The sequence below is a fragment of the Bombina bombina genome, chromosome 1 (assembly GCF_027579735.1).
Source record: "Bombina bombina isolate aBomBom1 chromosome 1, aBomBom1.pri, whole genome shotgun sequence".
Classification (NCBI taxonomy): domain Eukaryota; kingdom Metazoa; phylum Chordata; class Amphibia; order Anura; family Bombinatoridae; genus Bombina; species Bombina bombina.
The window spans coordinates 1,518,267,796-1,518,339,884 of record NC_069499.1 but is presented as its reverse complement, the minus strand read 5'-3'; positions in this window follow the sequence as shown (position 1 = coordinate 1,518,339,884).

Here is a 72,089-nt window from a genome sequence, read left to right as displayed (position 1 = left end):
AAGCTCGCTTACGCTTGGAAGCATCGATCGCTTGCCATGAAAGTATGATTTTGGGCATGCGCATAACTAGGAATAGAGGAAACCAGAAGCATATGATGTCATTGTGCGCGTGTTCGCATAGCTGGTACATAGCGCGACAGATATCACCACTATAGGTTAATTGCTAATTCTTGAAATATATGAAAACAAAGCGGTGGTCATGGAGGCAGGCAGTGAATACACAAGGGTTAAAAGTTTAACAATAAAATATATAGGATAAAAAAACTTTTGTTTTACACTTTGATGAATGAAACGTATGTTAAATACATGTTGCACATGTAATTTTGACGGTTCAATTTCAGAGTATACTGTCCCTTTAAAGGGATAGTGAACACCAAAAATGTAATTGTTTAAAAAGATAGATAATCCCTTTTTTTACCATTCCCCAGTTTTGCATAATCAACAATGTTATAGAAATCTAAATGAAACACATGAACTAATGATCTCTAGCTGTGAAAAACTGTCAAATGCATTCAGATGAAAGGCGGGGGGGAGCCGATAGCCAAAGTAGATGGACGTGTTTTCTGTGAGCTCCTGGCTCTATAGCTAAATAGAAAGATTTATATATCGAATATAGACTTTATTCAGGACCTACATTTGGGAAACCACCACTGAACATTGCTGAAGTCCAGATACTTGCTCCAGGGTTACACATTTAGCCTATGTTCATTGGCACAACAACATAGTGAATGACCATGAGGCGTGAACATAACTTGGCAAGGTGGGAGCTGCCATTCAGAGATCAGATCCTTCCCTGTGGACTACAACATCTACAGGATTTTTAGATGTGGTTCACAATCTATGGAGCTTAGGCTGCTGCATAATACCCCCCTGGAAACTGGGTTACTGAGCAGTTAGGCAAAACTGCTATTCAGAAAAATTGTTCTACAGAATTAATCAAGAACCTTAATTTCTACTAGCTATATTTGCATCGCTTGCAAGCCAAAAATAGCTTATAGAGATTTACAGCCACTGACTTACCGACCACATTATGGCCAAGCAGGCAAACTACGGGGCTATGATGGTCTTGCTACAGGCCCTCAAAAAGAAAATGCATGCAGTTTGCCGAGTTACACGTATTACTACAGTTGAGTGACTCAAGGGATAATATCAGCTCGAGGGCGCTAGAAGAGAGAATTAACTCTCAGAGCGATCTCCCAAGCCCAAACCCTCAAACACTGAAATTATCCCAGGATCCATGGAGATGCTGAGCAGTGACACCGGGAACATTTTGGATCCTAACCAGCTTCCCTCTCCTACCTTAGTGAATATGGTCGAACGCAGATGTCACGCTCGGCCGCTGGGAAGCTCCAGCTGTCCTCTCTGTGTGCTTGATTGGCAGGTAGTCTGAGCCGCCCCTTCCTGATGATGTCACTACCAGGCTTTTTATTCCGGGCTTCCTGTTTCTTCAGTGCCCGTTTGTTTGTTTCTCTTTGTGGCTCCGGTGAGGACTTCGCTGTGGAAACTCTCTAACTGCTGATTTCCTGTTGCCAAACTCTGCAAAGACTGACTATGCTGGGTTAACCCTCAATCTTCCTGATAACCTGTTGCCAAACACTGCAAGTACTGTTTATTCTGTGAATCTCTCAAACTGCATGTTAACCTGTTTCCAAACTCTGCAAATACAGTTTATTCAGTGTAAACCTTCAAACTGTTTGATATCCTGTTGCCAAACACTGCAAGTACTGTTTATTCTGTGAAACTCTCAAACTGCATGTTAACCTGTTTCCAAACTCTGCAAATACAGTTTATTCAGTGTAACCTTCAAACTGCTTTATATCCTGTTGCTCAACACTACAAGAACTGTTTATTCTGTGAAACTCTCAAACTGCATGTTAACCTGTTGCCAATCTCTGCAAGTACTGACTATTCAGTATTAACCCTCTAACTGCCTGATAACCCGTTGCCAAACTCTGCAAGGACTGACTACACAGTGTTAACCCTCAAACTACCTGATTTCCTGTTGTCTTACTCTGCAAGTACTGACTATTCAGTATTAACCTTCAAACTGCCTGATAACCTGTTGCCAAACTCTGCAAGGACTGACTACACAGTGTTAACCCTCAAACTGCCTGATAACAAGTTACCTACTCCTGCATTATTAACTGTTTCTTTTTTTACCCATCCTCTGTCTGAGTATAAGTGGACTATCCCTGCTCTCCTGATTCTGTGGAAGACATTTCCTGAAACCATTTTCCTTACTCAGAAGTCTATTTGGCTGATATCCTGAATTACTTTGGACTCAGGCTAACTCTGCTCCATATCGTGAGTACATTGTTTTTTAGAGGTTGTCGTGGGGTCACGTCCTGGATTAAACTCAGAGTGCAAGGGTGTTGTTTAAGTTCGCCCTAGCATTTGGGTCTTCTTCTGGACTTTTCCTAACCTGACAGCAGATCAGTTGCTCAGTGGCTTATGCCACCCGACACAAGACCACCTCTATCACTAAAAGCTCAGCTCATTAGAGAAACTGCCTTACAGAGGGAAGTACCTGCTGAGCGGTTGGTGGTGTGTTTGTACAGTGATTCATGGCTAGAAACAAGATGGAACACCACAAAGAGCGAGAAGCTCTGGAGAGTAAAGGGAACGGATCTAAACTATGCTGCATTGTTCTTCAGCCCTTTAACAGGAATCGGATAACTTACTTCCCCCCCTTTACTGACAGTTAAAGTTTGTTAGAGTTCTACCCGGGACCCCCACTGGTTGTTTATACGCCTCTTGCTATCATCTTAATAATGTGCTCGTTATGGACATTTTATTGTGTTGGACATTTTTATTTAATTTTACAGTTTGTGATGAGTACATTTTTCTTTAACTATATATTGTTGCTGTTTGGGTATTATTTTTTGTGTAAGCATCCAGCACGGCTGTCTAGGATAATAGCTAACTTATTTGGGTTTAATCAACTACATATCAACTAGGCAGCTATGGTTCTCTTGTTACTTACCCATAGAGAACCGCTTATTAAATATGTGTGATCTTCTTAGCACTTGTAATTGGGCAGCTAAGACCTGCTGAGAGGGCCTAACACTCCTTGTTTCATATTCGAGTATTACCCATATTTTTACATTTACACATTTTAGTTCTCAAAAGGGATATTGTGTTTAACTTGGTAGAAAGTTGAGAGTCTCCATAGAATCCGTCATGCTTCCAATTCAATAACCTCATAACGGGCTCAGATTGTGATATGTGTTCAGAGTAGAACAACCTCAATAAAAACTTACTAAACAAAAAATCCTAAAAAATAAAATAAAAAAGGCAACTATGTAAAGATAATGTAGAGGCCACTGGTTATTGCTTATATAAATGTTTTTTTTTCTTCCGAGATTGGCATGACAAAAACTCAGGCTTATGTAGAATTGTAGTAAGGTCATTTTCAACTTCAACATATAATATAAACACTGTATATTGTTAATGATTTATTACCTTTTGTATGAAAAGTTCTTAGTGTTAGTGAAACAAATTGAGGAAGTACAAACATTAAAGGGATACTAAACCCAATTTTTTCCTTTAATGATTTAGATAGAGCATGCAATTTTAAAGGGTCAGTAAATTCAGACGTTGTAAAAGCTAACGCTAACCTCCTCTATATCCTTACATTAGAACCGCATTGTTCATTTAAAAATAAAAATAATTCTAACATGTTTTATGAACTAATAATTATTGCAGCCTAACCATTTCTTGACGTCCGTTCTCCAACCCCTCCACGGCATCTCAAATGTGGGCGGTATAAACTGACTCTGTACTTCCCACATGCAAATGATGTGATGCCTATTTTTGCTCCCACTGAAGCTCGCTTACGCTTGGAAGCATCGATCGCTTGCCATGAACGTATGATTTTGAGCATGCGCATAACTAGGAATAGAGGAAACCAGAAGCATATGATGTCATCGTGCGCATGTTCGCATAGCATGTACATAGCGCGACAGATATCACCACTATAGGTTTATTGCTAATTCTTGAAATATATGAAAAAAAAAGCGGCGGTCATGGAGGCAGACAGTGAATACACAAGGGGTAAAAGTTTAACGATAAAATATATAGGATAAAAAACTTTTGTTTTACACTTTGATGAATGAAACGTATGTTAAATACATGTTGCACATGTAATTTTGACGGTTCAATTTCAGAGTATACTGTCCCTTTAAAGGGATAGTGAACACCAAAAATGTAATTGTTTAAAAAGATAGATAATCCCTTTTTTTACCATTCCCCAGTCTTGCATAATCAACAATGTTATAGAAATCTAAATGAAACACATGAACTAACGCCCTCTAGCTGTGAAGAACTGTCAAATGCATTCAGATGAAAGGCGGCCTTCAAGGGCTTAAAAATTAGCATATGAGCCTACCTAGGTTTAATTTTCAACTAAGAATAACAAGAGAACTAAGAAAATTTGCTGATAAAAGTAAATTAGAAAGTTGCTTAAAATTACATGCACTATCTGAATCATGGAAGTTTAATTTGGACTTTACTATGCCTTTAAGCAACTTTCTAATTTACTCCTATTATCAGTTTTTCTTCATTCTCTTGTTATCTTTATTTGAAAAGCAGGAATGTAAAGCTTAGGAGTCGGCCCATTTTACATTCAACACCCTGAATAGTGCTTGCTTATTAATGTCTACATTTAGCCACCAATCAGCAAGCAATACCCAGGTGCTGAACCAACTATGGGCCAGATTACGAGTGGAGCTCTAATAGTTGCACACAAGAAAAGGAGTTTATTGCAGGTGTTTGCGTGCGTTGGGTTTTGCTCGTATTACAAGTTGGAAGTAAACACGAATACATGAGTGCAATCGTGATTTACGCTAGAATGATTACCGCATCCTCAGAGCTCTAGTTAACTGTTTCGCGAAACAAAAAAGTGTCACAAAACACATAAAAAATACATTACAAAGTACAGTTACATTCATACTAAGACCATATAAATAAAAATGATTAAAAATAAAAAAATTGCACAAAAAAGTTATAAGGGCTCAGATATGAGGTCTCAGGTGTTAGAAAAAAAGTCAAGCAAAGGGCTATAACACAGAGGTACATACACATACATGTCTAAATATGTATATGTATGTAAAAATATATGTTTATATGTGTGTACAGATGTACTTATATGTGTATATATGTATTTACAGACATATTTACACATATAAACACATAAATACATATATACACATATAAACACATAAATGCATATGTACACATATAAACACATAAATAGATATATACACATATAAACACATAAATACATATGTACACATATAAACACATAAATAGATATATACACATATAAACACATAAATACATATGTACACATATATAGACATATAAACACATAAATACATATGTACACATATAAACACATAAATACATATGTACACATATAAAAACATAAATACATATATACACATATAAACACATAAATACATATGTACACATATATAGAAATATATATAAGTGCATTGGAGCCCTTTGCAGTTAAGTAGATTAAAAAATGTAAAAGCATATTTATGAAATATTCCTATTTAATAAAGTTTTATACTGAGGGTTTACTGTAAACATTTCACATTCCAATGTTCTTCACATAGCAGAATTTGTTCTATGTATTTATAAATAGATTTTCCTATATATATCTGTATATATCAATAACTATATATAATAACGTATATATATATATATATATATATATAGGTAAAGATATACATTGTACCAAAATACCATCAGATATATGTAGAAATATGTATTTCTGAATAATAGAACATATTCTGCTATGTGAAAAACATTGGAATGTGAAATATTCATATTTTATGTCGGGTTTACGCTCGAGAATATACGATCGGAAGAAGATTATAAAACAGGAAAATGTTAATGAAGCATATATATTGTTTTGAATGTTGGGCAAATTAAAATATACTTTTATTCTTGGTATATTAGCATTTGTAAAAAAATAAATATGCTGTGTATTTGATCATTGCTAATTGCAATACAAAATTAAACAGCTTTTTAGGGAAGTACATTGTAAGTACTTTTTAAGATACAAAAATATTTGTAACATAAATAATTGCAGTTCATTTAAACTCATGCTGTTTTTTGTAATGTTTCTTTCAAAACAGTAATAGGATAGAAAAAAAAATAACTTTCAACATTTTTAAGGGAATCTTTGGGAGTGATTAAAGCAAAACTGTTTTAGAGTTTAAAATGACATATATGAAATAAATGCAAAAAAATAAAAGTAAATACATTAAATGAAAATAAATGAATGAATAAAACATCCAACTAATTAAATAAATTCAAGCCAAATAATTAAATACATAAATAACTAAAAAAACTATTAAAGGGACAGTTAAGTAATAAAAAAACCTTTCATGGTTCAGATAGGGCATGTAATTTTTTTTTTTTTTTTTTTTAAATCAAAGTTTTTTATTGAGGAATTTAGTCATACATAGGTAACAATAAAACATCACATATGTCTTCACAAAAATACTACATTGCAAAAGAGATATAACAAATACCAACATAGAAATTAGGAACAAATATACAATGTGTATATTAGATCATGGGAGCCAGCAATAGAACATACATATCATCTCTAAGTTATACCATTACTTAAAAATATGAATACCATGTGTGGTAATGATACCTCAATTTTTCTTTTTTGAATAGATATATTAGTTGCATAGTGGTTTCTCATTATCTCTGTTTACTACCTATTAGAATGATACGTGCTATAAGGTAACTTAGTATGCTGACGTACAATTTACGATGAGAGATATATTTCCTAGCACAAAGAATCTTATACTCATTTGAAAGTACCACTTGTGGATATACAATGTTCAGAATCATATGTTTTTTTTTTTAGCCAAGAGATAAACTGTGAGATAGTATGAAAACAAATTAAAGAAAAGTTAACATTTGATGTAAACACTTATAACCAGGAACATCTTAGTGTTATTGCACAAGGAACTCCAAATATATAATAACCTCACTTTAAAGAGTATAATGGCACGGAAAATCACCTCAATCGGGAATAATAAAGTTGTTTGGGCAGTGAAAGGTAAATATTAACGGGCCAAAGACATAATAATGGCGGCTTCTAATAAGGCTTAGTACGTCTCAACTACTCGCTGTATAACTCACATAACTTAACTATTTGAGAAATGCACAACTAGAAGCTAACAAGTATCACCTAAATCAGTAGACCCCTCTATAATAACAAATAACCGCCCTGCTAGCCCAAGAAAAACTATATGTGTAGTTAACTATTTAGTCATAAGAGAGCTATCGTATATAAGCAAAGAACGTGTTCAACTCTCTATTGCAAAAGTGCTACATATAGTAGGTATATCAGTGATATTATGGGGGCATAATAGAATGCCCTAGTTACATATCAAGACATAATTGAGATATCAAACGTTATGTTATTTACAGAGAAAAACAAAGAGCTTAAGTTAGTCAACCCAAAATTATACATCATAAATTAGAAAGCAGTGTAATTATAGCATGGCCCCTAGATTTCTCACCAGTCAACCTATCACATATATGAAGTTGTTCTTTGCTCTCAAAATAGTGATCATGAAAGTAAGGTTGTATATAAGATATAAGATGACATATTTATATGTGTACCAGTATGGACCTATACATTGAACAGCAAAATACTCATTAAAGCGTCCAATATTTACAAATATCAAAAAGCCTGATGTAGGGGTGAGAAAACATGGCTTGTACTGTAGGATTTCCAGCATCATCCAACTCCAACTTTTATACAGCTATTGGGGGGTAAAATGTATCTGACCCACGGCATAAACCAATCCTTTGAGTAGTCTCTAACAGCTTACTCGCCTGTAGCCATGCACTGTAGTCATTCCGCTGTATGCTGCGAGCCAGAGACCCAGCAACACCTGAGTACCTGGTGATATCAAGGGGTCCCCCCTCCTGCTTGGTTACCAAACCCTCGACACCCCGGCGGTGGCCGGCCGCATCCCCCTCCGGGGAAGCCAAGGGCAATGAAGAATGGTCTGCGTCATGGATCTCATGTATGAATTTTTCAGACAGCCCATTGTTCCATATTGCTTTAGATGAGAGCCTTTGATTAGAGCTGCGTGACTCAGCATGCGAAGTCTGTCCATACTGCAGATCTGTATATTTGTTAAGCAATGTAGTGTCCGCTTTCTCCAGAACATCCCCTTGCACTTCAGGCAATGAGTCTATCGGACTTGTTGTTATCTTACAAACGGCTTTAAGATCATTAAATCTGCAGTCGATCAATTGTCCCAAAGCCTCTATTCTAGCCTGCAATATTTCATGGAGCTCCTCCATTATATCTTCTTTATATGATGTTCTTGCTTGTGCAGAAAATAATAGCAGATTAGCACTGCTCTACTCGGATGATTCAAGTATCCGAGGGGGGTAAAATACGAGTGTAGTGGTGTCGCGGCCTACAATATATAGCCCGTTAGATTGAAGCTAGCGGGAAGAATCTCACACATAAAGGTATCAATCAGCTCCGTATCCTCTCATTTGCAAGCTCAATAAGTTTCAAGACCAAATGTCAAATTTTAGAGGAGATGTGTAACACATTAATGAATGCACTTGAAGAGCTTCATGAAAATGCTGCTACTCATGGCCGCGATCAAGACACGCCCCCCAGGGCATGTAATTTTAAACAACTTTACAATATACTTTTATCACCAATTTTGCTTTGTTCTCTTGGTATTCTTAGTTAAAAGCTAAGTCTAGGAGGTTCATATGCTGATTTCTTAGACCTAGAAGGCTGCCTCTAATCTAAATGCATTTTGACAGTTTGTCACCACTAGAGGGCATTAGTTCATGTGTTTCATATAGATAACATTGAGCTCATGCACTAATTGGCTAAAATGCAAGTCAGTCAAAAGAACTGAAATAAGGGGGCAGTCTGCAGAGGCTTATATACAAGGTAATTACAGAGGTAAAATGTGTATTATTATAACTGTGTTGGTTATGCAAAACTGGGGAATCGGTAATTAAGGGATTATCTATCTTTTAAAACAACAAAAATTCTGTCCCTTTAAAATAAATCTGCAAGCAGCTGTAACCAGGTTTCTTATCACATAGTGTAGCCAAATATTCTGCTTTAGTACTTTGTCAGTGAAAATTCTCTACTAAGCAATACAATGTCTGTCAATCAAAAACATTCTTATGGATCACATTCTTATGGATCACATCCTATATACTGTATACAGAAGAAAGATGATCTTGGAAAACCTTTGCAAATGCAAAATTCTCAGTTATTACCTTGTTACCTCTTCCAAATAATCTTAATACAACTGGCGTTATATTATTTACAATATATACACAGCTTTGTTGATGGAATACACTATCATTTATTGATAAAAACCGTAATGCCAATCTCAAAACGTCAAAAGAACAAATTAATGATGCGGAATGTTTGACAGGTATACAGTGAAAAGAGCTAATAATTTAAAGGAGCAATAAAATTATTTTTCTTTAAGAGGGTTTTTGCAGCAGCGGTTTAAACAAATAAGAGAGCCCTAAGTCTAACACACACAGATGCACATACAAAAACACACAGACACAAGTAGATTTGTGCTGAAGAAAGTCTACAGTATTGCCCCTCCTTGACTTCATTGTAAAGAAGTAATTTACTTTCGGCTAGATTACGAGTTGTGCGTTAAGGTAAAAAAGCATCGTTAACAGGACCTAATGCTGCTTTTTTATGCCCGCTGCTATTACGAGTCTTGCAGGTATAGGTGTACCACACACTTGTTTGGCCTTACCGCAAACCGACTTACGTAAAGTTTGTAAACCCTTTTTTCTATGGGACTTCCATAGCGCTGGTATTACGAGTCTGTCCTGGGAGGCCAAAAAGTGAGCGGTATAGCCTCTACCAACAAGATCCGTAACGCATTCTAAAGTCAGTAGTTATGAGTTTTACACTACAAAGTTGTAGCATAAAACTCAGTTAAATATTAACCCCTAATCTGCCACCCTTAACATCTCAGCCACCTACAGTAAACTTATTAACCCCTAATCTTCCGCTCCGGACATCGCCGCAACCTACATTATATTTATTAACCCGTAATCTGCTGCCCCAACATCGCCGCCATCTACCTACATTTATTAACCCCTAATCTGCCGTCCCCAACGTCGCCGCCACTATTCTAAATTTATTAACCCTTTAAACTTAAGTCTAACTTTAATCCTAACACCCCCTAAATTAAATATAATTTGAATAAATCTAAATAAAATGACTATCATTAACTAAATTATTCCTATTTAAAACTAAATACTTACCTATAAAATAAACCCGATGCTAGCTACAATATAACTAATAGTTACATTGTAGCTAGCTTAGGGTTTATTTTTATTTTATAGGCAAGTTTGTGTTTATTTTAACTAGGTAGAATAGTTACTAAATTGTTATTAACTATTTACTAACTACCTAGCTAAAATAAATACAAATTTACCTGTAAAATAAAACCTAACCTAAGTTACACTAACACCTAACACTACACTACAATTAAATCAATTCCCTACATTAAATACAATTAAAAAATTAAATTAAATTAGCTAAATCACAAAAACCCCACTAAATTACAGAAAATAAAAAACAAATTACAGATCTTTAAACTAATTACACCTAATCTAAGAGCCCTATCAAAATAAAAAGCCCCCCCAAAATAAAAAAAACCCTAGCCTAAACTAAACTACCAATAGCCCTTAAAAGGGCCTTTTGCGGGTCATTGCCCCAAAGAAATCAGCTCTTTTACCTGTAAACCCCCCCAACAGTAAAACCCACCCACCACCCACACAACCAACCCCCCAAATAAAACCCTAACTAAAAAAACCTAAGCTCCCCATTGTCCTGAAAAGGGAGTTTGGAAGGGCATTGCCCTTAAAAGAGCATTTAGCTCTATTGCTGCCCAAAGCCCTAACCTAACCCCCCCCACCCAATACACCCTTAAAAAATCCTAACACTAACCCCCGAAGATTCACTTACCGGGAGAAGTCTTCATCCAAGCAGCAAGATGTCCTCAACGAAGCCGGCAGAAGTGGTCCTCCAGACGGGCAGAAGTGGTCCTCCAGATGGGCAGAAGTCTTCATCCAGGCGGCATCTTCTATCTTCATCCTTCCGACGCGGAGCGGCTCCATCTTCAAGACATCCGGTGCGGAGCATCCTCTTCAAATGACGTCTTCTTCGGAATGAATATCTCTTTAAGTGATGTCATCCAAGATGGCGTCCCTTAGATTCCGATTGGCTGATAGAATTCTATCAGCCAATCGGAATTAAGGTAGAAAAAATCCTATTGGCTGATGCAATCAGCCAATAGGATTGAGCTTTCATTCTATTGGCTGATTGGAAAATAGGATTTTTTCCCGCTTAGATGCCTTCTTTTTCAAATAAAGATAGCAAGAGAACGAAGAAAAATTGATAATAGGAGTAAATTAGAAAGTTGCTTAAAATTGCATGCTCTATCTGAATCACTAAAGAAAAAAATTGAGTTCAGTGTCCCTTTAATAACTATTTAGTAACTATTCTACCTAGTTAAAATAAATACAAACTTGCCTGTAAAATAAAAATAAACCCTAAGCTAGCTACAATGTAACTATTAGTTATATTGTAGCTAGCTTAGGGTTTATTTTATAGGTAAGTATTTAGTTTTAAATAGGAATTATTTAGTTAATGATAGGAATTTTTATTTAGATTTATTCAAATTATATTTAAGTTAGGGGGTGTTAGGGTTAGACTTAGATTTAGGCGTTAATACATTTAATATAGTGGCGGCGACATTGGGGTCGGCAGATTAGGGGTTAATAAATATAATGTAGGTGTCGCGATGTTGGGAGCAGCAGATAAGGGGTTAATAAGTATAATGTAGGTGGTGGCGATGTCCAGAGCAGCAGATTAGGGGTTAATAAGTATAATGTAGGTGTCGGCGATGTCGGGGGCGGCTGATTAGGGGTTAATAAGTGTAAGATTAGGCGTGTTTAGACTCAGGGATCATGTTAGGGTGTTAGGTGTAAACATAAATTGTGTTTCCCCATAGGAATCAATGGGGCTGCGTTACTGAGTTTTACGTTGCTTTTTGACAGATGTTAGACTTTTTTTCAGCCGGCTCTCCCCATTGATGTCTATGGGGAAATCGTGCACAAGCACATATGACCAGCTCACCGCTGACTTAAGCAGTGCTGGTATTGAAGTGCGGTGTGGAGCACAGTTTTGCTCTACGCTCATTTCTTGCCTTTTAACGCCGGGTTTGTAAAAACCCGTAATACCAGCGCTGTAGGTAAGTGAGCAGTGAGAAAAAACTGCACGGTAGCACCGCACAGCTCATAACGCAAAACTCGTAATCTAGGCATTTGTGTGGATGCTTTCTGATGTTATTGGAATCTTAATCTGTTACACACTACATAGAAGTGATGCACAGTTCAGAACCAAATACAGTTATTTGCTGCATCCAACAGCTGCTATTTTGTGGACACAACTGCTGAGATTTCATAGGCAGCTGCATGCTGTTTTGGTTTATGTGTAAAGTGTTTTTGGCCTTAGCATAACAGTTGATCTAGAAACATATCACTTTAATAGACTAGTAATCTATTACAGCTTCTGATTGGCTGTATTGAGTAATTATGTTTAAAGCACACAGAAATGAGATGTAATTTTCCAAGTAGTATCACATAAGCAGGGACATAAGCTTAGGAGCTGGCCCAATTCTGGATCACTATATGGCAGCAGTTCTGCAAAAACACTAGATGGCAGCACTATATCCTGCCAGGTACTGCACCAGATGCCTACCTAGGTATCTCTTCAACACAGAATATCACGGGAACAAAGCAAATTTGAAAATAGAGCTAAATAGGAAACTTTTTAAGAATGGTTTGGTTTGCTTTGTCTGAATTACAAAGGGAATGTTTTGGATTTCATATCCCTCTAACCTTGTTACAGCAAGTTACAAACTGTCTTTCAGTCTAATTATCTTTACCACTAAATTCCACAGCTAAAATCTTAAAGGGATGTAGAAGTCTAAAGTAAACATAATGGAGTAGATTTATCATAGCGCGAGCGGACATGTTACTATGTAGCGTATCATGTCCGCTGCACACCGATAAATGCAGACAGCATACGTTGTCTGCATTTATCATTGCACCAGCAGTTCTTGTAAACTGCTGGTGCAATGACACCCCCTGCAGATTTGCGGCCAATCAGCCACTAGCAGGGGTTGTCAATCAAACCGATTTCTGTCCGTGGCTTCAGAGCAGGCGAACAAGTTATGGAGCAGTGGTCTTTAGACCACTTTAAAGATGTATATATACAGTGCCAACATTTAAAGGATACAGGCTCCCAAAGTGAGATCCCTAAAAACTCAAAGAAAATTGCTATATTATGTAAAAAAGGGGAGCGCCAACCAAGGCTGAAGTATCAAATTAACAAGTCTTTAGACCGCAGCTTCATAACTTCTGTTTCAAAACAGGGGCATCAGGCTCCATACAGAGTTTAATAAATCGGCCCCTCAGTATTCACTTATAAAGTGCAATTTACTTATATTATCTTGGGGTACTTTATTGTAACTTAGCTCCTTTCCATGAGCCTACTGAGGTAGTGTAGATATGCTATTTTGTCTCTCAGTGTACAATGCTTCTTCAGCCTGCAGTTCACATAAACAAAGGGCTAAATATATTAAGCTGCATTTGCAGCTTTTTTAGCAATATGGAGCAGCTTTGCATAAACAAGTCTGCTGCCACATATTTAAAAAGCAGAAACCTCTTCTTTTTCCTCTCCTCCATCTCAGAGGTGGTGAGATCAATCACTCCGAAACTCGCTCTTTCTGGTGATTGACATTCCATACTCTAGTAGTGCAGTTGGTTGCAGTGGAGCATAAGGCATCATTGCATAAGAATCCTTTTGTGCAATGTTACATTTTGCCGTTAAACAGCACAAGTGGCGATTGCAGGCGAACAGGTTCACTACTTGTATGTGAGAAGGTTTTTTTATATAAAGAGAAGACTCTAAATAGCGTATCACACTGTGACTTCACAGCTCTGTGCATTTCTATACTGCAGTGCATTTAAAAAACACTCATATAACAAGTAAAAAATAAATTTCTGTTAAAGGCACTCAAGGGCTAAAAGAGGCTGCATGCTGGGTTTGAACCTAAAGTACACGTTATTATGCTCTGTCTGTCTTTGTTTTGTGTATTTAGAAGAGCACTGTTTAAACCAGTAGAACTCTATGCAGGGATCAGGGAAGGTGGGAATCAAGTCAGGTAAACCAGAGCAGGTGCTCTGTGGGCGGAGTAAGGGTAAATTGAGGCAGAATCATAGGTGTTAAGTGGACAGACCTCTATGGTCCAGTACCATTGTTAGGTTGTTAAGAGTGTGGTTAGGCAGTCTGGGGTGTGGCTAGGCAGTCTGGGGGTGTGGCTAGGCAATCTGGGTTGTGGTTTGGGATGGAGTGACAGCAACAGGGAATGGCAGTTTTCACCATCCTGCTCAGCCAAACCAGATTGAGGATGCGTATTATTAATCCTATTATTATTAATATTCTGACTCATAAGGAAAGCTACCGTATCTCTACAGATCCTAAAATTTCCATTTTAAGGTCTTACAGAAACAAATATCAGTAGAATATCTGGATCAAGAGCAAATATAATCTACTTGAGGATTGATATAAATTATATGAGACAGCTGAGAAGATAAATCAGAAAGAGATAGTCCGTGTTCAAGCCACAGCCAACTGCTTGCCACCTGTGCTGCTGTTTGGCATAAACTTCCAACAGAATACTTGTGCCCCTGCAGGCAGTAACCCCTTTTGAAACTTAAGGCTTTTCCTATGTTCTCTAAAAGCATTAGATACCTCCACAACTTCTTGCATAAGCCATGTGTGTATAGCTAAAATATTTATATAGCTTCAAAGTATTTCACAGCTTTTTTTTTCTTACTAGCAATAATGCTGCAAGGGTCCATAGACAAATAAGAAGATATGGTGCATAGATATTTATAGAGCATAAAATAGCTGTTTTCATAGCTCATATCCGCCCATTGAAATAAAAAAAAGTCTAGTAATGAATCTGTAAAATCATTTTCTGCAGATTTCTGGTGTTCTCTTTGTTACTTATCTGTAAAGTTTGCAGAGGTTATTATCTATCTGCCTTTATGTCTGTGTCTATAAACTTCAGGGAATTCATTTAAAATCTATAATTTGCTCTGCGTTTGTTGACATACAATAACAATAGGGACTAGAAATGCACTGGGGATGGCTGTGATCGCTGTACGCAGAAACATTACACTACATTAGTTACAGCACAGATTATTAGCAGCTGGCTTGTACGACTTAGAACAGTGTCTCATGTAAATTCCCAGGACACATTGATTGTATTGCTATGTATCTTCAGAAGACATATGGGGGTTTTAAGGTCACAGGTTCCAGTCCTGTGTTTGCTACATACATTGGTTTGTCTGTCTGTCCATATGCCTTCCTACTCTATAAGGAAAATGTATCACTCTGCAGGCAGGTAAGTTCTCAAGCAGAGAAACTGTCTGAAATCACCACTTGAGATGCAGCATCGCTTGGGGAAAATAAGGATTGCACCAACACTCTTGTGCAACACCACCTCCTGCTCTCATGCAACCAATCATACAACCCCAAATTAGCGAATTCAGGGTGATTTATCTCCACCACCTCTAAAGAATAAGAAAGCAGGAACTACTTCTTAAATTTGTATTTGCTGTCTGTAATGCAAGAGTATGGTATTTCCCCCCCCCCCCCATGTCTAGCTCTTTCTAATTGTGTTATTAAAATAAAGGGAAAGGCAAATGTTACAATTCACAATGCAGAATGAATGTTACCTTTGGCATTTATTCTGTCATTCTATAATATCAATAGGATTAATGTTACTGGTTAAATATTAAAAGTAACTTTCAAATATATTTTATGTTTGAGTGGTACACTTGCATAGTCATTTATATAGACTTACATTGACATCTAGACATATCAACTTTTGAATGGTGATATTTAAATGTTACATCTGATTCTCTAATTTGTGTGATATGTAGGGGAATATTATGGCCTAGGCCAACAAAGCACATTTGTCCTTACTAAGCTAATGGTGGCAGGTGTTTGTGTGAGGACTTCTGAGGACAGCCTTATGCTATAGCGCTCAGTAGGAGAACCTATCACCGAGGTGTTAAACTGCATTATGTGTTAACATTATGTTCACAGTCTCTCCCTATAGGGGTGCCCTGGATAACTGAAGTGGTCACTTGTAGGATGAGACTGTGTACATAATGTTAACAAGCCTTTCATTATTAAAAACCTGTCTCATAAATTCATGTGCAACAGTTTATTCACCTCAAATGCCTCCTTTCTCTCCTTCCCTTCTCTTCTCCCTCCTCTCCTCTTCCTCTCTCCTCTCCTCTTGCTTCCCTCCTCCCTTCTCCTGTCCTTCCCTCCTTCTATACTTCCTCTCCTCTTCCCCCTCTTTATCTCCCTCCTCCCTCCTCCCCTACTCTTCCTCCCTCCCTTCACTCCTCTCTCTCCCTCCCTTCCCTCCCTCTATCCTTCCTCTCTTCTTCCTCCCTCCTCTCCTCTTCCTTACTCCCTTCACTCCTCTCTCTCTCTCTCTCTCTCTCTCTCTTTCCCTTGCCTCCTTCTATCCTTCCTCTCCTCTTCCTTCCTCCTCTTCTCCTTTTCCCTCCTCTCATTTTCCTCCTTCTTCTCATCTTCCTCCCTCCTCTCATCTTCCATCTTCCATTTCCTCCTCTATCTCTCCCTTTTCTCCTCCTCCCTACTCCTCTACTCTTCCTCCATCCTCTCCCTTCCTTCCCTCCTCTATCTTCTTCCATCCCTCCATCCCTCATCCTCTCCCTTCTCCCCTATTCCTCCCTCCTCTACTCTTCCCTCCTCTCTCTCTTACCCTCCCTCCCTTCCCTCCTTTTTTATTGGCATTAAAGAAGAACTATCAACACTTAAGCTTTTGATTCATAGTACCGCATGGTATAGCAACTACTGGCCCCCTGCAAGACCTCAAGCACTAAAACTGTTACAACGTACCCAAGAGCCTGGGAGTCATAGCTAAGCAGCAATAATTTAATAACATGTCACTACTCTCCCCTCCCCCCTTTTCCTGCCATCCAGAGTGGTGGCAGGTCATTACCTGAGTCCCCTTTCCCGTTATCGTCCTGTGAGGACACTGGCCCTGGGGAGTAGAGTTAGGCCAGCTACGATGAACAACTGAATCATCCTATCTGAGTGGGTGCATTTCACAGCTAAGAGGCCTTAGACAACTAACCTGCTTCCTTCCCTGGATCTAGACTTTTTCTTCCTGAGGTCTGGGATACCGTGGGAGGCATATTAAACAGGCCCTAGATACTCTCTTACTATGAGATTTATCTTCTGTCAAGAACAACCAGGCCTAAAGAGATGTTGCAACATTAATGCCCAATCCTGAATTTGGACTCAGTGGGTTTTCCTCTCTATCGTCTAGATTATGAGTTTTGTCGGTAAAGACCTGCGGGGCTAACAAGCCTTTTTTTTCCAGCGCTTACTTCAAACAACGCTGGTATTACAAGTTTTCTGAATGGCTGTGTTAGCCTCAGAAAGTGAGCGTTGAGCAAATTTAGCTCCACTTCTCACTGTAATACCAGCGCTGCTTACGGTAGCTGTAAGCTGGCTAAAATGTGCTCGTGCACGATTTCCCCATAGGAAACAATGGGGCTGAGCTGGCTGGAAAAAAACCTAACACCTGCAAAATAGCAGCGTACAGCTTCTAACGCAGCCCCATTGTTTCCTATGGGGAAATGAATTGTATGTCTGCACCTAACACCCTAACATGAACCCCGAGTCTAAACACCCCTAATCTTACACTTATTAACCCCTAATCTGCCGCCCCCGCTATCGCCGACACCTACATTATATTATTAACCCCTAATCTGCCACTCTGGACCCTGCCGCCACCTACATTATCCCTATGAACCCCTAATCCACTGTCCCCAACTTCGCCGAACCCTACATTATATTTATTAACCCCTATTCTGCCGCCTCCAACGTCACCGCCACCTAACTACACTTATTAACCCCTAATCTGCCGATTGGACATCGCCATCACTATGAGAAATGTATGAACCTCTAAACCACCACAATCCCGCCTCGCAAACACTATAGTACATTTTATTAACCCCTAATCTGCCCCCCCAACGTCACCGCCACCTACCTACATTTATTAACCCCTAATCTCCCTCACCCAATGTCGCTGCTACTATAATAAAGTTATTAACCCCTAAACCTAAGTCTAACCCTAACCCTAACACCCCCTAAATTAAATATAATTTAAATACATCAAAATAAAATAACTATAATTAAATAAATTAATCCTATTTAAAACAAAATACTTACCTGTAAAATAAACCATAAGATAGCTACAATATAATTTAATAATTACATTGTAGCTATCTTATGATTTATTTTTATTTTACTGGCAACTTTGTATTTATTTTAACTAGGTACAATAGCTATTAAATAGTTAATAACTATTTAATAGCTACCTAGTTAAAATAATTACAAAATTACCTGTAAAATAAATCCTAACCTAAATTACAAATACACCTAACACTACACTATGAATAAATTAATGAAATAAATTAAATACAATTATCTAAAATAAAAAACAATAAAATAAACTAAACTATATTACAAAAACAAACAAACACTAAATTACAAAAAATAAAAAAAGTAAAATAAAAATAAATCATAAGATAGCTACAATGTAATTATTAAATTATATTGTAGCTATCTTATAGTTTATTTTAAGGTAAGTATTTAGTTTTAAATAGGATTAATTTATTTAATTATAGTTATTTTATTTTGTTTTATTTAAATTATATTTAAGTTAGGGGGTGTTAGGGTTAGGGTTAGACTTAGGTTTAGGGGTTAATAACTTTATTATAGTAGCGGCGACATTGGGGGCGGGAGATTAGGGGTTAATAATTATAGGTAGGTGGCGGTGACGTTGGGGGGGGGCAGATTAGGGGTTAATACAATTTATTATAGTGTTTGCAAGGCGGGAGTGCGGTGGTTTAGAGGTTAATACATTTATTATAGTGGAGGTGATGTCTGGTCAGCAGATTAGGGGTTAATAAGGGTAGTTAGGTTGCAGCGACATTGGGGGGGCAGATTAGGGGTTAATAAATATAATGTAGGTGTCGGCGATGTTAGGGGCAGCAGATTAGGGGTTCAGAGGTATAATGTAGGTGGCGGCGGTGTCCGGTCTGCAGATTAGGGGTTAAATAATTTTATTATAGTGGGGGGGCCTCGGTTTAGGGGTTCATAGGTAGTTTATGGGTGTTAGTTAGTATTTTTGCCATCTACAGTTCTCATACCACTTACAAATGATTGGTTTAGAGTGCAACCTACATGATATAAAGGTTGGTAAGAAATAGGTGCCAAGATTGTGTGTGCAAGATAATATCTTTAATTGTGTCCTTTATATCTGTAAAATTGTAAGAAGGGATATCGGTTGCCCCCTTTGGATTGTGGCTTCAGAGATATGATCATGAATGTTTACTTCTGACCTAAGATTTACTTATGATGTTTACTTAACACTCCAATTGTATGCCTTTGCTGTAAACTATTGTTTGTTACTGTGACCTGTACTTGTATGACCTATTTACTATTATATTATTTTTGTGATTTATACTTGAAAAACAACTCAACAAAAAATTCAATTAAAAAAGTCATGAAAAAAAGTCATGTTACATCCTGATCAAAAACTATTATGCCTAAATGGCTTACACCGTATATTTAGTTGTTTATTGAAAATCTAATTATTTTTGCAGTATGGGGCTCAGAAATCATATACATGTTTTATATCTATGTGCTCAGGAGACATGGGCCATTCTTATATAACCTTTTTTTAGCTCTCTCTCCTCTACAAGATCAAATATCTCCTGAGATCTTGGGAACAAGGAGGAATTTGTTCTTAAAAAATATAGAACATTGACCTTTAAAGCCAATTCCTGGGCAAGGGTTTCATTGGATTAAGGTGTTTACCTTCAGGAAATATATACATTTATATGACATACCGAAGGATGGCATTTTTCTAATTATCTCATGAAATTGCCATGCTTGTGCAAGCCTATGCCATCTTGCAATTTTGGACCAGATTACAAGTTGAGCACAAAAAATTGTTTCTGCGAATTCGATATTTGTGCTCAACTTAGTATTACAAGCGCACGCAAATGTACACTGGTATTACAAGTGAGGGGCAATGCAATCTAATAACCTAATAATAATAATAATAATAATAAAGATTACTACACTGACACTTTAGAAAATTAACTAGAAGTCTGACCTCTGGTTAATTTTCGGAGCGCTAATTGCTACCGCAAGCTTGAGGTATGTATGTATGTATGTATTGGGTACTTGTAAAGCGCGGCTAATCACCCGTAAAGGGTCTCAAGGTGCTGATCATTTTATCGACCTTGAGTTGCTACAGAGCTCAGCCACAGTGCCTTAGCATGCTGAGCTATCTGTACGGCATTGAGGTAGTAATAACCAGCCAATTGTAATGGCTGGTTATTTATTGAGCGCCCATAAACAGGCAAATTTGCCCGTTATTATAAATAAGTGCTCCACTTGTAATCCAGCCCTTTGTGGGCTGTGTTAGCAATGTGGTAAAAAACATGCATATTCATGTTTGTAAAGTGATCAGCAGATATAAGGTAGAATTTTTTTTTAACTTCTTTTCCCCTCTGTCTACAACTACCTGTTAAAAATTCATTTTATAAATCTCTAGAAAGTCTATAAAATCTGAGGAAAGAAAAAAAAGTCGTCACTTGATTGAAATATTTTTTTATACTGTTTTCGCAGATAAATGAAACAGGAAGAAGCCTGTTCCTCAATGCTGATTTTGGTCTATTGGTTCACATGATTTCTTAAGTTACTTAAGGTGACAGTAATAGACATCACAAAAATTCTGTGAGATGTCTTTGATTGTCCTTTCATTGCCATAACTAGAGCACTTTAAATTGTTAAATGGACATCCTAATGTAAAAATAGTATGTTCTATATTGTTAAAACATTTTGGGCCAGATTACAAGTGGAGCGAAAAAGGTTTGCGATAAGAGGTTTAACGTGGGTGTTTGCGTGTGTCAGGTTTACTGCTGGTATTACAATTTGAAAGTAAATGTGATCACTTGAGCGCAATTCACGATTTATGATTTACAGCTCTGGTTTACTGTTTCCCAAAACAAAAACGTTGCACAAAACACATCAAAAATAGATTACAAAGTACAGTTACACTCATAATAACTCTAGCTAATAACAATTCATTTAGAAACAATTGCACAAAAAACTTATAAGGGCTCAAAGATCTCAGGTGCAAGAAAAAAAAGGCAGAACAAGGGCTTTAACATAGAGAATCATACATATACATCACAAAGGTGTCTTCAGGTGCAAAAATACAGCTCAATGCGTTTCGGTTAAAAGAAGCCTTTATCAAGAGCATAAAGTTAAAACAATTTCTGGAACAAATGGACTTGATAAAGGATTCTTTTAACCGAAATGCATTGAGCTGTATTTTAAATAAATCCTGAAGCTGCACCTGAAGACACCTTTGTGATGATTTTAATAAAAGGCTTATTTTAACTGCAATCTCGTGAGTACAACCAGTTTGTGCGCCTACCACATTGTCTGAAATCTGCTACACTATTATGAGCTTTTTATTTTGGAGGTGAAAGCAACAAGGTGGACTCAGAGGACGTGGGCAGCTTGGTTCCCTGGAGGTGACACAGCGCTGCCACTTTCAACACTTTCTGTTTCTATACACGGTTTGGGAGAACTGGGGCTGGCAGCGAGCACCTGAAGGGATGTGCTAACATTGCTTCATACTTTATCCTTTCTAATACATATACATGTCTAATTATGTTTATGTATATATATATATATATATATATATATATATATATATAAATATATATGTGTGTGTACACGTATTTACTTATGTATTTATATGTATATATGTATTTACAGATATACGTGTATAAACACTTAAATAGATGAAAACATGTTAAAACCTATTTATGCAAAATACATATTTAATAAAGTTAATGAGGCCGAATTATCAAGTTCAAAATGGAGCTTGATGCTCCTGTTTCCGCGCAAGCCTTTAGGCTCCCTGGAAACAGCAGTTATGAGCAGTTGCTCCATAACTGGTCCACTGCCTCTGAGGCTGCGGTCTTCAACCTGCCCGATCCTATACGATCGGGTTGATTGACACCCCCTGCTAGTTGCCACGAATCTGCAGGGGATGGCATTGCACAAGCAGTTCTGGTGAACTGCTTGTGCAATGATAAAGGCATTCAGCGATGTTTGTCGGACATGATACGCTACATCGTATTGTGTCAGACAGACATTGATAAATCACCCCATAGTGTGTATTTACAGTAAATATTTTACATTCCAATGTTCTCCACATAGCAGAATATGTTCTCTGTATTTCAAAATAGATTTTCCTATATACATATCTGTATATGTCTATAGCCTATACCTATATATAATCATGTATATATATATATATATATATATATATATAGGTAAGGATATATATTGTACCAAATACCAACAAATATATGTAGAAATATTTATTTATGAATAAATAGAACATATTCTACTATGTGAAGAGTTAATGCATATGAGAATTACTTCTATGGGGGAATAGGTGAATGCACACGCAATATTGTAAGTTTGGCTTTTTGCGCTCGTCGGGTTAGCGTGAACAAAAACAGTTTACTTTCAGCTCATAATATGAGCTACCCGACACACATAAAAAAGCTTGCTTATAGCGAAGTTAAAGCAATAGTAAAGTCTAAATTACATTTTCATGATTCAGATAGAGCATGTCATTTTAAACAACTTTCTAATTTACTTCTATAATCAAATTTGCTTTGTTCTCTTGTTATTCTTAGTTGAAAGCTAAATTTTGGTAGGCTCATATGCTATTTTCTAAGCCCTTGAAGACTGCCTCTTAATCTGAATGCATTTGACAGGTTTTCACAGCTAGAGGGCATTAGTTCAAGTGTTTCATATACATAACATTGTGCTCATGCACGTGGAGTTATTTAAGAGTCAACACTAATTGCCTTAAATGCAAGTCTGTCAAAAGATCTGAGATAAGGAGGCAGTCAGCAGAAGCTTAGATACAAGGTAATTACAGAGGTAAAAAGTATCGGCTAGATTACGAGTCTTGCGTTAGGCTTAAAAAGCAGTGTTGGCCGGTCCCAACGCTGCTTTTTAACGCCCGCTGGTATTACGAGTCTTTCAGGTACAGGTGTACCGCTCACTTTTTTGGCCAGACTCGGAAATACCGCAAATCCACTTACGTCAATTGCGTATCCTATATTTTCAATGGGACTTGCATAGCGCCGGTATTATGAGTCTGACCAAAAGTGAGCGGTAAACCTGCTCCTGTCAAGACTGGTACCGCATTTTAAAGTCAGTAGTTAAGAGTTTTACACTACAACGCCGTAGCATAAAACTCTTAACTAAAGTGCTAAAAAGTACACTAACACCAATAAACTACCTATTAACCCCTAAACCGATTCCCTTCCACATCGCAAACACTAAAATAAATATCTGCCGAACCGGACATCGCCGTCACTATAATAAATATATTAACCCCTAAACCTCCGCACTCCCGCATCGCAAACACTATTTAAATATTATTGACCCCTAATCTGCCGGCCCTAACATCGCCGCCACCTACCTACATTAACTCCTAATATGCCACCCCCAACGTCGCCGCCACTATAATAAAGTTATTAACCCCTAAACCTAAGTCTAACCCTATCCCTAACACCCCCTAACTTAAATATAATTTAAATAATTCTAAATAAAATTACTACAATTAACTAAATTATTCCTATTTAAAACTAAATACTTACCTGTAAAATAAACCCTAAGCTAGCTACAATATAACTAATAGTTTCATTGTAGCTAGCTTAGGGTTTATTTTTATTTTACAGGCAACTTTGTATTTATTTTAACTAGGTAGAATAGTTATTAAATAGTTATTAACTATTTAATAACTTCCTAGTTAAAATAAAGACAAATTTACCTGTAAAATAAAACGTAACATAAGTTCCAATTACACCTAACATTACACTATAATTAAGTTAATTACCTAAATTAAATACAATTAATTACAATTAAATAAAGTTATCTAAAGTACAAAAAAAAACCAAAACACTAAATTACAGAAAATAATAAAGAAATTACAAGATTTTTAAACTAATTACACCTAATCTAATCCCCCTAACAAAATAAAAAAGCCCCCCAAAATAAAAAAAAGCCCTACCCTACATTAAATTACAACTAGCCCTTAAAAGGGCCTTTTGCGGGGCATTGCCCCAAAGTAATCAGCTCTTTTACCTGAAAAAAAAATTACAATTCCCCCCCTCAACATTAAAACCCACCACCCACAAAACCAACTCTACTCTAAAACCCACCCAATACCCCCTTAAAAAAACCTAACACTAACCCCCTGAAGATCAACTTACCAGCAGACATCTTCACCCAACCGGGCCGAAGTCCTCAACGAAGCCGGGAGAAGTCTTCATCCAAGCCGGGCGCAGTGGTCCTCCAGACGGGCAGAAGTCTTCATCCAGACGGCATCTATCAGCCAATCAGAATTAAGGTAGAAAAAATCTAATTGACGTCCAATCCTATTGGCTGATCCAATCAGCCAATAGGATTGAGCTGGCATTCTATTGGCTGATTGGAACAGCCAATCGAATGCAAGCACAATCCTATTGGCTGATTGCATCAGCCAATAGGATTTTTTCTACCTTAATTCCGATTGGCTGATAGAATTCTATCAGCCAATCAGAATTGAAGGGATGCCATCTTGGATGATGTCATTTAAAGGAACCTTCATTCTGGGTTTAGCAGTCAGAAGAAGAGGATGCTCCGCGTCGGATGTCTTGAAGATGGACCCGCTCCGTGCCGTATGGATGAAGATAGAAGATGCCGTCTGGATGAAGACTTCTGCCCGTCTAGAGGACCACTTCGTCTGGCATGGATGAAGACTTCTCCCGGCTTCGCTGAGGACTTCGGCCCGGTTGGGTGAAGACGTCTCCCGGTAAGGCGATCTTCAGGGGGTTAGTGTTAGTTTTTTTTTAAGGGGGGACTGGGTGGGTTTTAGAGTAGGGTTGGTTGTGTGGGTGGTGAGTTTTAATGTTGGGGGGGAATTGTAATTTTTTTTTCAGGTAAAAGAGCTGATTACTTTGGGGCAATGCCCCGCAAAAGGCCCTTTTAAGGGCTATTTGTAATTTATTGTATGGTAGGGCTTTTTTTTATTTTGGGGGGCTTTTTTATTTTATTAGGGGGATTAGATTAGGTGTAATTAGTTTAAAAATCTTGTAATTTCTTTATTATTTTCTGTAATTTAGTGGGTTTTTTTTTCTACTTTAGATAATTTTATTTAATTGTAATTAATTGTATTTAATTTAGTTAATTTATAGTGTAGTGTTAGGTATAATTGTAACTTAGGTTAGGTTTTATTTTACAGGTAAATTTGTCTTTATTTTAACTAGGTAGTTATTAAATAGTTAATAACTATTTAATAACTATTCTACCTAGTTAAAATAAATACAAACTTGCCTGTAAAATAAAAATAAACCCTAAGATAGCTACAATGTAACTATTAGTTATATTGTAGCTATCTTAGGGTTTATTTTATAGGTAAGTATTTAGTTTTAAATAGGAATTATTTAGTTAATTGTAGTAATTTTATTTAGAATTTTTAAATTATATTTAAGTTAGGGGGGTTAGGGTTAGACTTAGGTTTAGGGGTTAATAACTTTATTATAGTGTTGGCGACGTTGGGGGCGACAGATTAGAGGTTAATAAATGTAGTCAGGTTGCGGCGAGATTGGGGTCGGCAGATTAGGGGTTAATAATATAATGTAGGTGTCAGCGATGTCGGGGGCGGCAGATTAGGGGTTAATAAGTGTAAGATTAGGGGTGTTTAGACTCGGGGTTCATGTTAGGTTGTTAGGTGAAGACATAACTTTTATTTCCCCATAGGAATCAATGGGGCTGCGTTAGGAGATTTACGCTGCTTTTTTGCAGGTGTTTTTTTCAGCCGGCTCTCCCCCATTGATTCCTATGGGGAAATCGTGCACGAGCACGTTCAGCCAGCTCACCGCTAACGTAAGGAGCGCTGGTATTGAGGTGAGATATGGAGCAAAATTTTGCTCTTCGCTCACTTTTTTGTGGTTAACGCCGGGTTTCTACAAACCCGTAATACCAGCACTGTCTGTAAGTGAGCGGTGAGCATAAACTGCTTGTTAGCACCACACAGCTTCTAACGCAAAACTCGTAATCTAGGTGTATATTTCTATAACAGTGTTGTTTATGCAAAACAGGGGAATGAGTAATAAAGGGATTATCTATCTTTTTAAGAATATAATTTTTGGTGCTAACTATCCCTTAATGCTTGAGCGGGAGCGTTAATTAGCGCTCCACTTGTAATCTGGCCCTTTATATTTACATGAAATCATGCAGTATGATTAAACACATAGTCAAAGCCTCCACACAGATATATGTAAATATTCTCAAATAATTGGACATATCCAGTACCCCTGAGTTGTGTAAAACACTTTTATTGCAGATTTTTGCCAAGTAGCCATAGGAAATATTATTTTCTTTCTTTTATTTCCATGATTTGTTTGTAATCATTCCCCAAAATCTTTTTCAGTACATTGTTTTAGAAATGAATGACTATCTTAAAGTATGTATTCTTATTGCATTTAGTGAACAAAAAAAGAATTACAATAAAAAAATCAGAATTTTGGTCAGATGGAGAAATATAAAAAAAAATATATATATAAATAATTCCTAAAAATAGATTTCATGACTAACTTAAAAAAATAAATCCCTGGAAATTAAATATTTTACATTTGAGTATTTGTTAGATTGATTTTTTTTTATATATACTGGTTTTTAAGGATTAGATAAACAGGAAACAGGAAGTTGCTTAATTCTGGTTTGTGGTCTATTGGTTGCATGATACCGTAAGTTACATAATTTCGCATTGGTAGATAACATAAAAAAAATCTATGAAAGGTCTTTTGATTAACCCATTTATTGCCATTATTAGAGCACTTTAAAATGATAAAGGGAAATTTTATTTTTAGACAAGGAATTTATGTTTTTAACCTCTGCAAAGGCGTTAATCACATCACACTTAATTTTTATCACTCAGCTCTCACATTTCTCTTTAAATAAAGATACAGCCATTTAAAACAATCATGAGGGCTATATGTATGCTCCAATTATCAGCTACATTCTCCTCTATAGGGGCTCAAAGGCATTGCAGAAGCATGGTTATGATAATGGGCTGGATTTATATATGCTCATGATGAAGTTGCTGAGAGATCTTCAACTCTCTTTCATTAGGGGTCATTCCTGCCATTAACATATAAAGTTGTCTTAAGTCCCCAGGGTTCTTCAAACGTTTTCATCCAAGACCCAGTGCAAGGATACCACATACCTTTGTGACCCTTTTTTATGCTTGGTATGAACATTTCTGAAGTAATATACAAGATAGCCTCAATTTTTGTCAAAGTGACTAAAATGTGTGCATACTTTATTCCTGATTGTAGTCAAACTTGAAAGTGTTGTAAAAAGTCCTAACACACACACCACATTCTCATACAACACACACACAATCTGAAATAACACCACACACTCTCATACAACACACACACTCATACAACACACAAACACACCACTCTCATACAACACACAAACACACCACTCCCATACACACACTAGTGACTATCGTACAATACACACTCACCATATACACTCTCATACAACACACAATCTCGTACAATATACACACACCACAAACAACATGCAAACACACCAGTCTCATACAACACACAAACACAACTCTCATACAACACACACGCACACTTTCATACAACACACACACACCACACACACTCTCATACAACACACACACAAACACACCACTCTCATACAACACACACATAACACACACTCTCATACATGCACAACACACACTCTCATACAATGTACAACACACACACATGGCAAACACTCTCATGCATGCACAACACAGTCTCATACATGCACAACACACAACACACACTTTCATACAATGTACAACACACACACACACACGACAAACACTCTCATACATGCACAACACACATACACAACACACGGTCTCATACATGCACAGCTCACATACACAACACAGTCTCAAACATGCACAACACAACACACACTTTTATACAATGTACAACACACACACACACACACGACAATCTCATACATGCACAAGTTCAACACAAATACACATAACACACTCTCATACATGCACAGCACACATTCACATAACACTCTCATACATGTACAACACACACACCACACACTCTCATACATGTACAACACAAATACACATAACACACTCTCATACATGTACAACACACACACCACACACTCTCATACATGCACAACACACATACACATAACACACATATTTATTTTTTATCATATTTTCATTTACTTCTTTTGCCCATATGTTAGAATAGACTGTTTTATAGGGGGCTGTATTTATTCACAGTTTTATTCATATGTTATGTAAGCTTTTGCAGGCATTTTGTTAATGCCAGTATTCCTGACAGTGGAACGGTTAGAAAACTTGTAATAAATGTGCAGGAATGTAAATCTTAGCAGCCAGACCATTTTAGGTTTAGCACCATGGATAGGATATTGGAGGCTTACATTTACCCACCAATAAGCAAGCATAACCCAGGTTCTCAACCAAAAATGGATCGGCTCCTATGCATCACATTCCTGCTATTTAAATAAAGATATAAAGAGAACGAAGAAAAATTGATAATAGGAGTAAATTAGGAAGTTACTTAAAATTGCATGCTCTATCTGAATCATGAAAGAAAAAAAATTGGGTTTAGTGTCCCTTTAAGGAAAATGAGCCTGGCAGAGACATTTATGATGGATTGCAGCTGGACAGGTGGTAACTTGGGAGACGAGAAAAGAAAGAATTGCAGTAGTCAAGATGGGATTCAATTTCTTCATATAGTGTCTTAAAGGAACATATTTATTGATTTCCTTTTAGTTTTCCTTTTAAATATTACACCTTTTACACTGAGATTTCTGACTAAAGATACATTTTTGTTCTTTGTTAGATTTAATACAGTATTTTTTAAATGTTTTTTGCTTTGTTTGCTCAAGGTGTGAGCTGCATATATATATTGGCTCAAAATTTCCACTAGCCCACTAGCCATTGGTGAGTGAAAATTTAACAGTGGTGAGTGAATGTTGGGCTACCTGCTACAAATATTATCTTAAGGTATATTATATATTCATAAAAAGGCAAGGATATAATATTACTCTAGGGATATAGAGACCCCATTAGTGCTTAGACTGTTACTTCTGAGAGGGTAAACAGAGGCAGAGAGAGATTGGAGAGGAAAAGTGAGAGAGGAGAAAAAGATAGCGTTAAGAAAGGGTGGAGAGAAAAGAGAGAAGAGGGAGTGTAAAGAGAACATAAAGGACCTATTTATCAAGTGTCGGGCGTACATGATCCGCTGTAGTGAACTGCTGGTGCAGTGCCGCCCCCCTGCACATTTGCTGCCAATTGGCAGCTAGCAGGGGTGTCAATCATCCTGATCATATCTGATTAGGATGATTGCTAGGTGGCGGATGAGTTAAGGAGAAGCTTCTTAAATTGGCCCCATGGCCTAAGAGAGAAGAGAGGTGGTAAAAAGAGAGATTGAAGAGAGGAGGGAGTGGAGAAAAATAGATGAGGGATGATAATTATTAAACTATTTTTCCAGGTCTGCTATAACCTCACATTAATGTCAGCTCTCTCTTCCCTCACTCTCTTAGTTCAACAACATTTTTCTGTCCAGTTCTGTTGTCTTTCCCAGAACCCTAGTTAAGGTTGCTAATTGCAATGCACTTATTTTTGTTAGTTTATTACTGTATGTAGCATTATTTAATTTTTGGTATAAAGCATTAACAATATTGAAAAATTACTTCACATAAAGGTGTTTCACATTGGCTAAATATATGCAAAGAAGGGGGTGGGGGTGGTGTAGGTGGGTAGTGGGAGGGATCAAAAGTGGCGAGTAACATTTTGGACTGGCTAGTAGCTTAGGGCTTGACATTTTGAGCCCTGAATATATATATATATATATGCACTTATCTTAGAGAATACCATGCAGAATATTTAACATACCTCACATTTATGGCAGATCTTGCAGGGTTGTTAGGGGTTGGGGATTCTGTCCGTTATGCCCCCCGCAGCTTCTCTCTCAAATGTCCTGATTTTCAGGGACTTCCCAGTTAAGTCCTAAACACATCTTGACTCCACCCCAACCCACGCAGTCCAGGAATCACCATTGACACTGCCCCTTAGGTTGCAATTACACCCATCAAAGACTGGTCAGTTACTGCCCACAATCCCCTCTTATTTCCATCTCCAGGAAACCCTCAAATAAACGTTGGAAAAAAACAAATTAACAGTAACAGGTTCTAAAATCTGGCAACTAATTTCACCAACTAAATGCAACTCTCAGCTTTTAATTTATTCATCTTAGGACCATGAGTGCTGGAAGCAGAGCCTTGTTAATTAGAAGGCTTTCTATTAGCATTGCCAAGGAATGGTTGGGAATTTTGGGGCATGGCTGACCGTAGGTGCCCCCCACCTGTTTTAACTAAATAAAAAGGGGATATATAAAGGGAAGCGAAAGAGATGGGAAGGATCACACCATTGGGTCCCAGGACTCTAATGCTCATTGGTTGATAGGGACAAAAAGAAACAACGGCGACAAAGCACCGTTATATATTTTGAGACATTCTCTTTTAGATGGAACATCTAAAGAGAATGTTTTAGAAAATATATTTTAGAAAATATCAAAATATTGTGTTCCTTTACTTGTTGAGCGTGAATAATAAAGGCATTTATAGTATGGTAACCCCCAACCTTTTCCAATAAAGAACCTGTGTGCAGAAAGTTAGATTGAACAATAGTTAAGTAAGCTTTAAAGTAAAGTCATAATTAGACATTCATGATTAAGACAGATCATATAATTTTAAACAACTTTCCAATTTACTTCTATTATTTAATTTGCTTACTTCTCTTGTTATTCTTTGCTGAAAGGTTTATCTAAGAAAGCTGAGGAGCTGCAAAGAACCCAGGTACTAGCTGCTGATTGGTGGCTGCATATATATACAAATTTATCATAGGCTCACCTATGTGTTCAGTTAGAAACCAGTAGTGCATTGCTGCTCCTTTAACAAATGATACCAAGAGAACAAAGCAAATTTGATAATAGAAGTAAACTGGAAAGTTGTTTAAAATTGTACATAGTATCATGAAAGAAACATTTTGGGTTTCAGGTCCCTTTGAGGAACAGCTTATTCTTGGACAACATGTAAGCAAACAGAAAGCTCATTGTTAACTACATGGGTAAGTTATATGGTGGGTGCATTGTACACCGTAAGAAGTAGAGGAGAAATGTAGTATCAGCCAACCTTACACAAGAATGTGTTATGCCTAAGCAGCTTGGGACGGCGTACACTATCAGTAAAGATACCCTTAAAGGGACAGTCTACACCAAAATTTTTCTTATTTAAAAAGATAGATAATCCCTTTATTACCCATTCCCCGTTTTTGCATAACCAACACAGTTATATTAATATACTTTTTACCTCTGTGATTACCTTGTATCTAAGCCTTTGCAGACAGCCTCCTTATCTAAGTGCCTTTGACAGACATACAGTGTAGTCAATCAGTGAAGACTCCTAAATAACTTCACGGGAGTGAGCACAATGTTATCTATATGACACATGTGAACTAGCACAGTCTAACTGTGAAAAACTTTCAAAATGCTCTGAGCTAGGAGGCGGTTTTCAACTGTTTAGAAATCAGTTTGAGCCTAGCTAGGTTAACTTTTCAAAAATACCACCAAGGGAACAAAGCAAATTTGATGGTATAAGTAAATAGGAAAGTTGTTTAAAATTGCATGCCCTATCTGAATCATGAAAGTTTAGTTTTGACTTTACTGTCCCTTTAAAGGGAAAGTAAACACTACACAAAAGCTAGAATGATATATTGAAAAAAAAAATATGAGCGTGAGAACAAAATGCAGATGATTTTTTTTAAATTATATAAATTTTTTTAGATATTGAACGAATTAGTGTAAAGTTTTAGGGGCATATTTATCAAGCTCCATACGGAGCTTGATGCCCCGTTTTTCTAAAGACCGCTGCTCCATAACCTGTCCATCTGCTCTGAGGAGGCGGACAGAAATCAACCTGATCGTATTGACACCTCCTGCTAGCGGCTAGCGAATCTGCAGGGGGCGGAATTGCACGCTGGTGCAATGATAAATGCTGAGAGCGAATGCTGTCGGCATTTATCGATGTGCAGCGGACATGATCCGCTATATAAAATCATGTCCGCTCGCACAATCATAAATATGCCCCTTAGTGATCTATGCTGAGGCCATTAAGGGACAGCTATAAATAACTCTTTGAAGTGTGCAACCAATAACTGTGTGACATAATATCACTGTTCAGCCTGGAGTGTGCACTTCCTGACAGGAATGGAAAGCCCACGTTTTCAGAATTAAACAGTGCTCCTTTAGTAAAAATAAATATGTAAAATCGAAGTAAACATAAAAAGAAACAGATTGTGTTTAAAAACAGCAAACAACTTATTTGCTTTCTTCCTAAATGAACACTTCTCAGTGTAGCCACTGCCCACAGCTAGATAAGAGAGCTACCATTACAGAACGTAGGTCACATAGTGAAATTATTTTTTTCAGCAAAAGTCCTATACTGAGCATGGGCAATAAACTAACTGCAGCTAGCAGATAGGTGTCTCCTAGCAACACTTAATATGGGAAAACATGCTAATTTGCATTCTACAGAAGCTGCAGCCTCCTTGTGGGGCTGTTGCAGGAAGTAATGGACCCTGCAGAAATGTAAGTTAAAAATAAAGTACTACAAGGTAAAATCCTTTTAACGTGACGAGTAATACATATTGCAATGGTTTCTATTAAGTATAACTCACTGCTTAGTGTTTTTTTTATTACAACAATGAAGCTGTTTTTTAAATTAGAAGAAAAGGTAACAAAATAAATATTGAACCTGCTGAATATTGCAAAGTTTCTTTTAATATAAACAACTAAATATTTTATAGTACAATATGACAATTTTTAATGCCCCTTTATGATTCATACACAGATTATGTCTGTGTATGAACTACTTTGTTATATTGCTCATGTCGATGACTTTTGGAAACAGTGGTAGCTGAACAAAATGTGACCTTTTGTTGAACTTAAATAAAGCTTATAATCCTTATGGATAGATGAATAGGGACGGTACATTTAAACCACAGCTATTAATCTACAGTACTCAAGTAAGCTACAATATTCATCCACACAATAAATAATATGCATTGTCTACTCTAAGGCATATTTGTACATGCAAACAGGAAAAGAACCACCATTCCTCTCTTAAAATGTCTGCAGCCGTTCAGCTCACAAATCAAATTATTAGATAAGAACGAGTAACAACTACACAGTGTTTGTTGTAACATAAAATATGTGTTATATATTACATATTAGATACATATTCGCTAAAATGTACATTTGTTTTGTTGAAAGAATGTAAATATCCTCTACTCCTGTTCACCTTGATACTTACCTGTAGCGCGCTGGGGAGCCACGCTAATCTTTTTTTTCTTCATAGACTCCAGACTACAGGTATATGAGTGCGGCGGATCATTTCTTCTTTAGTGCAGATGGGAGGGGGGGGGGGCGCTAATCCAACCCTACTTCACATAGACCAGGGCCTAATTCTCTTATTAGCTCGGCCCTGTACTCTCTAAAGAAGGTTGGATTAGCTCACCCCCTGCCTGCGCTAAAGGAGAATGGATCAGCCTTGATTATGTGTTTGTAGCGCGATGGGGATAGATAGAGATAGAAAGATAGATAGATAGATAGAAATAGATAGATGATATATAGATGATAGATAGATTAAATTGATAGACAGATAGATGGATATATAGATTACATTGATAGATAAACAGATAGATGATAGATAGCTGATAGATAGATTAAACTGATAAATAAATAGATAGATGATAAATAGATATTAGATAGTTTATAAATAGATGATAGATAGATAGATAGATAGATAGACAGATAGATAGAGAGATGATAGATAAATATATAGATAGACAATGATTGAAAGATGATGATAGACAGATAGATAGATAGCTAGATACGAGATACATAGATAGATAGATAGATAGATAGATATGAGATAGATTATAAATAGATGATAGATAAATAGATAGAAAGATAGATGATAAATAAATAGATAATATATAGATAGATAGATGATAGATGATAAATATATGATAGATAGATGATAGATAAATAGATGATAGATAGATATATAGATATATAGATATGAGATAGATAGATAGATATGAGATAGATAGATGATAAATAGATGATAGGTATATAGAAAGATAGATGATAGATAAATAGATGATAGATGGATTTGATATAGAAAGATAGATCAATATAAGATACATAGATAGACGCACACACACAGAATACCCTATCGCTATATGTTTAATAATAAATCTTCTTTATAATGATGACAGATATTTTTAGAGGAGATGACATATTTTGAAGGCAGGTCTTTCTTGCTCTCTGGCCGCTCAGCCTATGCTCTGATCATGCAATCATGCAAGTGTGAAGGACCTTTGATTTGTGATAAGGTAATTCTGAGAAAGTTATACAAAGAAAATGATGAAACTAGATACTGGTCAAATACAAAATGCTCAGTAATAGTCATCTGAGATTATCTTGGTTAATTATAAGTAGAAGGCAAATCTGTAATCATTGCTTTGTTAACATTTGTAACAAAAAAAAACGTTCCAATAGTAATGAAATGTAAAACTAAAGATTAACAATGCTAAATGCACAGAACTTTAAATATTTTGTGTTCATATGTTAAAGTGAACAAAAAGGGATTTTTTTTTTAAATGATTTTACTTCAAACAATTAAAGGGACACAAAACCCAAATATTTTATTTCATGATTCAGATACATTTAATTTTTAACAAATTACCTATGTGCTTCTATAATCAAATTTGCTTCAGTCTCTTGGTATCCTTTGTTGAAGGAGCAGTAATGCACTACTGGGAGCTAGCTTAACTGGACAGGAAACCCAACATTTTTCTTTCATGATTCAAATAGAGAATACTATTTTAAACAACATTCCATTTTACTTCTATTATCTGATTTACTTTATTCTTTAGGTATCCTTTGTTGAAGAAATAGCAATGCACATGGGTGAGCCAAAAACACGAGGCATCCATGGACAGCCACCAATCAACAGCTCCTGAGCCTATTTAGACATGCATTTCAACAAAGTATATCAAGAAAATGAAGCATATTAGATCATAGAACTACATTGAAAACTTGTTTAAAATTGTATGCTCATGAAAGAAAGAAATTGGGTTTCACGTCCCTTTTACAAGACAGATGAGCCAGTGACAAGAGGCATATATATGCAGCCACCAGTCAGCAGCTAGCTCCCAGTAGTGCATCACTGCTCCTGAGCCTGCCTACATACTCTTTTCCAAAGGAAACCATGAGTATAAAGCAAGTTAGATAATTGAAATAAACTGAAAATTAAATTAAACTGAATGCTCTATCTGAATCATGAAATTTGATTTAGATTTTACTGTCCCTTTAATATTTATGAAGTTAAATGGACAGTAAACATTCCACATTTTTTTCCTGTAGTTTATCTTTTGCTCAGAAAACATATATCTGAGTATACAATGTGGAGCATGGATGTGTTTTATTATAACTTTTCAACTTATTATTATTATTGCCAGGTATTTGTAGAGCGCCAACAGATTCCGCAGTGCTAACTTATCGTCTCAGCGTTCCCCTGGTCGCCCGCAAAGCCAGATCTTTTGTTTCATTTTGACAATCATGGCTTTAACAGTCAACAGGAGAGCGAACCTACGTCTTCATTCAATTTTACAGCGCATGTCCCCTTCTACCTGCACATGCGCAATAGTAAAAGCCGGCTGAAATATACACAGTGCTATTTCTACATCAAATTTCACAATAGCCAACTGGGACCATTACGCATGCGCAGGGAGAAAAGGGAAAGCGCGATCTGAAGAGTTTTGAGTGACACCTCTCTGCAGCGCTCAAAAAAAAAAAAAAAAAAGCTCCAGCTTCGTGGGCGGAAAGAGCAGCGCTGAGATAGTTAGTTGAAATGTTATAATAAAACTCTTCCATAGAGCTTCTGCTCTGCAACGTAAGATCAGATTAATCACAGGAAAACATTGTGAATCATTTATAGTCCCTTTAAAACATTATTATTTTTATCCTGCAACACAGGCACAGTTTTCATCCTATTTGATAGTTAATTGCTTTACTTTTATCCACAGTAATAATTTGTTTTTAAGAAGATTGGTTTCTTCAAGCCATTCTCATTCATGAACACATTATGTCCCTTATTAGTCTATAGAAAAAGTAATTGGGGAGGGGGGGATGCAAATTACCTAGCCTCAGGACAATAAAAACTTGCTAAGCACCAGCTCATTCTAGTTTTCTTCCAAACCTTCCTAAAAATGTGTAACATAATGTTTGCAAGATTTTGGCTTGTACTTTCATAGAAAATGATTACCATAGATTATTGGGTTTAAATTTAAAATGTTGTTAACTTTGAATTGAAGAGATTGAACATATAACAGGACTCTAGAATGTGTAAATTGTACAAAATGTATAAACTAAACACTGATTGATTAGAAGCTAAAAGTTTGTGTACCTGTTTGGTTACTGAGGATAACCAACAGTTTTCAGGTGTAGGGTGTGTGATGTCATTATGTTTTAGCCTATTAGAATGAAGAGTGCCCTTTAAATTAAAATAAGGTGTATCTGGCTATACACAGCTATGATTAGAGCGTAACAGCCGAAATGCGTCAGCTGGGTAGCTGACATCTACAGGGTAACACCTGTTCTTTTAGCTCTTGTCCAATTTTTGTAATGTTTTTTTTTACTAGATGAAATACAAAGTTTTAATTTGAAGTGCTCCTCAACCCTTCTTTTTTTCCTATAATGTTTGCTGACCTTAAGACTCTTAAGGGGACAGTGAACACCTTGAGATTTTAATACATTGGGCTCCATTTATTACCTGTCAGGATGATTGACACCCCTGCTAGCGGCCAATTGGCCGCCAGTGAGCAGGGGGCAGCATTGCACAAGTATTTAACCAGAAATGCTTGTGCAATGTTAAATACATAGGTGGGGTTTAGCTATTGAAAACAGTTACAGCAAACAAGATGTGTGACGAGATCACAAGACAACAGAAATATCTTGTAATTACGTTTTTTTAATTTTAATTTAGCGCTAACTTACCTTTACTAGGTTTTTGGTTAGAACGTAAATGAGATGATAAAATGTCTTGGTACTAAAAAAGAATACCGGCTCTGTTTTAATACCTAAGGGCCGATTTATCAATGTCCGCCCCACATCGATAAATGCCGACAGCATACGCGTTGTTTCGTGTGAAATGCTTGTTCAATGCCGCACCTGCACATTCGCGTCTAATCGGCCGCTAGCAGTGGGTGTCAATCATCCCGATTGTATCCGATCGGGATGAATGCTATCCGCCACCTCAGAGGGTTTTTTTTGTTTCCGACGAGCCTCAAGCGCGGAAACTGCTGCATTCGCAGCATGATAAATCGGCCTTTATCTGATTGTCTGGCACAATCACAAAGGTTATATTTTAACTAGCCTATCATATTTTTCTAGGAATTAAATGTATTGTAGTAAAAGTGTTGCCAGTTGGTACAGTTGGACCCCGTTATTAGAAGTAAAGCTGTTCAGTACAGTGTGAACTTATGTTTTTGGTTTACTTCCAATATCTCTGTCACATTGTACCAAACGTAATATTAAACTATAACGTGTCTGGTACATTCCAAGTACGATATTAGAGCAAAACATGTTTAATACAGTGAACTTGTAGTCGCTATAAAAACACAGTTAAAAAAAATATCTTCTTTTACAAAAATGTTTTACGTGGTGCAATGTTTAAAAAACACAATATTGTAAAACGAAAAAGTCGTAGCCACTGTCTTTAACAGGATATTAATTCTTGTTCCTGAAAAGAAAAAAAACATGTCAAAAGTTACAAGCACAAATACGCTTATATAAATAACAAAATAACTTAAAATACATAAGGTCAGATTTTGAGTGGCACATTCACAGTTACACGTGATCAAAAAGGGGTTTATAGCGGCTGTTTGCGCGTCAGGTTTAGTGCTCATATTACAAGATGAAAGTAAATGTGAACGCGTGAGCACAATCGCTATTTACGCTAGAATGATTACTGCATCCTCAGAGCTCTGGTTAACTGTTTTGTAAAACAAAAATATTGAACAAAGCACATCAAAAATACATTACAGAGTTCAGTTACACTTATAATAACCTTATCTAATAAAAATTATTTTAAAAAAAATTGCACAAAAAAGTTATATGGGCTCAAAGATATGAGGTTTCAGGTGTTATACAAAAAAGGTAGGCAAAGGGATTTAAAGGGACAGTCTAGTCAACATTAAACTTTCATCATTCCTGTGATGAGTGTGAGAGTGTGATGTCACCGGAAGGGGCCGTGGCCTGGGACGTTATAATCGGTGTCACAGTTATCAAGCTGGATGTGTTGTGGATGCAGTCTGTTACTTTTATGCTCTGCAATAAAATAGAGTTGTACCTTCAATACTGTGTCCTGCATCTCATGACATGGTGTTAGAAGTACTTGCCTGCGCTTCTGTTTCCTGATTAACGACAATGTCGAAATTGACTCCACCTGAGCCTTTTGATTTCTCTCAGCCTGCAGCTTGGCCCACATGGTGACAGCGGTTTCAACGCTTCAGGATTGCTTCCAAGCTGGACAAGGAGAGTGGTGAAGTACAAGTTAATTCTCTTCTATACTATATGGGGAAAGATGTGGAGCCAGTGTTTAATGCCTTTACATTCCAAGAAGGGGAAGAATTTGACTTTGAGATAGTTATGAATAAACTCAGTTCCCATTTTGTGCCCAAAAGAAATGTGATTCATGAGAGGGCTTGTTTCCACAAACACGCCCAGTATGAGTCATTTGTACGCAACCTGTATAAATTAGCGGAATTCTGTGAGTTTGGAGCTGCTAAGGAAGAGCAAATCAGAGACAGAATAGTTATAGGAATTGCAGATGCTGAGGTCTCACTGAAGTTACAGTTGGAGGCTGAATTGACCTTAGATGGGGCTATTAGTGCTGACATGAGGTCTGACAGTATTGTAGATGAAGTGCAGCAGTTCAGGAGAGCTGCCGGTGACAGGCAGAGTGTGAACATTAGACCAAGGGTAGCAGATAGGCCCAGAAGTGGGTGAGTGCAGCAGAGTCGTTGCACGCGGTCTAACTGTACCCATGAAGCGAATGTTATATGCCCCGCTAAAGATTTAGGAAGTGCAACCGGATGGGCCATTTTGAAGTGATGTGTAAAACTGAATCTATTAAAGAGATGCAGGTGCACAGTGACCAAGAAGCTCAAGAGGTGTCCTTTGTAGGGTTTGTTGTAGAACAATCCGGTTCAGACAAAGATTGGCAGGTTACCCTTACAGTGATGGGAGCCAAGGTTGCCTTTAAGATTGACACAGGAGCAGATATTACAGTTATGCCCCTTGCAGCATTTATGAAACTGCCTCGACAGCCTCAGCTCGTGAAAGTTATGATGAAGGTTCGCAGTCATTGAGGCGTATTGATTGTGCTGGAAAATTTCTCGCTAGCTGCGAGTACAAGCAGAAGAAATTCACCATGTGGGTAGATGTAATCAGAGGACAGTGTGTTAACAACCTATTGAGCAGGAAAGCAGCCTGTAGTTTGGGCCTTGTCGCCAGAGTAAACGAGATTATGTAAGACATGTTTGGCAAATTGGGCCTGTTGAACTGTGAGCCAGTCTGAATATCACTTAAAGCTGATTCAGTCCCATACAGTATTACTACTCCTCGTAAAATTCCATTCCCGCTCATGCATCAAGTGGAGAAAGAACTTCTGTGAATGAAAAACATGGGAGTTATTGAAGAAATTGCAGAAGCAACTGACTGGTGTGCTCCTATTGTGCCTGTTGCAAAGAAGAACGGGAATGTGTGCATCTGCATAGATTTGAAATGACTGAATGAGGCTGTGAAAAGAGAGAGATATGTGCTGCCGACACTTGAAGACATAGCTCCAAAATTAGCTGGGGCAAAATTATTTTCTACACTTGATTCTTCCAGTGGCTTCTAGCAGATACCTCTAGACCCTTTTGAATTATGTGGGCAAGTTCCTACCAGATTTGTCTACAGTGTTTCACCCTATCACCGAATTGTTGAAAAAAGATGTTGCCTGGGTCTGGGGACCACCACAATAGGAAGCCTTTCCACGGCTCAAGTCCCTGCTGGGGTCTGCCCCGGTGCTGGGGTTCTATGACCCCTCCAAAAGGATTGTGGTTAGCGCTGATGCAAGCAGTTATGGGTTAGGGGTCGCTCTCCTGCAGTTAAATGAGAATAAACTACAGCCCATCACTTACTGCTCCTGTACACTGACGGCTGCAGAATCAAAATACGCCCAAATTGAGATAGAATGCTTGACTGCAGTTTGGGCCTGTGAGCACTTCCAATGTTACCTATTGTGTTTGGAGAAGTTCAGTCTGGAAACCAACCATAAACCATTAGTTCCTCTAATTAATTCCTATGATATTGACAAGACACCCATAAGATGTCAGAGACTTCTGATGAGGCTGCTCAGGTTCAACATTCAGGCAGTGCATGTGCAGCGGAAACAACTGGTAGTGGCAGATACGCTTTCCAGGCTCCCGCTGGCTGCTGCTGAAGGGTCTTTGACTGAGTCAGATGTAAAAGTGTATGTGGATTCAGTTCTGGCATCTAAATCCATCTCTTCGAGGATGTTAGAGCAGATAAGAAGGGAGACATGCCTTGACACAGAACTTCAAGAAGTTATCAAGTATATAAAGGGAGGTTGGCCTGAGAGCCGGGCAACCTGGATGTCGTTGAGCTCTTAGCAGTCAGAAAGGTCACAGCTCACAGAGCTGGATGGTTTGGTGCTGTTCCAAGACCGCATTGTTATATCTGTCAGCATGTGGCATGAAATGCTAAGCAGAATAATTCACAGTGGCCAATTGGGCATTACAAAGTGCAGGGAAAGGGCAGCTACTGTGGTGTGGTGGCCTGGGATCAGTACCGACATTGCAGGATATGTGCCTTTTGCCAGGAATGCTGGCCCACTGAGAGAAAAGAGCTCTTAATTTCCACCCCACTGCCTGCAGGCCCATGGCAGAAGATTGCCGCAGATTTGTGCGAACTCTATGGGAAGAAATACTTGGTTGCGATTTACTATTAATCCAGGTATTTGGAGATCGCACCCCTGAGTGAGACCACTAGTCTGGCTGTCATCACCCGCTTTAAAAGTTTGTTTGCCGGTCTATGTCAAGTCCGCATTACCCGCAGGCTAATGGAATGGCCGAAAAGGGCAGTTCAAATTACCAAGTTCATTTTAAAGCAATCTGAGCCCTACTTAGCTCTCCTAGCCTATAGGTAGACTCCCATCCAAGCCACGGGTAACAGCCCGGCACAGCTGATGCTAGGATGACAGATCTGCACCACTCTACCTTCTGTGGGTGTGTTCCAGGCAGCCCCCCGTTCCGTGGGAGGAGTTCCTTAGGAGGGATGAAGAGGTAAAATGGGGCTACCAATTCTTTTAGGACAGAAAACACTCTGTGAGGCCTCTGCAAGAGCTGAATGTGGGCCAGAGTGTCAGAGTTACACTGGATTATAAAAAGACATGGAAGACGTCAGCCACTGTAATAGGACGCTTGCCAGAACCAAGGTCAAATGTAGTCCTTACTGAGGGAGGGACTGTCACACGCCGAAATAGAAGACATCTTCAGCCAGTACCTAAGAGTTTGGGAGGGGATGCTTCGGAGCCACAGCCGGTGGGATCCCCTACTATAAGAGGGTAACTTCCCCACAGCAAGACCACAGAGAGGATTCTTCAGTGCTTTCATCGGACTCTCAAGTACCTACTACTGCATCAGAAGATTGTTCTTGTAAATTGACGTCCAGCCCGCTACTGAGATTAGCACTGTAGTTAGAGCAGTAACCAGAAGAATGGGCAGAATAATCCCATGATCATTGTGGACTAGGGTAGTCTACCCTGATGTCCAAGACAGGATTGTATTTTTTGTTTTTTATATACGTGTTCTTTTATACCTTGTTATCTGTTGTATTCAGAAAAAAATAAATGTGTATGCTTTGTTCTTTAAAAAGGGGGGAGATGTGATGAGAGTGAAGGTAAAACTAAATCTAGGTATGCTCATATGTTAATTTCTAAGCCGTTGAACTGCCTCTTAGTGCAGTTTTGACAGACACTGCTAGTTCATGTGTAACATATAGATAACATTGTACTTAGTCCCGTGGAGTTATTTAAGAGTCAGCACTGCTTGGCTAAAATGCATGTCTGTCAAAAGAACTGAGATAAGGGACAGTCTGCTGAGGCTAAGAAACCAGTTAATCACAGAGGTAAAAAAGTGTATTAATATAACAGTGTTGGTTATGCAAAACTGGGGAATTGGTAATAAAGGGATTATCTATCTTTTTAAACAATAAAAAAATCTGGAGAAGACTGTCCTTTTAACATAGATGTACATACATATACATCTCTAAATATGTATATGTATGTAGATATTTATATATCTGTATATGTGTACAAATGTATTTATGTATTTATATGTGTTTATATGTATTTACATACATATATACACATATAAACACATAAAGACATTTGTACACATATATAGATATATATGTATGTATGTATGTATTGGAGCCCTTTGTAGTCAAGTAGATGAAAACATGTAAAAACATATGTATGCAATATTCATATTTAATAACGTGTTATAGTGTGTATTTTCTGTAAATATTTTAAATTCCAGTGATCTGCACATAGCATAATATGTATTCCTAAATAGATATTTCTATATATATTTGTATATGTATCCAGGCTTTCATGTTGCTTACGCCAAATTCTGACCCTACCATCTGAATGTCACAGCTGAAATCGAGACTAGGCAACATTTTTCCAGTCTTCAATTGTCCAATTTTGGTGAGCCTAAGTGAATTGTAGCCTCAGTTTCCTTTTCTTAGCTGACAGGATTGGCACCCGGTGTGGTTTTCTGCTGCGGTAGCCCACCTGCTTCAAGGTTCGATGTGTTGTGCACTTTGAGATGGTATTCTGCATACCTTGGTTGTAACGAGTGGTTATTTGAGTTACTGTTGCCTTTCTATCATCTCGAACCAGTCTACCCATTCTCCTCTGACATCAACAAGGCATTGTCATTCACACAACTGCCGCTTACTGGTTATTTCTCTTTCTCGAACCATTCTCTGTAGACCCTAGAGATTGTTGTGCGTGAAAATCCCAGTAGATCAGCAGTTTTTGAAATAGTCAGACCAGCCCGTCTGGCACCAACAACCATTCACTAAATTCCTCATTCTTCCCCATTCTGATGCTCGGTTTGAACTTCAGCAAGTTGTTTTCACCACGTCTAGATGCCTAAATGCATTGAGTTGCTCCAATGGGATTGACTGATTAGCAATTTGTGTTACCAAGCAATTGAACAGGTGTACCTAATAAAGTGGCCAAAGCATGTATATATATATATATATATATATATATATATATATATATATATATAGGTATAGATTTACTGTATATATTCTACAGATATATATATATAGTCCATATATACCCTAGTCCATATATACCCTATATAGTACATATATACCCTAGTCCATCTGCATGGAAATGACAACTGTATTAAGGATACTACATTTCCTTACACAGGGCTTTAAAAAGATAATAAAAAGGAATACTGAACCCAAATTTTTTCTTTTGTGATTCAGATAGAGCATGCAATTTTAAGCAATTTTCTAATTTACTCCTATTATCAATTTCTTTTCGTTCTCTTGCTATCTTTATTTGAAAAAGAAAGTCCAGAACCCTGGACAGCACTTGTTTATTGGTGGATGAATGTATCCACCAACCAGCAAGAACAACCCAGGTTGTTCACCAAAAATGGGCGAGCATTTAAACTTACATTATTGCTTTTCAAATAAAGATACCAAGAGAATGAATAACATTTGCTAATAGGAGTACATTAGAAAGTTGCTTAAAATTGCATGCTCTATCTGAATCACGAAATAAAAAATTTGGGTTCAGTGTCCCTTTAATTTGAAAGCTTGTTGCTGTACCATTATCCGTTTCCTGGTTTTGCCTTGAAAGCATATTGCAGATAGGTGCACTCATTCTTATCAACCATGCAATTATGTATTCACTGGAGAAGTATTGAAGAATAAACAAAAATTATATACATAAGGCAAAATATCAGTGTTATTTTATCTTTATTATCAGAACACTGTTATACATAACCATGCCAAAAGGATTATTACTGCATAACATATCTTTATGACCTCCGCTCCACATGTCAGGGTTAAAGTCCTCCTAATACAAGAACTCAGTGTCCTTAGAAAAACTAAACATAGGGAAGTATTGCCAGCATTAAAAAAAAACAACAATTTACTTAAGCTACTATGTTTATTCAGATGAGAGGTAAATATTATGACCCAGAACAAAACAAAAACAGAAATCCTCAAAACTTACTAATCTATTGGGTACTTGTAAAGCACAAACTAATCACCCGTGAGGGTCTCAAGGCGCTAATGACAATTAGTTGCTCAACTCTTTAAAGGGATATTAAAGTCAGAATGAAACTTTTATGATTCAGATAGCGCTTGTCATTTTGAACAACTTTCCAATTTACTTCTATGAACAAATTTTTCTTTGTTCTTTGATATCCTTTGTTGAAGAGTAGTTTCAGGAGCAGCAATGAACTAATAGGAGCTAGCTAATGATGATTGGTGGCTTTACATAAATGCCTCTTGTCATTCGGGGACCAGATGTGTTCAACTAGCGCCTAATCTGCTCTTCAACAAATGATACCAATAGAACAAAGCAAATTTGATCATAGAAGTACATTGGAAAGTTGTTTAAAATTGCATGTTCTATCTGAATCATGAAAATTACATTTTGACTTTACAGTCCCTTTACTGCTGAGGTTTGCTCATTTTGTACTTTGGAAATAAAAAAAAAAGGCTACTACCTGCAGGTATATAAGATCATTTTTATTTATCAACTTGTTTTATATCTTTTTTTAATGGTAAAAAGCTGTTGTATTTTATAGCATATAATTAACATAATATGCTCCAGATGGAGTTGTAAATACTGAATGAACATTTCCCCAACTACTTTATAGTGTGCTGTATACTTATTTCCCAACCATACTGGATATTGTGGGATTGTCCCATGTTGGGAAGTCGGCCCTCTCTCCCTCCCTCAGCTTTCTCATTTAGGGCAAATGTCCTGGGTTCCAGGGACTGTCCTGAGCCCAACTGTTAAACTCCAAGGGGCCCATTTATCAAGCTCCGAACGGAGCTTGTGGGCCCGTGTTTCTGGCGAGTCTTCCGACTCACCAGAAACACCAGTTATGAAACAGCGGTCTAAAGACCGCTGCTTCATAACCCTGTACGCCTGCTCTGATGAGGCGGACAATAATCGCCAGAAATCAACCCGATCAAGTACGATCGGGTTGATTGACACTTCCCTGCTGGCGGCCGATTGACCGCGAGTCGGCAGGGGGCAACGTTGCACCAGCAGCTCTTGTGAGCTGCTTGTGCAATGTTAAATGCGGAGAGCATATTGCTCTCTGCATTCAGCGAGGTCTTGCGGACCTGATCCGCACTGTCGGATCAGGTCGCAAGACCTTTAATAAATATGCCCCCAAGACTCAATACCGCCCATGACTTTCACCCCCCCCCAACACACACACACTTGGCACACCTGGTTGCATACCTGACTAAAAACACCAGTCGTTTATTGCCAACATGTCCCCCTAATCTCCCTTTCCTAGAAATCTTAGTTAAAGCTTTGTGAAATTGGAAATGTTCATGTTTTTTTAACGTTTTATAAGAAACTTAAACTGTAGCATTAAAGGGATATTAAACCCTAAAATATTATTTTGTGATTTAGACAGAGCGTAACATTTTAAAAAAAGTTTCTGATTTACTTCTAGTATCAAATGTGCTTCGTTCCCATGATATTCTGTGTTGAAGAGATACCTAGGTAGGCATCTGGAGTACTGAATGGCCGGAAATAGTGCTTAAACCAACAAGATACAGATTGGGGAGAGATTTCATATAACAGAATAAAATCCTCTGCTCTTATGTACAAAATCTAAACGTAAAGATTGTACACCGGTGTGGGGGGCAATTACCTCAGTTCAATCCACTTAGTAGTGCTTGTACACGTAACCCAAACAAATAATTAGGTGTCTCACCACCAAAGATAGAGTCCGTGTAACTTACGGTTGTACTCTATACAAGTAGGAATGGGTCCGTGATTATACAATGTCTCCTGATACAATTTCTCGTAGAACCAGGCTGCGGTCGTGGGACAGGTGGAAATCGGAGAGACGCTGAACTCCCAGTCGACCAGGCGAGGGGGCGTGTTGCACACACGCTGACGTCCTATGCGTCGTTCAATCCGATCCTACGCTTTGTTGTTGGGGGCGTGTTACCCGAGTGTCATCACCATGTCGACCAATGAAGGTTCAGGAGGTTCCGTTGGCTCATCAACGATAGTCAAAAGAGTGAGGTAAATCCCGTAACAAACCGGGAGCTTGAAACAGGTAGAGGACTTCTTTAGGCAGGGTGCCGTATCGCTCAAACAGGCAATAGTAACTTCACCATAAAGAAATTGGAGAGCGAACGGCAGGATGAATATAAAACAATGTCTTTATTGATCCAAAATTAAAAGCTGATGGTACAAACAGCGGAGAAAGTAGCACACAAGCACCTGGGGTAGGCAAGCTTACGCCTTTCGGCTGTTAGGCCGTAATCATAGCATGAGGTAGCCTATACCAGGTGAAGCTTATATACATCCATAATTAATAAACATCACAGGTTAAAGGTTAAAACAACTCCCCTTGGTGAATTAACATTTGGTGTGCCAGAAACCAATATTGGAACCAATGGTATGAAACTTATTATATTGTTATGTAAATACACAATTGAGAAAAAGAATATTGAGTCAAAAATAAAAACATTTTAAGTTAAAAATTGTATAATCCATATTACATTACATTATAGAACAGGATAATTCTAGCGACCCTCCACAAATAGGGACTATAGATGATGAGTCATACAGCACAATACATATGTGTACATATATACATGTCTTCAATAAATGTATACTGAATGGGTGTTGGATAAGCAATATATACATATGCTAATATCAGGGCTACAAAATATCATATCATAAATGCCATAGAATCAATGGCATATAGCTATAAATAAACAAACATGTGGCACCATACGGACTATATCTTAGGCAAAAGTGTCCCTATAATAGATATATATATATATAGGGGGTAGTCTATAATGTTGTCACATGTCTACGAATCAAGCCTATAAACTAACCTAAGATATAATTAACCCAAACAGTCTTTAAACACATGTAGGTTATATATGTGCCCTCACTAAATTTATAGCAATCAGATCAATACCTAGATAGATCCATATGATGACCAATGAATGTACTGGTGATCTACAGAATATCTCATACTGTAAATAACATGTATATAAATGATAAATAGAAAAGAAAACAAAAGAGCAAAGGGGTTTTACTATTTTGTTAGAGAGACAAGCTCAATGCAATAGAGGAATGTATGGTTACTACACACTGGAAAAGGGATTATTGTTATTATTATTTATTCCCAGTAATTAATGAGGTCGAATTTGGAGTTTAGTCCGTACGGAATTTTGGTCTCCAATTTGAAGATCCACAGCATCTCCCGCTTCCCCAAGATAGTATCCCTATCACCTCCCCTTTTGGGATAAGGGACCATATCAATGGGTTGCCAGGAGAAGCAGGACAATTCCTTATTGTGAACCACTGAAAAGTGGTGTACCAGTGGGGTAGATGCTTTGCCCACTCTAATGGTGGAGAGATGTTCTCTCACTCGAGATCTAACATCTCTCGTCGTAAGTCCTGTATATTGTTTGCCACAGGCTGTACATGTTATGCAATATATAACATAGGTAGAAGTGCAGTTGAGACAGAAATTAATATCATAGATTTTGCCAGTTTTGGTAGATCTGAAGGTGTCAGACACTATCAGGTACTCGCAAGCCCCACATCTGGTGCTGCCGCACCTGTATGACCCTTTGTGGGTAAGCCATGAACTAGTTTGTAGTAGTGGATTCTTAAGGACCGTAGGTGACAACATGTTACCCAGTGTCCGATTCCTACGATAGGAACATCTCACTCCCTCTTGAACACAATCTATTAATCTGTCATCCGCAACAAGCATCTTGAAGTGATTTTTGACTATATTGCATATTTCTTCATATTGGGAACAAAAGTCAGTGACAAAAGTAACACCCTTGTGTGTTCTCTCTTTCTTTTGTTTGTCTTTAATTAAATCAGATCTATGTAGTTTAGAGACATCATTGAAGGCTCTCTTGACTGTGCTACGTGGGTAACCCCTTTGTAACAAACGTTTATTAACCTCCTTCATCTGGTACTGACAATCTTTTATGCCTGTACAATTCCGTTTAACCCGAATCAATTGTCCCTTAGCTATCGCGTAGGGTACGTATTTAGGGTGGCAACTCCTTGCATGTAGCAATGAGTTGCCAGAGATGGGTTTTCTATAGAGACTGGTAGCGATTGTTCCATCAGGGCTGCCTATGAGTGTTATATCAAGAAAATTTATCTTGATCTTGTCTGTCTCATGGGTGAACTTTAAACCAATATTATTTGTATTGATATTTTTAATGAATAATGAATAATGAATAATAATTTTTAATGAATAATTCCAAATTTGGTTCGGAAATAGTGCTGCCATCTACCGCTCTTGCAAATGGATAACATTCTTGCAAAACTGCTGCTATAAAGTGCTCCAGAATTGGGCCGACTCCTAAGCTTACATCCCTGCTTTACAAGAAAAGATACCAAAAGAACAAAGAACATTTATAATAGATGTAAATTAGAAAGTTGTTTAAAATCACATGCACTGTCTGCATTTTGGGTTCAGACTTCAACTACTTAAAGGGACATGAAACACACTATGGGGCCGAATTTTAAAGCGCTGAATGGAGTTTGATGCTCCTGTTTCCGCACGAGCCTTCAGGCTCGCCGGAAACAGAAGTTATGAAGCAGTGGTCTAGACCACTGCTCCATAACTTATCTACCTGCTCTGAAGCCACAGACAGAAATCAACCCGATTGAATATGACAGCCCTTGTGACAGCCCCTACTAGCAGCCGATTGGCCGCAAATCTGCAGGGGGCGGCATTGCACAAGCAGTTCACAAGAACTGCTTGTTCAATTATAAATACCGACAGCGTATGCTGTCGGCATTTATCGGTGTGCGGCGGACATGATACGCTACATTGTATCATGTCCGCTCGCACTATGATAAATTGGATCCTTTGTGTAAATCATGAAAGTTTAATTATGACTGTAACCTTTCATTAAAATGAACTTCACAAGGCAATTCTGATAAATTGAATTTATTAACAAGAAACACTGATCCAAATTAAAGGGACAGTAAATTTGAAATTAAAATGCATCCAGTGGGCTCTATGCATAAGTGGAGGCTGCTTTGGAGCCCTTGAGGTACGGGGATGCTCATGCAAGCCATCTTACAGCAAGTTGCAATGAGGCAGTAATATGACCTCTTCTTTTTTACCTGCCTGCCACCGCTGAGATGGCAGAGATAAATCACCCCAAATCTGCTTTTTCTGGCTTTTTTACTGGCTCTGCTATTGCGTGATATAATGTGCAAGAGCAGTCGCTACTCAAGCAAATACTTGTGCAATAGAGAATATGGGCAGTGCACATACAGTGTCTGCTTTCTGTTTGTCAGGAAAATGGGCGGACAGGTTCCTAAGTTGGGAACCTTATTTGTCAGTCCCTTAGTACATGAGGCCCAAAGTGTGCTAAAATAACAGGGAACAGTTAACTGTGATCCTTGTAAATTAAATTCAACATGCAAAAAATACTAATTCTAAGATGCAAACACATGGGGCGCGATCCGATAAATGGCGTAGTTTGCTGCGCAAGCGAGGGAACCCGCGTCGCCCGCAGTTTCAGCTCGCAACTCGAGCTATCCAATATGCAGCGCCGTCAGTTGCTAAAGTGGCGCAAGTCTGACAAAGTAGCGATGTCCAGAAATCTGCGTAAGTACAGATTTTTGGAGTAGCCAGTGACTTGCGCCACGTTAGAAACTGCCGGCGCCTACAAAACCTGACTAAAGTCTAAATCACCCGCACTGTCTAACACGCCTCCTAAACATAGCCCGACACGTCTAACCCTCTATCCGCTATCCCCCCTCACTAGCCTAACAATAAAAAAAAGTTATTAACCCCTAAACCGCCGCTCCCGTACCCCGCCGCCAGCTATATTAAATCTATAACCCCCTAAAGTGAGCCCCTAACACCGCCGCCATCTATTTTAAAATTATTAACCCCAAATTTAATCCCCCTACCCCACCGCCATCTATATTAAAATTATTAACCCCTAATTTAATCTACCTACCCCGCTGCCAGCTATGTTATCTATATTAACCCTAAGTATATTATAGTTAATATAGTTATTACATTATATATATTAACTATATTAACCCTAATTATATTAGGGTTAATATAGTTAATATAGTTACTATAGTATTTATATTAACTATATTAACTCTATCTAACCCTAACACCCCTAACTAAATTCTAACGCCTAGATTTAGAGTTTTGTCGGTAACGACCCACGTAGCTAACGCTGGCTTTTTTCTGGCCGCACCTTTTAAATAACTCTGGTATTGAGAGTTCACAGAATGGCTGCGTTAGGCTCCAAAAAGGGAGCGTACAGGCATATTTAACGCCACTGCAACTCTCGATACCAGAGTTGCTTACGGACGCGGCCAGCTTCAAAAACGTGCTCGTGCACGATTCCCCCATAGAAAACAATGGGGCTGTTTGAGCTGAAAAAAAAACCTAACACCTGCAAAAAAGCCGCGTTCAGCTCCTAACGCAGCCCCATTGTTTCCTATGGGGAAACACTTCCTACGTCTGCACCTAACACTCTAACATGTACCCCGAGTCTAAACACCCCTAACCTTACACTTATTAACCCCTATTCTGCCGCCCCCGCTATCGCTGACCCCTGCATATTATTATTAACCCCTAATCTGCCGCTCCGTAAACCGCCGCTACTTACATTATCCCTATGTACCCCTAATCTGCTGCCCCTAACACCGCCGACCCCTATATTATATTTATTAACCCCTAATCTGCTCCCCACAATGTCGCCTCCACCTGCCTACACTTATTAACCCCTAATCTGCCGAGCGGACCGCACCGCTATTATAATAAAGTTATTAACCCCTAATCCGCCTCACTAACCCTATAATAAATAGTATTAACCCCTAATCTGCCCTCCCTAACATCGCCGACACCTAACTTCAAACATTAACCCCTAATCTGCCGACTGGAGCTCACCGCTATTCTAATAAATGTATTAACCCCTAAAGCTAAGTCTAACCCTAACAGCCAATCAGAATCAAGTTCAATCCGATTGGCTGATCCAATCAGCCAATCAGATTGAGCTCGCATTCTATTGGCTGTTCCGATCAGCCAATAGAATGCAAGCTCAATCTGATTGGCTGATCGGATTGGCCAATCGGATTGAACTTGATTCTGATTGGCTGATTCCATCAGCCAATCAGAATATTCCTACCTTAATTCCGATTGGCTGATAGAATCCTATCAGCCAATCGGAATTCGAGGGACGCCCCTTAAAGGAGCCTTCATTCGTCGGTAGTCCGTCGGGCCAGCAGGATGTTCCGCGTCGGAGGTCTGCAAGATGGATCCGGAAGAAAGAAGATTGAAGATGCCGTTGATAGAAGACTTCAGCCGGATCATGGACCTCTTCAGCTCCCGCTTGGATGAAGACTTCAGCCGGATCATGGACCTCTTCAGCTCCCGCTTGGCTGAAGACTTCAGCCGAATCATGGACATCTTCAGCCCCCCGCTTGGGCTTGGATCAAGACATCGGAGGAGCTCTTCTGGATCGATCGGTGAACCTGGTATGGTGAAGATAAGGTAGGAAGATCTTCAGGGGCTTAGTGTTAGGTTTATTTAAGGGGGGTTTGGGTTAGATTAGGGGTATGTGGGTGGTGGGTTGTAATGTTGGGGGGGTATTGTATGTGTTTTTTTTACAGGTAAAAGAGCTGAATTCTTTGGGGCATGCCCCGCAAAGGGCCCTGTTCAGGGCTGGTAAGGTAAAAGAGCTTTGAACTTTAGTAATTTAGAATAGGGTAGGGCATTTTTTTATTTTGGGGGGCTTTGTTATTTTATTAGGGGGCTTAGAGTAGGTGTAATTAGTTTAAAATTGTTGTAATATTTTTCTAATGTTTGTAAATATTTTTTTATTTTTTGTAACTTAGTTCTTTTTTATTTTTTGTACTTTAGTTAGTTTATTTCATTGTAGTTATTTGTAGATATTGTATTTAATTAATTTATTGATAGTGTAGTGTTAGGTTTAATTGTAGATAATTGTAGGTAGTTTATTTAATTTATTTATTGATAGTGTAGTGTTAGGTTTAATTGTAACTTAGGTCAGGATTTATTTTACAGGTAATTTTGTAATTATTTTAACTATTTTAGCTATTAAATAGTTCTTAACTATTTAATAGCTATTGTACCTGGTTAAAATAAATACAAAGTTACCTGTAAAATAAATATAAATCCTAAAATAGCTATAATATAATTATAATTTATATTGTAGCTATATTAGGGTTTATTTTACAGGTAAGTATTTAGCTTTAAATAGGAATAATTTATTTAATAAGAGTTAATTAATTTCGTTAGATTTAAATTATATTTAACTTAGGGGGGGTTAGTGTTAGGGTTAGACTTAGCTTTAGGGGTTAATACATTTATTAGAATAGCGGTGAGCTCCAGTCGGCAGATTAGGGGTTAATGTTTGAAGTTAGGTGTCGGCGATGTTAGGGAGGGCAGATTAGGGGTTAATACTATTTATTATAGGGTTAGTGAGGCGGATTAGGGGTTAATAACTTTATTATTATAGCGGTGCAGTCCGCTCGGCAGATTAGGGGTTAATAAGTGTAGGCAGGTGGAGGCGACGTTGTGGGGGGCAGATTTGGGGTTAATAAATATAATATAGGGGTCGGCGGTGTTAGGGGCAGCAGATTAGGGGTACATAAGGATAACGTAAGTAGCGGCGCTTTGAGGTTGGCAGATTTGGGGTTAATTATTGTAGGTAGCTGGCGGCGACGTTGTGGGGGGCAGGTTAGGGGTTAATAAATATAATACTGGGGTCGGCGGTGTTAGGGGCAGCAGATTAGGGGTACATAAGGATAACGTAGGTGGCGGTCGGCAGATTAGGGGTTAAAAAAATTTAATTGAGTGGCGGCGATGTGGGGGGACCTCGGTTTAGGGGTATATAGGTAGTTTATGGGTGTTAGTGTACTTTATAGCACAGTAGTTAAGAGCTTTATAAACCGCCGTTAGCCCAGAAAGCTCTTAACTACTGACTTTTTTCTGCGGCTGGAGTTTTGTCGTTAGAATTCTAACGCTCACTTCAGCCACGACTCTAAATACCGGAGTTAGAAAGATCCCATTGAAAAGATAGGATACGCAATTGACGTAAGGGGATCTGCGGTATGGAAAAGTCGCGGCTGAAAAGTGAGCGTTAGACCCTTTCCTGACTGACTCCAAATACCGGCGGTAGCCTAAAACCAGCGTTAGGAGCCTCTAACGCTGGTTTTCATGGCTACCGCCCAACTCTAAATCTAGCCCTAAGTAAATTAATCTAATTCATATTATAAACTAAAATATTCCTATTTAAATCTAAATACTTACCTATAAAATAAACCCTAAGAAAGCTACAATATAATTAATAATTACATTGTAGCTATGTTAGGGTTTATATTTATTTTACAGGTAAATTGTTAATTATTTTAACTAGGTATAATAGCTATTAAATAGTTATTAACTATTTAATATCTACCTAGTTAAAATAATTACCCAATTACCTGTAAAATAAATCCTAACCTAAGTTACAAATACACCTACACTATCAATAAATTAAATAAACTACAAATATCTATCTAAAAATACAATTAAATAAACTAAACTAAATTACAAAAAAAAACAAACACTAAATTACAAAAATAAAAAAAAGATTACAAGATTTTTAAGCTAATTACACCTATTCTAAGCCCCCTAATAAAATAATAAAGCCCCCCAAAATAAAAAAAATTCCCTGCCCTATTCTAAATTAAAAAAAGTTCAAAGCTCTTTACCTTACCAGCCCTTAAAAGGGCCTTTTGTGGGGCATGCCCCAAAGAATTCAGCTCTTTTGCATTTCAATAAATATACAATACCCCCCCCAACATTACAACCCACCACCCACATACCCCTATTCTAAACCCACCCAAACCCCCCTTAAAAAAGCCTAACACTACCCCCCTGAAGATCTCCCTACCTTGTCTTCACCACACCGGGCCGAACTCCTCATCCGATCCGGGCGATGTGTTCCTCCAAGCGGCAAAGAAGAAATCTTGATCCCGGCGATGTGTTCCTCCAAGCGGCAAAGAAGAATTCTTCATCCCGGCGATGTCTTCCTCCAAGCGGCAGCAACGTCTTCTTCCTTCCGGCAGCATCTTCCATCAAGCGGCATCTTCAATCTTCTTTCTTCGCTCCGCCGCCGCGGAGCATCCATCCCGGCCGACGACTGAACGACGAATGAGGTATCTTTAAATGACGTCATCCAAGATGGCGTCCATCGAATTCCGATTGGCTGATAGGATTCTATCAGCCAATCGGAATTAAGGTAGAAAAATCTGATTGGCTGATTGAATCAGCAAATCAGATTCAAGTTCAATCCGATTGGCTGATTGGTTCAATCCGATTGGCTGATTGGTTCAGCCAATCGGATTGAACTTGAATCTGATTGGCTGATTCAATCAGCCAATCAGATTTTTCTACCTTAATTCCGATTGGCTGATAGAATCCTATCAGCCAATCGGAATTCGGTGGACGCCATCTTGGATGACGTCATTTAAAGATACCTCATTCGTCGTTCAGTCGTCGGCCGGGATGGATGCTCCGCGGCGGCGGAGCGAAGAAAGAAGATTGAAGATGCCGCTTGATGGAAGATGCTGCCGGAAGGAAGAAGACGTTGCTGCCGCTTGGAGGAAGACATTGCCGGGATGAAGAATTCTTCTTTGCCGCTTGGAGGAACACATAGCCGGGATGAAGATTTCTTCTTTGCTGCTTGGAGGAACACATCGCCCGGATCGGATGAGGAGTTCGGCCCGGTGTGGTGAAGACAAGGTAGGGAGATCTTCAGGGGGGTAGTGTTAGGCTTTTTTAAGGGGGGTTTGGGTGGGTTTAGAATAGGGGTATGTGGGTGGTGGGTTGTAATGTTGGGGGGGGGGCATTGTATATTTATTGAAATGCAAAAGAGCTGAATTCTTTGGGGCATGCCCCACAAAAGGCCCTTTTAAGGGCTGGTAAGGTAAAGAGCTTTGAACTTTTTTTAATTTAGAATAGGGCAGGGAATTTTTTTTTTATTTTGGGGGGCTTTATTATTTTATTAGGGGGCTTAGAATAGGTGTAATTAGCTTAAAAATCTTGTAATCTTTTTTTTATTTTTTGTAATTTAGTGTTTTTTTTTTTGTGTAATTTAGTTTAGTTTATTTAATTGTATTTTTAGATAGATATTTGTAGTTTATTTAATTTATTGATAGTGTAGGTGTATTTGTAACTTAGGTTAGGATTTATTTTACAGGTAATTGGGTAATTATTTTAACTAGGTAGATATTAAATAGTTAATAACTATTTAATAGCTATTATACCTAGTTAAAATAATTAACAATTTACCTGTAAAATAAATATAAACCCTAACATAGCTACAATGTAATTATTAATTATATTGTAGCTATCTTAGGGTTTATTTTACAGGTAAGTATTTAGATTTAAATAGGAATATTTTAGTTTATAATATGAATTAGATTAATTTAATAAGAATTTAGTTAGGGGTGTTAGGGTTAGATAGAGTTAATATAGTTAATATAAATACTATAGTAACTATATTAACCCTAATATAATTAGGGTTAATATAGTTAATATATATAATGTAATAACTATATTAACTATAATATACTTAGGGTTAATATAGATAACATAGCTGGCGGCGGGGTAGGTAGATTAAATTAGGGGTTAATAATTTTAATAGAGATGGCAGCGGTGTAAGGGGCTTACATTAGGGGTTAATACTATTAATATAGCTGGCGGCGGTATAGGGGGATTAGATTAGGGGTTAATAATTTTTATATAGGTGGCGGCGGTGTAAGGGGTCAGATTAGTGGATAGATAAGGTAGATGGCGGCGGTTTTAGGGGTTCACATTAGGCGATAGATAAGGTAGGTGGCGGCGGTTTTAGGGGCTCACAGTAGGGGGTTAGTTTATGTAGATGGCGGCGGTTTAGGGGTTAATAACTTTATTAGGGATTGTGGCGGGGGATCGCGGTTGACAGGTAGATAGACATTGCGCATGCGTTAGGTGTTAGGTTTTATTTAGCAGATCGCGGGTGACAGCTAGATAGACATTGCGCATGCGTTAGGTGTTAGGTTTATTTTCTAGCTAGTTTAAGGAGTTACGGGGCTCCAATAGTCAGCGTAAGGCTTCTTATGGCTGCTTTTTGTGGCGAGGTGAAAATGGAGTAAGATTTCTCCATTTTCGCCACTTAAGTCCTTACGCTGCATATTGGATACCAAACTGCGCTGGTTTGGTATACCTGCCTATGGCCCAAAAAACTAAGGGCGACGGCAGAAATATACGGGCGTAACTTCTAGGTTACGCCGTATATAGGATACCAAACCAGCGCAAATATTGGCGTCGCCGGCTTTTGCGGGCGACGATTTTTATCGGATCAACCCCATAATTAACCCTGTCTAATTAGAGGGAAACATCAAATATATAAAACTATTTTAAAACAGCAGTGTATTAAAGTTGCACAGCGCTACCTCAGATTTAGTCCACTCAAGACTATATACAGTATTAGTGTGTTGCGTTATTATTTAAAACGTGATTAAAAAGCAAAAGACATCAATTCTGGCATCAATATGTTTCAAATATTAAACAATTATATACATGTTTAGTCTTAGCTGACTCAGAAGGTGCCAATAAACACATTTTGAGACTTTTTTTTAACAGATGTTTAGCTATAGGTTTTTGTGCAATGTGATAAATAACGTTAGTTTTTTGTTGTTTGGTTTTTAATTTTACAGTCATTTCTTAATAATGTAACTAAATAGCTCATTGAAACTATCATCCACTGAAAGCTCTTTTTATGATAAATATTTATATTGTTTTCATAGGCACATAAAAGAGCTATTTTTCTGTGTACATTGAATTATAGCAAAATGTTAAAAAGTCACTGGTGCTCGATGCAAAATTAGAACAAACATGCTTGCCCTTAAGGGGTTAATGTTTATTGAAGCTCTGTTTAAACCTTTATTAAAAGGTTCAGTTTTAAGGTCTTGACACACCACTGGGTTACAAGCATGCAGATTCATTTGTGTGCAAATTAATTCTGTAAACTATAAAGAAAAGACCAATTCTCAGAATATATTGAGTACGATATTATTTACTGCATTATGTGGTCTCTAAAATGTCCAGATTTAACCATCCAGTCTGCTGCATAGCATGTGCCAACCACGTTCCCTAAATTACGTTTGCTATTTTAAAACCGGACTGTTCCAGCGGTAGGTCAGCGAGAGCAATAATGGCAGCAGTTCCCACAGACCCCTTTTTAATTATAACATTGGCAGCATATCAAATTCTTTTTCTTAACGTCAGGTTATTAAGGTGGGGACTGATACATAAAGCTGAAATACATGCTACATTTAAATTGTATTATAGTCAAGGTCACAGAATAAGAATTAGCGGTTTTACTAACCACATGAAATTGTAAAATATATTTATAAGAAACATAAAATCCAAATTTTTCTTTCATGACTCAGATAAAGGGGCCAATTTATCAATGTCTGTCCAACATAAAAACGCTGTACACTGATACGTACCAGAACTGCTTGTGCAATGCCCTCCCCTGCAGATTTGCGACCAATCGGTCGCTAGCAGGGGGTTTCAATTAGCCTGATCGTATAGGATCTGGCGGATTGCAGACCACAGCCTCAGAGGCAGCGGACCATTTATGGAGCAGGGGTTTTAAGACCGCTGTTTCATAACTGCTGTTTCCGGCGAGCCTGAAGGCTTGTGCCGAAACAGGGGCATCAAGCTCCATTTGGAGCTTGATAATTCGGCCCCCTAGAATACAAATTTGAACAACTTTCCAATTTACTTTTCTTATAAAATTTTCTTCATTTTTTGTTATCCTTTGTTGAAAAGCAGGACGGTAAGTTCAGGATTGCGCACGTGTCTGCAATACCAGAATTGCGCCTATAAATCTGCAAACGACTGAATCCTCTGATTTTTTAATGCAAAGTGAGCCTAAAATTGTGGCAATCTGACTATGCATTCCTCTCACTTCTTTAGTGTTCGCAAAGGCGCACTGGTGCGCTTAAAAAAGGTTTACATTTGCTAGTTTAGTCGCATTTCCTAGAGTCTGCCTAAGCATTACGTCCAGTTACCAATTTATCATTTTTATGCGCCTTTGGAGAACACAAAGTTCTCCTACAAAGACACACACTATAGTTCTCCTACAAAGACACACACTATAGTTCTCCTACAAAGACACACACTATAGTTCTCCTACAAAGACACACACTATAGTTCTCCTTAGGCACTGTGTAGAACAGAATTAGAAATCATTATGGTTTTGAGCTTGTGTCATGCTCACATATATTTCTTATGTAGAACTTTCTGATTCTAGCAAGTCTATCTTTGGCTAGATACCTATGCCGAATATAGAATGTAAAATTACCTCACAAAGAACAAAAATTCTATTAATTTGAATGTGTTACGTGTATATAGGGTCATTGTGGTAACACACCTAAATTAATGCGCAAATTTGCCCCATGTAAAACGCAGATATAATAGATTACTTGAAGAGGGCAAACAATGCAACCTAAAAAAACGCGGGTTTGAAATGATAAATTAGGAGAACTTGTTTTTTTCATGTGGAGAAATTAATCATAATTCGCCCCAGCTCACCTTCCAAACAAATTAAGTGCAATTTTTTGATAAAGGGCGAGCTGCAGAGAACTCGGAAGAGACAATAAAGGAGAATCTCCTAGCCCTTGATAAATCTAGCCCTATATGGCAGCTGTTTTGCAACAATGTTATACATTAGCAAGAGCACTAGATAGCAGCACTATTTCCTGTCATGTAGTGTTCCAAATATGTGCGCGCTACCTATCTAGATATCTCTTCAACAAAGAATAACATGAGAATAAAGCAAGTTTGATAATAGAAGTAAATTGGAAACTTTTTAAAAATTGTATTCTCTATCTGAATCATGAAATAATATATTTGGGTTTCATGTCCCTTTAAGTTTATTTATTAAGTGGTTAAATATTTGTTTGCAGTGTATTCTGCACTATGTCACATGATGGGAGGGGCTATAGCTGATTATTGGCTGACCCAATCATTTGTTCAAGAGAAGGTTGGCAATGTATATGATTTTATTTTTGTATTTTAGGGACATAAACGTCCCTATAACACAAAATCATGGCATAAATATATGAAGCAAAAAGATACCTCTGAGTACACTTTTCTGAGGGTGAGATAGACCAGTGTTTTTCAATTTTATCCCTTATGGCACACTAACAGGCCAAAATGTCATGATATCTGAATTAGAGCACAGGTTAAATAATCAACTGATCAGTACCATAGTTACTAACCTGCTCTAACATAGTTTATTTATTTCCCCTGTGATCTTATTTAGATATCATTAAAATCTGACCCATTAGTGTTCCCTCTGGACTGGAGTTGAAAACACTGAGGGCTAGATTACAAGTGACCCACTAATGTTGGCACGCACAATATTGAAATATCGTGCCTGGTCTAATTTAAATACAGTGTTACATTCATATATACACTATCTAATAAAAGTATTTATAAAAATATTAAAAACAAGTTATAAGGGTTCAAAGGTATATGGTATATGACAAGGTATTTGAATGGAAAGGGCTATAATTTATATATACATACATATACATGTTTAAATATGTATATGTATGTATATATTCATATGTATATTTGTGTATACATGTGCATTTATGTGTATAAATGTAAGTATATACATATATACACATACAAATACATATATACACATGTATACACATCTGTATATACGTATTCATATATATATATATATGTGAAGAACTTTGGAATGTAAAATATGCATAATTTGTGTCGGGTATAGCGCACTTGGTTAAATGAGGTTAGGTTTGCGCATTAGCAATGTTTTTCCCCCATTTGCATTCTCCATTGAAGTCCAACAGTTAGCGTGTGTTGGGTTTCACTTGCGCAAAGATTTTACTTTCAACTTGTAATATGTGTGCTAATTATACACAGAGTATCGATCCTTTGGGGAGCGCAGCGTCTATCTTACCTCCTCCTCCGTTAGTATCCACGCAGACCAATGGAGAGTGGGCGGGAAGTCTTTTCCCTATTGGTCCGGAACCCTGTGTCGGCATCTCCCATAGCGTGTCTGCACTGCACGCCAAACAAAGAGACAGATATCCAAGGATAGGAGAGACGCACAGACAGGTAGTGGCTAAGTAAAAAAGTGTCCAATCTTTATTGAAGAAAAACGTTTCTATCTCTAGTATAATCTAGCGATCTTGTTTGAGCAAGTAAGTAGCCTATCATGCCATAATCCATGATAACTAAGGATATGGTTCTACAGGCTTATTTACCTTAGACATACTTAAAACCCCTGATTGGTTTATTTTATGATTAGATTTCATTAACCAAATGAATATGTCATGATCAAGGCCTCCCCTTTTCTGGTTGGTTTAAAATAATCTTGTGTTTTTTGCTTATTTTCAGACAGTCAAAATGATAGCATTATTTTCAGTGGTGGTATGGCTAAACAATGGAGACAATATGGAGGTTTGTGTCTATATTGTTTTTATTTCATGTTTTTCAGCTTAAACAGGCATTGACTTCACTTTCTCACCAACATACAGAGCAGAATATTAAGCAAAGTGCTGAGCTAAAACATGTACGATTTAAAAGATGGCACAGTAAAATAGTCACCAATTTGATATGAAATATCTTGTTAAAAAATTTAACTTTACAACATAAAAATCCTCATATTTTTGCCATTTGCTACAATCTTGAAAGTCATTTGCTGTAGAGATTATCCTGCAGAATGTTTCAGTCAGTTCTTAGTAAGGTATCCAATCATCTGAATGATATAAAAACATTTGCATATTGGGTTCTTGAAGAGAGAAGCGCTCTACCAGGAACGAACAACAGCTCATTAGCTAGTTCTATGGCGATTTACCACCCGGAAGCAGCCTCTTTTAGACCAGTGTGCTTTTCACAGAGGAAAACTATCCTGAAGTATATCAGTCTGATCCCACCATGCAAGGTCAGTCCAGCCCCAAAATACCAGGCAATTCTCCTCTGAACAAAGAACATGACAACCCCAGACGATCGTTACGGCCTCCTATGGGCCTCATCAGTGAGGTGCAGCCACATTCCTCTAGGCACACTGGGCAGGGAGTCCACGTCTGATTTCCCCCATCACCCATAGGGAGACCTCCCCAGGGTGATTTATAATTTGCATATTGGGTTCCCCGAAGTGAGAAGCGCTCTACCAGGAACGAACAACAGCTCATTAGCTAGTTCTATGATGATTTACCACCCGGAAGCAGCCTCTTTTAGACCAGTGTGCTTTTCACAGAGGAAAACTATCCTGAAGAATATCAGTCTGATACCGCCATGCAAGGTCAGTCCAGCCCCGAAATACCAGGCAATTCTCCTCTGAACAAAGAACATGACAACCCCAACCGATCGTTTTGGCCTCCTATGGGCCTCATCAGTGAGGTGCAGCCACATTCCTCAAGGCACACTGGGCAGGGAGTCCACGTCTGGTTTCCCCCATCACCCATAGGGAGACCTCCCCAGGGTGATTTATTATCAGGAACTGGTGATTATATGTTAGGTGGAACACAACTGCAGAATGAATAATAATATGTATGTTACACAGGACTGTCTGAAACCTCTATTTCTGAAAAGGTTTCCTTCAGTCATGTGAGTAAATTTAATATAACAAGCAATGATAACTTATTCAGCAGAAAGTGAATAAGTAAATAATATACTGTTAAGATCAGGCTTAGATAATAACAGGTGAACTGTGGACAAGATAAAGATTCAGTCAGGCAGCATAGGAGTAACAGGACAAGACAAGTGAAGTTGCGGTTAAAGTTTATAGTTTTGAGATTAAACTTCTTATCTTAATACAAGACACAGTACATACGATATGAGGTATGATGTTTAGCAGTAATTTGTACCTTGGTAATGCAGACAGGCAGGAGAGTAAGCACGGTTACCTTCGTAGGTGATTCAGAGTAGTTAGAGTGAGACCGGAGCAGACCCGGAAGTGACGTCACGCTGTGTAGCGTAATCGAAGAAACACAGTGACAGGCTGAATGAACACTGAAGGTATGAGCTGCGGTAAAAAGAAAGCAGCGAGAGGCAATGAAAAAATGCAATAGGTACTTTACCCCACAACAGAGAGAGAGAGAGACTGTGAATGAAATTCCAAGGTAGAAGTTGCTGTTTAGGATAAGGCTCAGAACTCCGGATAATAAGGTAGAGAAGCAAAAGCTGAGCAGGCAGGTAAACCTCTCTGTAGCGAAGATCATCAATACTGAGCAAGGTGTAACAGGTGAGCGGCACACTTAAAGAAAGAGGAACAAATCAGAAAGTAGTGGGTGTAGCTAGGAGAAAAATGGGTTGAACCAGGCAGAACCTGACAGAACCCCCTCCTCAAGGACGCTGTTCCACAGCGGATGGACGAGGCCGATCAGGGTGGCGACGATGAAACAAGGAGAGAAGTTTAGGCGTGTTGAGATTGGAGAGAGGCTCCCATGAATCCTCATCACTTGAATAATTTTTCCACCTGACCAAGTACTGCAGAACACCCCTGGAGATCCTGGAGTCCAAAATGGATTCAACTTCATACTCATCATCAGGAAGAGGAAGGCTTGTAGGTGGCAGAAGAATTTGTGCATCTCTTGCAGGCGTATATGGTTTTAATAAAGATACGTGAAACGTAGGATGAATCTTAAGAGTACTAGGTAGACGTAGCTTGACAGCATTGGTATTGATAACACTTTGGACAGGGAAGGGTCCAATGAAGAGACTGGCCATCTTCTTAGAAGGAACTTGTAATCTCAAGTTCTTAGTAGAAAGCCAGACTAAATCTCCTGCGGAGTATTCAGGTGGCTTCCTTCTCCTGAGGTCATAATAATGTTTCTGGTTCTGTTGGGCCGAACGAATGTTCTCCTGGATGACATTGAAATTCTCGTGTAGAGAATTATGGAGCTGATCCAGCGGTGGTGAATCCGAAGAAGCAGAGGAGGAGAAGGTCAGGGTAGGATGGTAGGCATAGTTTGCGAAGAAGGGTGTCATTTTAGTAGATGCATTGGTCAAGTTATTGTAGGCGAATTCGGCCATGGAAAGGTAATTCATCCAATCGTTCTGTTGATAGGAACAATAACATCTGAGAAAATGTTCGAGCCACTGGTTTAACCTCTCTGACTGCCCATTAGTTTGGGGATGAAAAGCTGTTGTAAAACGATGTTCCATATTAATCAAGGCACATAACTTACTCCAAAATTTTGAGGTGAATTGTGTACCCCTATCTGTCGTCAGGATAGAAGGTATCCCATGCAACTTGATAATGTGGTCAATGAATAGGGTGGCAGTTTCAGAAGAAGTGGGAAGTTTATGGAAAGGGATAAAATGAGCCATTTTAGTGAATAAATCAATGACCACAAGGATAGTTGTTTGATTTTTTGATGGTGGTAAATCTACAATAAAATCCATGGAAACATGGTGCCAAGGCTTTTTAGGGACTGGTATAGGCATGAGCAAGCCAAAAGGTGGTCTTCTTTCTGGCTTGCAAGTGACACAAGTCCTACAGCTGGCAATATGATCAGAAATTGTGGATTTCATGTGTGGCCACCAATAAGTACGTGAAACAAGATCCAAGGTACGTTGAAGACCTGGGTGACCAGCTAATGGAATATCATGACAGGTCTGTATAATTTGTTTTCTCAAGGAGGGTGGTATGAAGATTTTTTTTTCATAGTAGTAAATGCCATGCATTTTGGTTAAAGTTGGTTCAGGTGGGTTAGAATGTTCCTTGCAGTATTTGCGGAGGTCAGTCAAGATTGTCGAAGTGAACCCAATGAAGCATTGAGGAGAAACAATGTCTTTTCTGATAGGAATGTGAGTCGGTCGTTCTGGTATCCGGGATAAAGCGTCAGCTTTGAGGTTTTTATTGGCAGGTCTGTAAATGATAACAAAATTGAAACGGTCAAAGTACAGACTCCAACGAACCTGTCTGGCAGATAAGGTTTTATTAGATTGCAAGTACTGGAGGTTCTTATGGTCTGTGTAGATATTAATTGGTAGAGTGGTGCCTTCAAGGAGGTGTCTCCAGTGTTCAAGGGATCGTCGAATGGCCAATAATTCCTTATCCCCTATAGCATAATTTTGTTCAGCAGGGGACATTAATTTAGAGAAATAGGAAATTGGATGGAGAGGATCAGATAGAGATTTTTGTTGTGAGAGGACTGCTCCAATGGCGAAATCGGAAGAATCAACTTCTAAAGTATATTGATGTGAAGGATTGGGAAATTGAAGGATTGGTGCAGAGGTAAATCTGGATTTCAAATAACGGAAGGCATTACCAGCATCTGAACCCCATGAGAAAGGTGTAGTAGAACCTGTTAAAACGGTGAGTGGTTTTACTATTTTGGAAAATCCCTTGATAAATTTTCTATAATAATTTGAAAAACCAAGGAACCGTTGTAGGTCTTTTTTAGTCTTTGGTTCTGGCCAATCCAAAACAGCCTCAACCTTTTCTTTCTGCATCTGGATTCCTGAGGGAGAGATATCATATCCTAGAAAGGATACCTGTGTTGTGTGAAATTTGCATTTTTCCAATTTGGCATACAATTTATAAGCTCTCAGTCGTGCTAGAACTTGGCGGACATGCCTGATGTGTTCCTGCTGAGTTCTGGAATAAATGAGTATATCATCCAGATATATGACAATGCATACATCTAGGAGGTCTCTGAATACATCATTAATAAAGTATTGGAAGGTGGCTGGGGCATTGCAGAGACCAAAAGGCATTACAAGGTACTCGAATAAGCCATATCTGGTCCTGAATGCCGTCAGCCATTCATGACCCTCTTTGATCCTGACAAGGTTGTATGCGCCTCTTAAGTCAAGTTTGGTAAAAATAGTAGCATCAGATAGCCTCTCAATCATCTCTGGTATTAGGGGCAAAGGATAACGATTCTTAACCGTGCATTTATTTAGTTCACGATAGTCTATGATGGGTCTGAGGCTGGAATCCTTGTTACGAACAAAGAAAAACCCCGCCCCTGCAGGAGAAGTTGATGGCCTAATGAAGCCTTTCTTTAAGTTGTCGTCAAGATACACTTTAAGATGTTCCAGTTCAGGATTACTTAGTGGGTAGAGATGTCCAATGGGTATGCGGGCTCCAGGGAGGAGATCGATAGGGCAATCATATGCCCTGTGAGGTGGCAGGTTCTCTGCCTCAGTCTTACTAAATACATCATTAAATTCCAAATATTCAGAGGGTAAGCCCTCAGTATCAGTATTAGTGTGTAAAAAAACAGGGTTAGGAAAACATGTTTCTTTGCAATAAGTGGAACAAAACTTTATTTGAAAAGGGTGCCAAACAATAGTGGGATTATGAAGTTGTAGCCACTTCATCCCCAGAACCAAACTAAAATGGGGAGAGGGAAGGACATCGAAAGAGAGTAATTCGTAATGTCCGGAAATATTAAGCATGAGTGGTACAGTCTCATGAGTTATAGGTCCAGAGAACATGAGTGATCCATCTATGACTCTGATAGGTATGGGAGTAGTTTTCTTTATTAAAGGGATATTTTCCCTAATGCAATAGGCCCGATCCATGTAGTTCCCTGAAGCGCCAGAGTCTACAATGGCATCACTGATCCTCAGTTGACTTTGCTCCAACTGTAGGGAGACAGATAAAGTACAGTAAGGAGAATGTTCTGGGGAAGGTAGAGATGTATAAAGGTAAGTGGACTTACATTTCTTGTTCTTCAAAAGTAGAGGACAGTCCTGAACAGCGTGACTTGGGCTAGCGCAGTACAGGCATAGATTCTTTAAACGTCTCCGTTGTTTCTCCTCTTGAGAGAGGGGACCTCTGATAAAGCCAATCTCCATGGGTTCCACAGAGGGTTTAATAGCAGAAACACTGCTTTGGGCTGAAGAGCCAGATGAGGGTTTAGGTTTTGCGTCTGTTGCAAACTTTTCAGCCTTCCTTTCACGTAGACGACGGTCTATCTGAATTGCTGTTTTCATGAAAGCCTCCAAAGTTGTTGGTAAATCAATTCTGGCGAATTCATCTTTTAAAGACTCTGAAAGTCCCAACCGGAATTGATTACGCAGGGCGACAGGGGTCCAGAGAGCATCCGTGGCGAACTGTTTGAAATCATTGATATAGTCCTCGACAGGTCTCTTTCCTTGTTTTAAACTCCTTAAACTCATCTCAGCAGTAAGCTGAATATCTGTGTCCTGAAACATTTCATCCATACTTGTGAAAAAGTCTACAAGGGATCCGAGTATAGGATCCTGGTTCTCTATGAATTTATCAGCCCAATTTCTAGGATCCCCTCTGAGAAATGAGATTGTAGTGAGGACTTTCACTCTCTCAGTGGGGTAAGTCCTAGGTTTCATTGAAAACAATAAAAGGCAGGCGTTTTTAAATTGTCTATATGCCTTTCTGTTACCACAGAATAGATCTGGGAGAGAGACTTGAGGTTCAATAACAGTTTCAGTCTGATTCCCCTTTAAAGAGATAGACTCTGTAATTATTTTTCTCAGAGCAGCATTCTCAATTTGTAAATCATGCAGGCCTTGTGCCAGTTGATCTACCTTTTGATTGAGGTTATATACAATTTGATGTATGTCTGCTGGTTCCATTTTTTAAGGCTCAGTATTATATCAGGAACTGGTGATTATATGTTAGGTGGAACACAACTGCAGAATGAATAATAATATGTATGTTACACAGGACTGTCTGAAACCTCTATTTCTGAAAAGGTTTCCTTCAGTCATGTGAGTAAATTTAATATAACAAGCAATGATAACTTATTCAGCAGAAAGTGAATAAGTAAATAATATACTGTTAAGATCAGGCTTAGATAATAACAGGTGAACTGTGGACAAGATAAAGATTCAGTCAGGCAGCATAGGAGTAACAGGACAAGACAAGTGAAGTTGCGGTTAAAGTTTATAGTTTTGAGATTAAACTTCTTATCTTAATACAAGACACAGTACATACGATATGAGGTATGATGTTTAGCAGTAATTTGTACCTTGGTAATGCAGACAGGCAGGAGAGTAAGCACGGTTACCTTCGTAGGTGATTCAGAGTAGTTAGAGTGAGACCGGAGCAGACCCGGAAGTGACGTCACGCTGTGTAGCGTAATCGAAGAAACACAGTGACAGGCTGAATGAACACTGAAGGTATGAGCTGCGGTAAAAAGAAAGCAGCGAGAGGCAATGAAAAAATGCAATAGGTACTTTACCCCACAACAGAGAGAGAGAGAGACTGTGAATGAAATTCCAAGGTAGAAGTTGCTGTTTAGGATAAGGCTCAGAACTCCGGATAATAAGGTAGAGAAGCAAAAGCTGAGCAGGCAGGTAAACCTCTCTGTAGCGAAGATCATCAATACTGAGCAAGGTGTAACAGGTGAGCGGCACACTTAAAGAAAGAGGAACAAATCAGAAAGTAGTGGGTGTAGCTAGGAGAAAAATGGGTTGAACCAGGCAGAACCTGACATTTATAATTTGCATATTGGGTTCTCCGAAGAGAGAAGTGCTCTAGCAGGAACGAACGACAGCTCATTAGCTAGTTCTATGGCGATTTACCACCCTGAAGCAGCCTCTTTTAGACCAGTGTGCTTTTCACAGAGGAAAACTATCCTGAAGTATATCAGTCTGATCCGGCCATGCAAGGTCAGTCCAGCCCCGAAATACCAGGCAATTCTCCTCTGAACAAAGAACATGACAACCCCAGATGATCGTTTCGGCCTCCTATGGGCCTCGTCAGTAAGGTGAAGCCACATTCCTCTAGGCACACTGGGCAGGGAGTCCACGTCTGGTTTCCCCCATCACCCATAGGGAGACCTCCACAGGGGGATTTATAATTTGCATATTGGGTTCTCCGAAGAGAGAAGTGCTCTACCAGGAACGAACAACAGCTCATTAGCTAGTTCTATGGCGATTTACCAACCGGAAGCAGCCTCTTTTAGACCAGTGTGCTTTTCACAGATGAAAACTATCCTGAAGTATATCAGTCTGATCCCACCATGCAAGGTCAGTCCAGCCCCGAAATACCAGACAATTCTCCTCTGAGCAAAGAACATGACAACCCCAGACGATCGTTTCGGCCTCCTATGGGCCTCATCAGTGAGGTGCAGCCACATTCCTCTAGGCACACTGGGCAGGGAGTCCACGTCTGGTTTCCCCCATCACCCATAGGGAGACCTCCCCAGGGTGATTTCTAATTTGCATATTGGGTTCTCCGAAGAGAGAAGCGCTCTACCAGGAACGAACAACAGCTTATTAGCTAGTTCTATGGCGATTTACCACCCGGAAGCAGCCTCTTTTAGACCAGTGTGCTTTTCACAGAGGAAAACTATCCTGAAGTATATCAGTCTGATCCCGCCATGCAAGGTCAGTCTTGCCCCGAAATACCAGGCAATTCTCCTCTGAGCAAAGAACATGACAACCCCAGACGATCGTTTCGGCCTCCTATGAGCCTCGTCAGTGAGGTGCAACCACATTCCTCTAGGCACACTGGGAAGGGAGTCCACGTCTGGTTTCCCCCATCACCTATAGGGAGACCTCCCCAGGGTGATTTATAATTTGCATATTGGGTTCTCTCTTATTGATATAAAAACATACCTATGAAACAGTAATTTGTAACATGTGTATTGTATAGAAAGAATATATATATATATATATATATATATATATATATATATATAAACTGGGCATAAATTATTCCAAAACTCTAACCATCTACTACTCTGTGATGTCCTACCATATCTGTGACTACAATTAGAACCAGTGGTCAGATCTAGGAGTGCTGGACGGTGCTAAACCTCCCAAATCATTTACCTATTGAACTCATAGTGTCACCTACTCTGAATTTGAATGGAAGAGACATTTCTATTTGTCCAGTGCTCGGTGCACAGGATTAAAAAAGAAACACAAAAACCCAATAATGGAAGAAAGAGTTTGCAGAAAATTAGGTACACCACCAGTACTACCTGCTCCATTAATATTTATTGTTATTAATGATTAGCAAACCCATATTTTATGGTCTTGAACCAATCTTGGTTAGAATTCATTGTGAACCCCCCCCCTGCATTTTCTATTATTTAAAGGGACAGTCAAGTCCAAAATAAACTTTCATGATTTAGGGAATGTAATTTTAAACAACTTCTTTTATCACCAATTTTGCTTTGTTCTCTTGGTATTCTTAGTTGAAAGCTAAACCTAGGAGGTTCAAATGCTAATTTCTTAGACCTTGAAGACTGCCTCTAGTTTGAATGCATTTTGACTACTAGAAGGCATTAGTTCATGTGTTTCATATAGATAATATTGAGCTCATGCACGTGAAGTTACCCTGGAGTGAGCACTGATTGGCTGTCAAAACAACTGAAACAAGGGGGCAGTTTTCAGTGGCTTAGATACAAGGTAATCACAGAGGTAAAAAGTGTATTTCTATAACAGTGTTGGTTGCAAAACTGGGGAATGGGTAATAAAGGGGTTATCTTTCTTTTTAAACAACAAAAATTCTGGTGTTGACTGTCCCTTTAATGAAAATTAAACCTCAACACTACACATTTTAGACTATCATATTTGAGGGATCTCACAGTACTGATAAAACTTTTTTGAAAATCACACTAAAGAGCTTTAGATCATCAGGCCTTAAATAAATTAGATGTGTATGGAACCTCACTGCTTGCTGCCACTTTTTTTACTATATGAATTTTTTTTTCAAGTTTTGCTGCCTCTGTTTTATTGTTGTAGCTAGTTTTTGTATCCAATTCTGACAGTTCCACTTATCTGAAGAGTGATGTCATTACTTCAGCTGCTGTCCAGCTGCAGGTAACAAAAAAAGTAAGAAATGAACTGCAGCCAATCAGCATCAACAGTGCTGAGGTAATTAACTCTTTAACTGTGTTCTCATGAGATTTCACTTAACTCTCATGAGATTTCACAGTAAACTTACTTAAACTGAATAGTGAAATAACATTAGTGTGCATGAGGCTCACTCCCTTGCAGGTCCCGGGACATACATACTGATTTGCTGCTTAAAGTCCTTTGCAATGGGGTGTGAATACTTAGGGCATTTTGAGGTAAAATATCTTTCTTTTTTACATAGGGATGTTCAGGTGATATTTCCTGGTCAGCTTTTTACAGCTATGCTGCATCACTTTCAAGTGTTTCAACATTTGGGTATCATGGTCCTTTAATGAAAAATAAAACCCCAAGTCTACAAAAAGCAGACTATCATCTTTTTTTCATTTATCGTAAATCATTAATGCGTAATAACAAATTAAACTGATGTCTTGTTGTGAATATTGTTTGAGTTGTATAGCTTGAATAAAATCAATATTCATCTATATTTGAAAATAACATTATATATGAAAACATCCAGTAGAGAATATAAATATAGAGATAGACATACAGATAGACAGACAGACATACATACAGACAGATACAGATTAAAATAAATTAGTTAGAACTCACCCACTACTTGGGTCCCAACCTCAGCCTTCCTTGTTGATATTTTAATAATCTTTGCATAATTGGTTAGACAATTGATACAAAAGATGGTTAAGGAGTCACTGTACTTACATATTGGGCTGGGTGCTTATGCCATGTCTTGGGCAGCACTCTCAGATCTGACCAGCACTCATGGAGTAAACTGATATAAACCCTTAACTCCAGAGCAAATGTATTGGAAAGTACACTATAAAAAGCAAGGAAGGCTTAGATTATGACCCACGTATTGTAGGGTCCCTGGTGAAGGTCTTGAGTTATACATCTCCTGACCAATAGCTAAAAATAAATGTTCCATTTTTTATTTGCATTATTTGCTGCTTTTTATGTGATGGTGAGTTAGTGCTAGCTTTTCTGCTGTTGTTTTTGCATATTTGTGCATGTATGCCCCACTGGAGTTTTGCTCGTTTTGCTCTTCATCCAATTCAATTTTGTCATTGGATGGGCAGTCTGCCTGTTTTCCTATTTGCTGTTTCTCTGGCCTGGGCAAAGCTTCCATTTTTTTAGGGACTTCTTCGATTCTGCTAAAAAATGCCTTGATATTGCCTGGTCTAAACAATGCCACGCCTTGGCCATATCCATGACATGTCCACTGCTTCACCCCTCCTACCTAGGCCCCAACCACAAAACTTTACCTGACCACAATCTACAAGT